At 40.9% G+C, this 72,089-nt stretch overlaps 1 protein-coding gene and 2 long non-coding RNA genes across 4 annotated transcripts; 2 read left to right on the top strand and 1 right to left on the bottom strand.

The window, feature by feature from the left end:
• The first annotated feature begins 1,110 nt into the window (after positions 1 to 1,110).
• On the top strand, positions 1,111 to 2,691 carry LOC308692495. The gene is made up of 3 exons (XR_014030349.1): positions 1,111 to 1,169; positions 1,631 to 1,705; positions 1,796 to 2,691. It is a non-coding gene; the product is annotated as an uncharacterized lncRNA (long non-coding RNA).
• Positions 2,692 to 4,754: 2,063 nt separating this feature from the next.
• On the top strand, positions 4,755 to 6,277 carry LOC308692497. Its single transcript, XR_014030350.1, has 3 exons — positions 4,755 to 4,813; positions 5,275 to 5,349; positions 5,440 to 6,277. It is a non-coding gene; the product is annotated as an uncharacterized lncRNA (long non-coding RNA).
• A 25,871-nt stretch (positions 6,278 to 32,148) lies between these two features.
• Positions 32,149 to 67,551, bottom strand: bpifcl (BPI fold containing family C, like). Of its 2 annotated transcripts, none has more exons than XM_081368078.1 (18): positions 67,446 to 67,551; positions 65,429 to 65,518; positions 58,866 to 59,026; positions 56,925 to 57,031; positions 50,732 to 50,843; positions 50,382 to 50,510; positions 49,262 to 49,414; positions 49,094 to 49,157; positions 48,919 to 48,979; positions 48,411 to 48,502; positions 47,450 to 47,626; positions 47,206 to 47,265; positions 46,921 to 47,088; positions 33,830 to 33,894; positions 33,097 to 33,139; positions 32,939 to 33,002; positions 32,721 to 32,797; positions 32,149 to 32,592 (listed from the first exon to the last, which is right to left on the bottom strand). In XM_081368078.1, the coding sequence occupies exons 4-18, from the start codon at positions 57,019 to 57,021 to the stop codon at positions 32,542 to 32,544; spliced, it is 1,413 nt and encodes a 470-aa protein (XP_081224204.1). In that variant the 5' UTR covers positions 57,022 to 57,031; positions 58,866 to 59,026; positions 65,429 to 65,518; positions 67,446 to 67,551; the 3' UTR covers positions 32,149 to 32,541. The 2 variants fall into 2 exon arrangements, with proteins under 2 accessions (XP_081224204.1, XP_081224203.1); XM_081368077.1 differs by having other exon boundaries at positions 56,925 to 57,034; positions 67,446 to 67,550.
• Positions 67,552 to 72,089: the final 4,538 nt, after the last annotated feature.

Below are 72,089 nucleotides of genomic sequence, written 5' to 3'. Positions count from 1 at the left end.
GGAGGAACCCAATGGTTCAGTGAGGCCCGAATTAGATTATTATTCTATTATTATTATTATTATAGGCTACTTAAGTTTGATTCAGAATACATACCCAGGTGAAAAAGACGTACTATTAAATGTATTAAAAATGTACTTGAGTGTGTTTTTAGTAGACCTACAATACAAATATAGCCTACTTTAATGCATTTTTATTATTATTATTATTATAGGCAAGTTTGATTCAGTATACATACCCAGGTGAAAAAGATGTACTATTAAATGTATTAAAAATGTACTTGAGTGTGTTTTTAGTAGACCTACAATACAAATATACTTTAATGCATTTTTAATACATTTAACAGTAACTATAGTCTTTTTCACTTGGGTAGCTTACATATATTTAGTATAGGCCTATTTTATTAAGTCATTTAAACCTTAAACAACAACACTAAATAATAATAATATTATATGAAGAAGAAGAAGCAGGAGGAGAAAAGTATTATTCTGTCACGAAACTGCTGCTATTCCTCTGCTGTCGTCGCTTCAGTGATCCTCGCGCTGCTCGCGCGCAACAAAGCTCAGCTGATCGTCATCAGGAAAGTAACGGCTCCTCTCATCAAAGCTTCCGCCGTTTGTTCGGCTCTCCATTACAAGGTTTGTAAACTCGCCAAATAAATATAAATACAGAGTCTACTCACTATTCAAACACACACATATATCTAAACTAAATTTATTATACATTACTACGTTTTTACAGTGTTTACCACTCGTTTATTGCACAGTATCTGGTATGAAGGTTTTAGCCGCGATGCTAACTACGTTGATCTAATGAACAAATGGAAATGATTGACTTATTGTCTTACATTGATTTAGTCATTCAATTCAACATATTTTGTACAACTGTGTCTTCAAATTGCTGATATAGCCTAACTAATTTAGAAAATTCTCTGATTCTTGGCGTTTGTTATGAATAACAAAAACAGGTTATAGTTTGCTCTGTTTTTGTTTAGCCTAACGTTAACTTTACTTACTACAGGTGCCCTCATTCTCTCAAATACCATTTTAAAGCCATTTACTGGTCAATAAATATTATGTTGTGAATAATCAGCTTTGTTCTTTTGTTTCCCCAGAACAACCATTACATTTCTAAAATAATCTGAACATTTCAGTGGCAACATTGAATTACAGTAAGTTACCTGCACCACATGCAACTTTATTACTATGAACTTTCTCTGTGTGAAATTGTATTGTTTGACTGTGTACTTGTGTTTTTTAATCAGTTACTCTCTGAAAATCTTTTCTCATGATCTCAAATCTCATTCATGTTACTCAGAAAAATAATATCACAGGTTTGATTCACAAAAAATGCTATAGACATTTTAACTCTGAATTATAACTTCAAGTTTAGTCTTTTTCGACAAAAAAATAAATAAATAGGAAAAAGCTATTAGGCTTCAGAAGACTTGCAACACAACCCATAACACATGAGTTGTGAACTCATTGATTATTTTTAGGATCTTTTCTGGGACATTTTTGGAGCTTAACCATTTTTACATAAATTGTTGCATTGAATTGAACTAGACAAGTGTGCATAAGAATGGTTTCATGAATGATTTACACAATTGTTTTCTGCTTGTGTTTCATGCAGTGTCAGCGATCGGTGACTGGGGTTGCATTATGCCTGAGATCTGCTTTTGGGTTCCACAGACAGAAAGTCAAACAGGTCTGGAACGTCACAAGGCTGAGGAAATTATTAAAATTTCACAACTATCACTTTAATAACCTTACTAACAGTACATTTTGTACTTTGCAGGGATCTCAGTAAGCTGAAATACAAGTTTGATCAAGAATAAAAATCCTCCTGTAGACCTGAAAATCATCGAAGTGCCTGGACCATCCACCAGAAAAGAGGAAAAACAAACGGAAAACGATGCTGTACCTTTTCACTTTTCTAACTCATTAAGTACCTCACACCAACTTGGTCCCATAGTGACATTTTTGACCACAAACGAAATTGCTGATCGTGTGAATTCATATTGAAATGACTGAATTCACCAGTGAACATTCACAGAACAACAGATCATTTTACTGCACCTTAACTCTGTTTCCGGGTCGAAGCCTCTACTTCCTCTATCTTGTTTCATGAGAATACTCAACAACCATTTATGAACACTGTTGATTCAAGTCACACATTTAAGCTTTTCAAAAGCCATAGTGTATTACAGTCTCCAGTCTAACGGCATCCCAGACTTAAACATTTTATGATTCAAAATAGCTGAATAACTAATCATCAGAGATTTCAGTATAGAGATAAAGGTTACAGCACAATGAGTGTATATTAGCACTGTTGTTTGTTTTTGGCATCTGATAGAGCTTTTGGACTTGGAAACAGTGATGTCAGACTAACCATCGGACTGAAACACAAATGTTTTAAAGTTAAGTAAAGATGGACATTTTTAATTAGTTCAAATGTAATTTTTTTACATTGATTTATTTAGTGGAACATATGTGTTTCCATGCATTTTGTTGAGATGTCTTTTCTTGTTTATCTATTGTATATACATGGTTGATTATTCATGTTGCTTATGTATTATACTATTTTTTTGTGTAGTCATTGATATTAATCTGTAGTTAGCTTTTTTCCCCATGTGCATGGAAGTGTATGTATAAAAATGAATATCAAATATGTAATAAACAATTCTTATTTTGTATTTGGTTCAATTTGTTTATTATAATAGAAGTCAAAGGTAACCATAGTAATAACATGAAATTAAATATTTAAAAAAAAAATGAAATTTGGTTCCTGGAGGCACCCACAGTGGTTCCACACAGTGCCTAATATAAGAGTTCCTCAGGAAACCTGTGTGGTTCCTCAGAGAACCGGCCCTTTTTAAAGGGTGCCTAGAGGATCTACAGACGGTTCCGCCGGTGTGGCAAAGTGAAGAACCCCAAAAGGTTCCTCCAGGCACCTTTTATTTTTACAGTGTATGCTCACAACACGCTCTCAAGCCCCGTTCACTGTTCTACCTTCTCGCAGCGACATAAATTGCAAACACACATATGACGCGGTTTAAACGGCTAATTAATCATTCAGAGAGCTTGAAATTTTATTTTTGAATATAAAAAAATGACCGAGGTCCGGACCTCGGTGACCTCATAGCTGGCTACGGCCATGACTGTCTCTGGCCATTTTAGCCCTCACAAATATTCCTGAAAATCTTCTTTGTAGAGAGGTGTGAAGGGCCTTAATTAAAAATACTGTAGAGCCGTGTATCACCTCCCCCTCCCCCCTGACTCGAGGTTGCCAGATAAGCTGCAGGATTCAGCAGAAACGTACACTGTAAAAACTAAAGGAGCCTCAAGTATCCTGTCGGATACTCAAGGAACTTCAAAATGTAATTTTGGTGCCTCAAAGCTCTTTTTCCTATAGTAGGGTTACTGGAGGACCATTGACAATCTTTGAGGTTCTTGCTGGAACTTATGGGATCCTTTAAGCACTTTGTATTTACTTCAGAGGTTCTGGAGTCACCTTTTCATTACCATGAGACCTCGAAGTGCTTTGGGGGAAAATAGAGGAACCTGAATGCGATAAAAGGGTTATTGGAAGATCTTTTAACATTCAAGTGGTTCCTGGAAGATCTCTTATGTTAAAGCCAGCATCTGGAGGAACCCAATGGTTCAGTGAGGCCCGAATTAGATTATTATTCTATTATTATTATTATTATAGGCTACTTAAGTTTGATTCAGAATACATACCCAGGTGAAAAAGACGTACTATTAAATGTATTAAAAATGTACTTGAGTGTGTTTTTAGTAGACCTACAATACAAATATAGCCTACTTTAATGCATTTTTATTATTATTATTATTATAGGCAAGTTTGATTCAGTATACATACCCAGGTGAAAAAGATGTACTATTAAATGTATTAAAAATGTACTTGAGTGTGTTTTTAGTAGACCTACAATACAAATATACTTTAATGCATTTTTAATACATTTAACAGTAACTATAGTCTTTTTCACTTGGGTAGCTTACATATATTTAGTATAGGCCTATTTTATTAAGTCATTTAAACCTTAAACAACAACACTAAATAATAATAATATTATATGAAGAAGAAGAAGCAGGAGGAGAAAAGTATTATTCTGTCACGAAACTGCTGCTATTCCTCTGCTGTCGTCGCTTCAGTGATCCTCGCGCTGCTCGCGCGCAACAAAGCTCAGCTGATCGTCATCAGGAAAGTAACGGCTCCTCTCATCAAAGCTTCCGCCGTTTGTTCGGCTCTCCATTACAAGGTTTGTAAACTCGCCAAATAAATATAAATACAGAGTCTACTCACTATTCAAACACACACATATATCTAAACTAAATTTATTATACATTACTACGTTTTTACAGTGTTTACCACTCGTTTATTGCACAGTATCTGGTATGAAGGTTTTAGCCGCGATGCTAACTACGTTGATCTAATGAACAAATGGAAATGATTGACTTATTGTCTTACATTGATTTAGTCATTCAATTCAACATATTTTGTACAACTGTGTCTTCAAATTGCTGATATAGCCTAACTAATTTAGAAAATTCTCTGATTCTTGGCGTTTGTTATGAATAACAAAAACAGGTTATAGTTTGCTCTGTTTTTGTTTAGCCTAACGTTAACTTTACTTACTACAGGTGCCCTCATTCTCTCAAATACCATTTTAAAGCCATTTACTGGTCAATAAATATTATGTTGTGAATAATCAGCTTTGTTCTTTTGTTTCCCCAGAACAACCATTACATTTCTAAAATAATCTGAACATTTCAGTGGCAACATTGAATTACAGTAAGTTACCTGCACCACATGCAACTTTATTACTATGAACTTTCTCTGTGTGAAATTGTATTGTTTGACTGTGTACTTGTGTTTTTTAATCAGTTACTCTCTGAAAATCTTTTCTCATGATCTCAAATCTCATTCATGTTACTCAGAAAAATAATATCACAGGTTTGATTCACAAAAAATGCTATAGACATTTTAACTCTGAATTATAACTTCAAGTTTAGTCTTTTTCGACAAAAAAATAAATAAATAGGAAAAAGCTATTAGGCTTCAGAAGACTTGCAACACAACCCATAACACATGAGTTGTGAACTCATTGATTATTTTTAGGATCTTTTCTGGGACATTTTTGGAGCTTAACCATTTTTACATAAATTGTTGCATTGAATTGAACTAGACAAGTGTGCATAAGAATGGTTTCATGAATGATTTACACAATTGTTTTCTGCTTGTGTTTCATGCAGTGTCAGCGATCGGTGACTGGGGTTGCATTATGCCTGAGATCTGCTTTTGGGTTCCACAGACAGAAAGTCAAACAGGTCTGGAACGTCACAAGGCTGAGGAAATTATTAAAATTTCACAACTATCACTTTAATAACCTTACTAACAGTACATTTTGTACTTTGCAGGGATCTCAGTAAGCTGAAATACAAGTTTGATCAAGAATAAAAATCCTCCTGTAGACCTGAAAATCATCGAAGTGCCTGGACCATCCACCAGAAAAGAGGAAAAACAAACGGAAAACGATGCTGTACCTTTTCACTTTTCTAACTCATTAAGTACCTCACACCAACTTGGTCCCATAGTGACATTTTTGACCACAAACGAAATTGCTGATCGTGTGAATTCATATTGAAATGACTGAATTCACCAGTGAACATTCACAGAACAACAGATCATTTTACTGCACCTTAACTCTGTTTCCGGGTCGAAGCCTCTACTTCCTCTATCTTGTTTCATGAGAATACTCAACAACCATTTATGAACACTGTTGATTCAAGTCACACATTTAAGCTTTTCAAAAGCCATAGTGTACATTACAGTCTCCAGTCTAACGGCATCCCAGACTTAAACATTTTATGATTCAAAATAGCTGAATAACTAATCATCAGAGATTTCAGTATAGAGATAAAGGTTACAGCACAATGAGTGTATATTAGCACTGTTGTTTGTTTTTGGCATCTGATAGAGCTTTTGGACTTGGAAACAGTGATGTCAGACTAACCATCGGACTGAAACACAAATGTTTTAAAGTTAAGTAAAGATGGACATTTTTAATTAGTTCAAATGTAATTTTTTTACATTGATTTATTTAGTGGAACATATGTGTTTCCATGCATTTTGTTGAGATGTCTTTTCTTGTTTATCTATTGTATATACATGGTTGATTATTCATGTTGCTTATGTATTATACTATTTTTTTGTGTAGTCATTGATATTAATCTGTAGTTAGCTTTTTTCCCCATGTGCATGGAAGTGTATGTATAAAAATGAATATCAAATATGTAATAAACAATTCTTATTTTGTATTTGGTTCAATTTGTTTATTATAATAGAAGTCAAAGGTAACCATAGTAATAACATGAAATTAAATATTTAAAAAAAAAATGAAATTTGGTTCCTGGAGGCACCCACAGTGGTTCCACACAGTGCCTAATATAAGAGTTCCTCAGGAAACCTGTGTGGTTCCTCAGAGAACCGGCCCTTTTTAAAGGGTGCCTAGAGGATCTACAGACGGTTCCGCCGGTGTGGCAAAGTGAAGAACCCCAAAAGGTTCCTCCAGGCACCTTTTATTTTTACAGTGTAGGCTGCTTCAATGAGCTTCCAATGGCAAGTGACTACGAGACGTACACAGTAAGTTTTTTTTTCTGTTAATTGTGTTTATGCTCCATGAGAGATATTTTGATGAGTAATTATTTATTTAAAAAATGTACTAATTGTCATTAGTTAAATATAATCGTAAAGATTTATGCTCGTATGTGACAGTACAATCATAAAGATGTATGCTCGTATGTGACAGACAGAACGGTAGCTGTTAGTCTAATCTTTTGTTACGTTATGTATCTGTCATTAATGTAAGTACAAGCCTATGTCACTATGTGTAACCAATATCAAAGATACAACTGTCTATACATTTAGCTGATGCTATACGTGAAAGTGGCCAGCTGTATTTTTTTACTTACCCTGCAGCACACGTCTATAACGCTAAAATATGTGATGTGAAAGATTACTTGACATTCTATTATTTTTGGCTGTAGAACATGCATGAAAAACAAGTAGGCTACAAAACGTTACAAGTGGCACAAATTTTTCACATCATAGGCTACACTGTGCTTTTCATTAGTGTTATGGACATTAGAAAAAGTTATTTTCCCTTGGAATTGCACCTAGTGCTTAGAAACCAACACTAACATAGTACATAGCCTAAAAGGTAGAGAATGTTTATTTTGAGTTAGCACTTGTACTGCTCTCACTTGTTGCAGCCTGATTCAGACCTCAGTTATGAGGTTCCCGCTGTCCTAAGTGAGGCTGATGAGAGCTGGGAAGGCGAGAGGTGGCGCAGACAAAGGAAAAGAAGAGCAAAAGGGAGAGGGACAAGAGTAGACCGTGCAGGTCTTGGTCCAGGAGACACAGAGCAGAGAGAAGGAGAGAATTTAGAGGGAGGAGATGGACCAGGTGGAAGAGGCCAGAGAGCTGGAAGAGAGAGTGCAGATGTTTCAGGTGGAAAAGGAGAGAGTGTGGGCCCTGCACCAGGTGACAGAGGCCAGAGAGGTGGAAGAGGCCAGAGAGGTGGAAGAGGCCAGAGAGGTAGAAGAGGAGATAATGCAGGTCCAAGTGCTGAAGTTGGCAGCAGAGGAAGGAGAGGGGGCAGCAGAGGAAGGAGAGGGAGAGGAGGCAGAGATGCAGAGGAAGAGAACAGAGTTCAGATGATCCAAAATGACCGAAGGGTCCGGACAGAGGTTTGTTTCCAGAATATGCTACACATTTGATAGACTCTAGTAAAATTATGGCTTGTAATAAGTAGTCACCATTTGAATCAATGTTAGCATCTTTGTTATTTTTAATCAAATGTAAATAACACATTTTCTTTTGTGGTTTGTTTACTTAGGCACTCATTCAGGGCATGAGTGAAGTGAGGCTACGAGCACTAGCAACCCAGGTCTTCTCCCGGAATCCTGGATTAGTTTTTGACGCACTTCCTACATTGGACAGCACAACCCCACCTAATGCTGCTCTTTCATGGTGCACCTGTGGGAACTGCAGGGAAATGGCCACAGACGCTGAAAGGAAATGCTGTGGCCAGGGGCCTGACTACTGCATCAGCAAATTGGCACATTTTGATCTGTATTGTCTGGAAGATGGTTATTTGCGTATTCACAGAGATTACAGAAATGATGTGTTGGTGGTAGCTGAAGTTAGAGAGCCAGGAGATGATAACAGACAATTTAGGCATGCTGCTTATCGTCAATACATCTTTTGGCAGCATGGGTCACTGGGTCTGGGTAACCGTCGTGTTATACCCAGCTGCTGTATATGGAGAATAAGGGACAAATACCCCGACCCCCAGGGCCAGTACACTGGCTTTGTACCCACCATTTGATACCACTCTAACGTGAACAGTTTAATTCAAGTTATTTATTGTTGTATATATGGTTTTACAAATTTTTTTGATTTGTTCTGTTTTTTTGGTTTGTTTGTTTGTAAAGAGCGTTCCTCATTTTTTCAATTAATTTTTTTTTATTTAGAATAACAATACTATGCTTTTTACGATGTAGAGAAACAGTATATAAAATGGTTTAATGATAAAGGTTACACCGTATAAATAGAAAACTATACCCAGCTGCTCTGTACTGTTGAAACTTTTAGTCTAAAATTGTTGATAAGCAGCTTGTGACACAAAAGGTTACATGGACATGAACATGGTCAGGGTTGTGAGGCTCTGGAAACTGGGCTTCACGGGTCTTCATGTCTGGAATGCTGATACTGAGGAGAGCAAAATAAAACCTGAAGTTAGTGTATTTCAAACTTGGATGTGTTATGCATGACATCTGACTTAGTGTGTGGCATGTAGCCCAAGGTGAAAAATAAATAAATTGGCATTTAACCTACCAAGACCTCTCCTGACTTGGGTGTGCAGGAGTTCCTCAATGGTTGGTGCCGGCACAGGGGGAAGTGGGCCGTACCTTCTGGGGTCATCAGGTCGTAGTGTCTTCCGCCTGGGCATCCCCTTACCAGCCAATCTCTTTTGAAGGATCATAGCTTGCAGTTCTGGGATGTAGTCATACGTCTTGGATGCCTTCTGAGTGTAAAGCATATACCTGCGAGCATTCTTCTTGTACAGCCTCTTGTACCTAATTAAAAGCAGAAAGGGGAGGGAAGAAGACATTTACATTCAAAGGGACATTTTTCAGCAGAAGAAAGAAATTCATACAGGTTTGAAACAACATTAGGGTGAGTGAGTATATGATGACAGAATTTTCATTTTTCGGTGGAGTATCCCTTAAATGGTGTTGTAATCTGGTATAAAATTAAGAGCAGGCGCGCTCAACTCTCAAAACAATTTAAGTGTGCGAGTAATAAAAAAACGTTTATCAAAATAAAGATGAAAAACCGCACTCTCAGATAATACATTTATAAAAATATAACCTGAGAGTGCGGTTTTTCATCTTTATTTTGTAATCTGGTATAAAACAATAGCATGTAGATATGAGCAAGTCACTTACTGTTTGCTTCCATCAGATTTGCACAACTCTGGGCGGTCCTTGTGGAAGTTATAGTCCATCGCTGCAAGGAGCATCCTGGCCTCAAAGACAGGAGGGCTAAAAGCTGTGCGCTTGCTAGCGTACATTAAAATATGGTTCTGGAAGGACTCCAGATCAGCAGTGGACCTGTGGGGTGTGTGTGAGAAGAGACATTTTGTGGGATTTTGAAAATAACTTTCTATCTACAGTATGTGTATATACTCAAAAAATTACCTAAAATTGAGATATTTGTGGACCTCATTAAGCCACCGCTTGTTTCTAACGATGCTCTTCAGGGCCTCATGTGCCATAGAGCCTCGCTCAAGCCACTGTTGAGTTCCACCAGATTCTAAGTCTGCATGCTGGCAGCTTCCCAGCACCCACCTGTGTTCATTTGTCACATGATGTAGGAGCCCAAGCCACAGCTCCTAGAAATAATATAGAAATATAATGTACAGAAGAAAAAAAAGCATACATATTGTACATAATTCATTATTAATGATGATGCTGTTTGTAAGTACTATAATCTACGTGGGTCACATGATTTACTACAATGACACATCTGGTTAGCTACTGAATCAGCCAATATCCAACATCAAGTAACCATCCTAACTTATTCTATTTGCCAACAAGGTATGTTTAAGAAGACTGCATGTTATATTGATAGAATATTCTTTTTACATGACAACTATTTTTCAAACCATATCAACTTACAAGGAACTCTTGGTAAGAATCTGCTGTTTTGCAGCACCACCAAAAGTGGTTGACAACGTCTTTCAGCCAACTGCTCAAACTGGACTGACCCTTGACCTGTGAAGCCTGGAATAGACATAACAGTTATCATTTTTACATCGCTCAAATTAGGGTAGATTGCCTTGCAGAAAATGAAGCCATAGTAATGACAGCTGAACTTACAGCATGGATCCTTTTTGCCAAATTCTTGGCCCCATGCCACATATCCAAGCTGTGCTGCAGTCCAAGGTCTTTGTACTTTCCTTTGTCTTATTTGGAAAAATAATATGTATAATTAGTACAGTAATGCCCCCCCCCCACCCCTCCAAAAAGTTGTTGTAATTCTACAAGTAACGCAAAATTTCAGTGGCAACTTACTCATTAGTGCGGAGATCTGGACATGGGCATCAGTGCAGACCTCTACTAGTTTCACTTCATTCAAAAGAGTGTCTACTGTCCGCACAAATGCCTCTCTCTCCATGATCACAGAATTTCGCCCAGTCTCCCTTTTGTCCACAGTGATGACAGAGATGATTTCCCTGGATTCGTTCTCCATGGCAGTGTATGTACAGTACTGGGCGCAATGTCCAGGGCTGTCCATTCTTCCATCCGCTATTCAATTTGTAAACAAGAATCAATGATTTTCACAAAACATCAAATTGACATATTAACATACTATAGCCTAAATGAATAAAAAATGTACATTACCTACTATTACCACATCTCTGTCTTTTAGGCGATTTATTGCCTCAGCCCTCCTCTCCTCCCAAAAGTCCTTCACAGTGTCTACACCATATGTGTCCTGAATTGTGAAAAATGAACTACGGTCCACCATCCCCATGTTCATAAACTTGAACAGAAGTGAGACTTTGGCGTAGTTGCTTCCGGAGAGTAGTATGTTGCTTGCCAACATGAAGTCCCCTGCTAGCATCCCGTACCTCACAGTGGGCTGTGAGCTCCATCTCCATACAGTGTGGCCAACAGGGCAGGTCTGACAATAAATGGGACACAACTTAGGCTATTTAGCATTATCAAATACAAACATAGAATTGCTTCCACTAAGTGGAATTACAACTCAGGAAGCTTGATTGAGTTTCACAAAACCACTGTCAAGGTATTAACTTTGCATCCAACACCAATCTACACTTATTTTCTATGTAGTATGATTATAACACCTACCCATTCCATGATGCTTGCAGTACCCCTGCGCGTAATGGAAACTTCAAATGGAGGGCGACACTGACACTCCACTTGACTGACGTCACATTTGTATGGGCACTTTTGGACCGGAAGCACAAGGAATGTTGCAAGCTGCTTCAAACAGTCCTCATAAGTGACGGAGGCCCGTTTCCCGATTAGGTCATCTTCAGTCATGACCTCCAGTGTATCAGGAAAGCCAGGTTGATGAAGTGTAGGTAAGGTGACTGATGGAGGCTCTACATCCGGGATGTCATGTACTGTCTCACTGGCATCTATCACAGGCAGATTGTCAATGCATGGTGGTGCCTGCAATGCTCCACCCAACCTAAAGACATGAAAGATATATATATATATATATATATCAATTACAGATAGATATCCAATCAGATGAATAAAATAAAAATGGCAAATACAGAGAGGGGGTTATCTTTGAGATACTACAGAGACCAGACATCTTTTATTTTTATGTTTACATATTTCATTGAATCAATGTTCGAGGATGTATTGTGAATAATCTTAGAGGATCCAATGTTAACATACCGAATACAAATACGAGGGACATAGTCTTCAACATCACTGTCATCTGCTTCAATCTCCTCATTACTAACACCTTCACTGTCCCCCCAATCAATTCTGGAAAATGTGATAGAAAATTATATTTGTTAATACAAAGCAGAACATCTTGTTACACAATGTACAGTCAAACCCAGTGCAACTTACACACTGTTCATTAGGTCATTTATCTCCAGCTCATTCATGACCTGGGTTTCAGCATCCTGGATGCTCATGTTCTGTAGACTAAAAACAAAAACAATACAGCGGTCACAATGGATTTTTTTTTTTTTTTTTTTTTTTACATTTTCAACAACATTTCTTTTCATTTGGCATATTAGGAAGCTTGAGAGGCTTTATCTACCTTTCCTCCAGAACCTCAGAGGCATCCATGGTGCGCTCATCATCTTCCAGTCTTTCCTCAATAGGCGACAGGTCCTCTCTGTAAATGGTGTAGTTGTTTTAGACCCAAAATGTTTCAGAATATGCAATGAAAATAAATAAATAAATAAAAGTAGTACTGACTACTGACCGATTTGAAAGTGTTTCAGATGATGCACATACAATACTGGAAAGTGATGGTGCAGTCAGGTGGTGCTTCTTCAAGTCTCTCTTACTGGGTGTTGAGGTGCTGGGGCCATAATAGCTGAAGAGATAAGCGTTTTTGATTCGATATTTAATTTGATTTGATTTCTTTATGTTGAACATATAAATACAATTACAATTTTAAAAAAAATTGGAGGAAAAAAAAAGGATAATAGTAAAACAAAACAAAAAAAAATATAAACAACAAAATAAAACTTCCTTATTTTTCAATACGAAAAGAAAAAAAAAAGAAAAAAGTTTTTGTCATAAGTAGGCCAAAAATAACCAAAACATTTGCCACAGCAATTATAACGCGGGACAAAGTCAATATCACCAATGGCTGTCACAGGGTTGTTTTCAGTCCCATCAGAAAATATTGTTAGAGTAACTAAATTACATTAGCAATGGTCATACAGGTCAACTTGCAGCATGTGTAACTTAGAAGAACGAATGACGAATATTTTTATTTCTGAGGTAAAGTTAGGCTGCTGTCTCAATTAAGTTACGTTTCAAATTGCCATAATGGGTGTGCTAATGTTGTTTTCCTCAGCGTCTCAGCATAAGTACAGAGAAACGGGCTCCTATAATGCATTGCTAATGTTAGCATACGTCCATGTGAGCTGTTACGTTACTTTGCACGAACATGCATAACTTTGTTCGACTGTCATGAATAACGTTATATGAAATGTCCATTGACATCAAGTACAAGTTATCCAAGCATAGATGAATCTTACCTGTCCAGGAGAAAATTAGCAACGTTGGCGTCTGTGTTAAAATTCTTCTCCGTTTTCAGCCGTCTCCATCTGTCAAAAGCATCTCCAATACAAATTCTGGTTTTATTTCGGACTTTGTCACGAAGAATTTCTGAATTGTAACGAGGTCTTTTGGATTTAGTAACGTTAGACATTTTTATCCGACTAGAGGGTAGGTTAGAGCAAAGCTGGCAACCTGGATCCCGAAACACTACTGACTTCGTGATTGGTCGATAGGTGGAGGGAGGCGCGTCAGGCCAAAACACAAAATGACAACATCAACATCAGTTGAGGGCTGCAAGTCCACTTTTTAAATGGCAATATCCTAGCCATACTACTGTTGTCAGTGATATAAGTATTTGAAATGAACATGATTTCTTAATGTCTAGTGACATATTAGGGCAATTTTATGATTAATTGAAATAGATTTCTTACATACGGTACCTTTAAGATACAATTGATACAAAACGAAATTCGTTTTAAAGAAAGGATTTGTACTTTCTGTTTTGAGGTCTCTGTGAAAGTTTGAAAGTCTTTTAGTGCTTTTTTTAGAGCGCTCGCGTCCATAATGGAGAACTGTCACGTAATATTGTTTTTTCCTCATAAATGCGAACACGAAAAATAAAAGACAAAAGACTTTTAAGTAAAACTTACTCTGAAATTGTGTTCTCGGCGGAATTCGCTCTTCAAAATGCTGCCGTTCGTCCTCTGAGGAAAAGGTGCATTCTTCCTCGCTGTCCAGAATCATCTGAAGGGAGTCTTTATTACCGGAGAAGCGTGTCATACTCAAAACGCGATGAACTATCAGTCTGAAGTCTGATGAACAAACTGTGTTTTTATGGCATTGATCGGGGGGCGTATGCGATGCATACTAGATCAGGTAAACTATTTACATGTGAATCGCGCCGGGGGCGGGGCGGCTGCAGCTCATTTAGAGATAATGAAGGGAGAAGGAAAAACGGTACCTCTCCTTGCTTTCAAAGGGATTACATGAGTTAAAAACATTTGTTTTTTATATAAATTACTTCATTTAAAAGAGGAGATTTCAAGCTTCATAAAGACATATCTCACGTGCCTGTGTGAGAAGTATTCGCTGAGTTATGATTCATTTTCGGACGCGTTCAGAATGGACTACACGGACAGAGAGAAGGCAGAACTCGCTTCGTGATTATTTTTCTTTATTTGGCAAAAAGCACAACATTTTGTTTTTATTGTGAGTATACACAAAAATAATACACATTTAACAGAATCGATTGATGTATGAAACTTGTTTTATAAAATCAAAGTCAAAAGAGTATTTGGGGTCTCAATTCAACTCATAAGGAAAAAAGCGAGCAGATCACGCCGGCGTGATCTCCGACCTCTGAGGGTTAAGTACTCTTACTCTTAAAACACTTGGCAGTTTTAATGATGTCCTGTATGAACAAAATGACGGAGTAAGTTATGTTTTTATGTTTCCACTGTTTGATCGCGCCCGTGCCTCTGTCTCTCTCTCTGACACACACACACACACACACACACACACACACACATTCCAGCATTGCAATCTTGACATCGGAGCCTGTTCATTATGCTGCGTTCACACCAAACGTCAATAGAGTGTCAAATTCGCGTGTATCGCGTCTAGTTCGACGCTTGAACATTTTGAATCCATTCCCGCGTCCAAAGCGAATAGGACGCGAGCGAGTGAGTGCAGTATGAAATGTTTAAAGACACGTAGAACATATGCGATGATGAAAGGTTAAACTTGAGAGGTGGGGAAACTGTAGGCTACTTGTTTAGGCTGGTCGTCATCCTTAGCTTAGCTGGCATAGCTAACCTGTCATACCTCTGATAGTACCGGTAGAAACTGAATCTTTGTAACCTAAACTAGATTGTTAGGTCTGACACATGACAGAGAATGTTGGCTGGGAAAATATTTAAAATTTAAAACGTAGGCTACTTACCCGGCAGTGCAGGAACATGACTGGTCCACAAGGCTGTGCTGGTTGCATTGCAAGAACAGGTCGTGAGGTTTCTTATTCTTTGACTGAGACCGGTACACCTTTGCCTCGATTGTTGTAATATTCCCGTCTTAGCTTATTTTAACATTTTGAACATCCCTCCACTGCATATTGCAGCCCTTTCTGTCGTGCCCAGGAGGATATGTCTGCTGCATTACTCCAAAACCAATCACTTATACCAATAGGTATGGAGCTCAACCCAGCCATGGCTATGTGTCTGGTTCTCAATTGTTTGACGGGTGTAGTAACAATAACTAGGGGGCGTGGCTTTTGTGAATGGTCAATTGGTGAATTTAAAATAAATATCTTTTATATGTATTTAGAACTTTCTTTTTCTTCTGAGTTTACAAAACTGACATATTGTAAGTAATCTGAATTCGAGTTGTATTAACTTATTTCTTTGAATTTAGACAAACTTATATATAACTGAAGCTGGGTTGGGATTTCTACAGTATATCTCAGCATGCTTTGTAATTGCTTAAAGTGTTATATAATGTTTTTTTTTTTGTGCAAGACTAATGTTAAGTGGGAGATGTAGTAGTGTTTAATGATTTGCTATGCTAATTTAGAAGAGTTTCTATTATGTGGTGTTTTTTGGGGGGTTTCCATCATGGTGAAGAGTGGAGCATGAGTTTGGTTTGAGAACAGATATACTGTTATATGTTACATATTGTCGTACTCATTCAACAATTGTTATGCTAAACAAAATAAAATTCTGCCAGTTCTGCTAACTTAAACTTTGAATTTCTACACTTATAATTTTGTATGTAACCGATTACCTCAAATATTTTGAGTTCCCTTTCAAGTTGCGTCGAGACTCTGTGGGAACGCCCCTGCGTGATTGCGTCATGAAGCACATATGAAATCAGTCCAATGGTGTGATGAGACATCATAGGCGGTAACGTCACAGACCAGGAAACTATAAAGCATACCCAGAAACAGACCGCGCTAGCTTCTGTGTCCTCAGCAAGCGCTGTCTGTGATACTGTTTCTGTCTATTTAGTGTTGTATTGGCATTGCAGTTACAATTGCAGTGGCATTCTCGTTCCTCATGGTTCAGGTCTCGCTGCTGCCGAGGCACAGCGGCGACGCTCATGATGGGGTTCGCAAATGGTTCTGACAGAGGGGTTTGAGACCGGCCCTGCCTTATCTCAGCCTTCACCTGCCAAATCCAGTGCCTTATCTCAGGAAGAAGCACCCACTGCAGTTTGATCTCCTCAGGATGAGGCACCAGTGCTACAGTTATCCAGTTCTGAGGATCTGGATGTTGTAAGCATTGATGCAGGGGATATTGAGGATTCACCATCTCATACTCCTGCTTATGAGGAGCTTATGGAGGTTGTGACTCATGCTGTAGCTAAATTAAATATTGATTGGCCAGCCGAAAAACAGGAAGAACAAAATAAAAGCCTGTTGGATAAATGTTTCTTACCATCCAGATCACAGCCTCCTCGACAGGGACTGCCATTTTTTCCCGATCTCCACACTGAGGTGTTGAAATCGTGGAAGAAACCAGTCTCATATCGTGTTTTCAGCCCTCAAACCTCAAACTATAGTAATATCACAGGGCTGAAACAACATGTTTATGTGACCATGCTTCGGGCTGAAGAGATGCTTGCAAGCTATCTCTCTCCTGAGTCTGTATCATCACTAAAGTCCCCGACATTACCCACCAAGCCTCTCAAAGCTACATTGACACTGGTGGGCATGGGCGCCGTATAGGGGGGAAAAGTTAGGACGATTCCAAGGGCCCCTGACTGACAGGGGCCCCAACAAATAAGTAAAAACTAATTTTAAAAAAATATATATTATACACACTATACAAATCATCATCATTAAGTATATTTCAAATAATTATACAATGAATGATGTCTTTGATTTTACTTATTTTGGCAATAAAAGTTAAATATCCCCATTGATCAAAAAGTAAACTTTCATTTTGACCGACCACCCCCCTGTATCTGCATGAAATGGTTTGGTCCTGCGTTAGCGTGCGCGGTGTTTGTGTTTAGTTAGTTGTAGTTGCAGACAGTTAGTCGATGCGACGCGTCAGCAACACAGAGACCACAATGTTGCATAGTAAAAGAAAATCTGGTTTTCAAAAAAGGAAAGATAAAAGAAAGGGTGTCAATCTGTAACCCAGTTTTTCACCAAGAAAGGTGGGTAGCCTTTAGTCTGTGCGTGGTATTAACCTGTTGTCCATAGTGAAATAAGCTAGCTAGCTGCAGGCTAGTGTTAGCCTACATTTCATCAACATTTAATCAGTGCAGGGAAACGTTTAGCAAGATTTTCATATTAAATCATTGTCCATGCCCCTGCAGACTTAACAACAGATGAGTCAGCAGCACCCCAGTCTCCCCATAACTACCCCCCCTCCCTGTCCCAGTGAAGAAGGTGAGCAACACTGTGGTAATAACTTAGCATCATTCCAGGGAGTCTGTGTGGGGTTCTCTGACTGTCTCTCTTGCTCTTTTTACCATAACAAAAAAGAAAATGAAAATTTATTAATGACAGAAATCAAACACAAATTATTTTCTCACATAATGACCATTATGACATAAAACAACAACAACCTCCTGTCTGTGCTGGATGCAGTTAGAAACAATGAGTAGCTTACCTCAACCTGCGTGTGTTACAGACAATATTAAAATAATCCAGTTTGATGCGTTCATTTAGACGTTAAATGACATCTATAGATACAGACTTTATTATTCCCATCATTCCAAACCTCAAAACCTATTGATTTAGTGATCACTTGATCTGTTTTGTACTATAATAACCCTGATGTGGAAATTCCGTTTTACACGTCAGCTTTATATTGTTGTTGGCATATATGTGCAGTTAAGTTAACAAATCGTCTCGGGTTACGTATGTAACCCTCGTTCCCTGAGTAGGGAACGAGACGCTGCATCGATACTCGATACTTTGGGGAATGCCTTCGGCATGAAGCGTCTGAAGTCTACTATACAACTATTCCAATCTTGATTGGTGCAACGTCATTACGTCACGCGTGACGTCGCATGTGACGGTGATCCGGAAGCTATAAAACGGTCACAGGAACCAGGAAGTGTTAGCTTCTAATTGGTCAAAGCAAGTCGTTCTCAGGGCGCGAAAAGTATGGCCGAGTGATGCAGCGTCTCGTTCCCTACTCAGGGAACGAGGGTTACATACGTAACCCGAGACGTTCCCTTTCGTAAAGGGAACTCCCGCTGCATCGATACTCGATACTTTGGGGAACGAATACCCACGCCGCCATACTGAGAGAAAAACGCCCTGGTACAAAGCATCTGGTACATCTCACGGACGATAGAATAAGTGGAGTACAGATCCAAACTAGCTTGTCATAAGATTTGGTTGTAAAAAAGAGGAGGTCAGGAACTAGAGGCTCGACTGACCTCCTGGATGAGAGCCCCATACAATAGAAAGCATTGGATAAGAGGTGAAGGCAAAAGCGCACCTTATACTTCAGATAAGCCTATTGGTTTATAGAAAGCCAGCTGCTCACTTAGTAATGAAGGGAAATAGCTCCTAACCCTGATCTAGCTAGATGGACTGACTCCTTTCAGCCTGAGGCCTACATAGAACCCTCCAAGGCTATGACCTTGACCATCCGACACATGCGATGGAGGATAGAATACCTTGAAGAATCATAATTATTACCCACCGGCACCTCAGTACCGGAGCAAAAAACAATTCAGAGTGGCTCCTCCAGTAGTAAGTGAGAGGGGGCAGCATCACCACTCTTCCAGGGAGTAAGATAAACAGGAAACCGACTCCTTAGATTCTTCTATATATATTTATATATACTCATACATATAATATATGTCATCCACAGGACATGATGGGTGCCAGGGATACCCCATCAGCCTGATGCCAATAAGCTGGACGAAAGGATTTATCCTCCAATCTACTGGAACATGGAGTTTGAGTGGGAATGTCCCTACATATACACCCTTAGAGGCTTGCGGAGGGCACTAAGGCCGCCACAGAGGCCCTAAGCATGAACGGGAGGTCCCGTTAGAGAGTAGGATGGAACACCAGAACTGAAGCCAGTGGGCAGTAATAACACTGGGTTCGATGCCCTCCCTAACTTAATTGTTTAGTTCCTAGTAGAATGAGGTTCTAGAATGGCCGTCCTAACCACCTCAGTGGAAAGGCAACCTGATTATGGATGGGACCCCCTCAGGGGCCAGACCCATAGTCTCCATAACTCTGGTCTGGGATGAAATATTGTACCCCCAGCCTGGGACAGAAGATCTCTCCTAACAGGAATTTTCCATGGAGGACTCTCCAGGAGACTATTAAGGTCCGAAAACCAAATTCGGGCCGGCCAGTACGGGGCTACAAGGAGTAGTCTCACTCCGTACCTCCTGACCCTTTCTAGAACCCCAGGGAGCAGAGCGATCGGGGGAAAAGCATACAGAAGTGACCTCGGCCACCTCTGTACCATGGCATCCAAACCCAAAGGAGCTGGATGTGAGAGAGAGTACCAGAGCGGGCAATGAGAGTTCTCATAAGAAGCGAACAGGTCAACCTCCGCCCTGCCAAACTCTCTCCATATAAGCTCAACCACCTCAGGGTGGAGCCGCCATTCCCCGGGCCTCAGCCCCTGCCTCGACAGGATGTCTGCTCCCATATTTTCAACCCCAGGAATATAAATGGATCTCACAGAGAGAAATTTGCCCTGGGACCAAAGAAGGATTTGATGCGCAAGTCTACAAAGAGGGCGAGATCTCAAACCTCCTTGGCGGTTGATATACGAGACCACCGACATATTGTCTGTCCTAACAAGAACATGATGGCCTCTGAGGTATACAAGGAAGTGCCTCAAGGCAAAGAATACAGCCAACATCTCCAAACAATTAATATGTAATGAGAGATGATGGTCCTTCCAAGCACCTCGGGTGTAACGGCCCTCCATAACCGCACCCCAGCCCGTGAGGGAAGCATCCGTAGTAAGAGTTCTTCTCTCACATGGTGCTCCCAAAACCGGACCTTGAGACAGGAACCATGGTTTCTTCCACATGACCAGAGAACGAAGACATCTGTGCGTAACTCTGATCGTGCGAAAAGGGTTTCCCAGAGGAGAAAAACCCTTGTTCCTGAGCCACCACTGCAGGGCTCTCATATGAAGCAGACCAAAGGGAATTACCGTGGAAGCTGCAGCCATAAGCCCTAAAATTCTCTGAAAATGTTTTACAGTGATAGCCTGGCCTAACCTGATACTCTTCATTGTGTTTAAAATGGTTTCAATACGAGCGGGAGACAACTGTGCCCGCATCGTGACTGAGTCCCACTCTACTCCCAGGAACGTAGTCCTCTGAAGAGGAGTCAATGAACTCTTCTTTACATTGAGTCTCAGCCCCAAGCACCTCAAATGGTTCAAAACAACATCTCGATGTTGAATTGCCAGTTCTTCCGACTGAGCTAGAATCAGCCAGTCATCTATATAATTCAGGATACGAATCCCCTGAAGTCTCAAAGGAGCAAGGGAAGCATCCATACATTTAGTGAAGGTGCGAGGTGATAAGGCTAGGCCGAAAGGAAGAACTCTGTATTGATAAGCTTTTCCCCCAAAAGCAAATCTAAGAAACTTCCTATGATGTGGGATGATGGAAATATGAAAATATGCATCCTTAAGATCTATCGTTACAAACCAGTCCTCGGATCTGATTTGTTGAACGATCATAGGTATAGTCAACATTTTGAACTTAAATCTCCTCAAAGATTTATTCAATACCCTGAGATCTATAATGGGACGCAGCCCACCATCCTTTTTTGGAACTATGAAGTACCGGCTGTAGAACCCGGAATCCCTCTGCTCTAAGGGCACATATTCTATGGCCTCCTTAGCTAGAAGAGTCTGAACTTCATCTTCCATCACCTGAGCCTGATCAGGAGCTACCAGTGTATGAATGACGCCACTAAACTTAGGTGGTCTAAACTGGAACTGGATTCTATATCCCTTCTCAACTGTATTCAGGACCCACTGAGATATATTTTGAAGACCTTTCCAGGTGTCTAAATAATCTACTAAGGGAATCAGTCTCTCAGGACTGACCTCAGGTGCTATATTCACATCTTTATTCTTTTCCTTATTTTTGTATTTATTTTTATTATCGGTGACCTGAAGCAGTTTCCTGGCAGGAGCTAACCGAATAATTTTTTCTACAGGCCTCGTGAGAGGTAGCGAACGCTTTAACCCACTAGATGTTATAGAAATATTTTGTGTGATACGTTCGCTGGAACTCGATGCGTCCCGAGGCGCACTCGGCGGCGGGAAGCAACATCGATTTCCTGAGGGCTCCGCGGAGCGAAGTTTTAAAAATCTCACGCGGAGGGGGATGCCCTCAGAGGCCTGGGTGTCCCGTCATGGCCTCTTAGCCGAAGCCTTCTTCGCCTGAATAACAGTCCTCAGATCTGTTTTCGGCTTAGAAGACTTCGACTGAGGGTGTTGCTTCTGCCTCCAGGCCCCTTGGGGGGGAGCACGAGAAGCAACACTCTCCTTCTGCCTCAGCAGGTGTGAGGAGCTGGCGGCGGCCTCCTGGGACTGCCCCCTGGCAGCAGACCCACGAGACCTGGAACGACGGCGGGGGATAAGTTCTTTAAATGCGGCTGACTGTCGCTTCGCCTCCTGAAACCTATCGACGACTTGGTTGACTCCGTCGCCGAAAAGGCCAGAAGGCGAAAGCGGGGCATCGAGGAGACAAGCCCTGTCCTTGTCCCCGATGCCCGACAGATTCAGCCACAGGTGTCTCTCCGTAGCTACCAATGCTGCCATGGAGCGGCCGATGGCGCGGGCCGTCTCCTTGGTAGCACGGAGAGACAAGTCAACCACACGACGCATCTCCCTGATGTCATCGTAGGCGACCTCCCCGCTGTCGTCCACCTCTTTGAGGAGGTCGGCCTGGTATGCCTGCAACAGCCCCATTGTATGCAGACAACTACCAGCCCGACCTGCCGCCATATATGCCTTTCCCACCAAGGCCGATGTTGTACGGCAGGGCTTGGTGGGAAGCGTCGGAGCCCGCAGGGATGATGCAGCGTCAGGGGAGAGGTGCGATGCAAACGACTCTTCAACCCTGGGCATCATCCCATAGCCCTCCTCCTTAGCACCCAATATATTGGAATATAAATGAATATTGGGGCCAGATATACGCGAGGAGAAGGGCTTATCCCACGATCTCGACACCTCAGTGTGGAGATCGGGGAAAAATGGCAGGCTCCGACGTAGAGGTTGTGACCGAGGCTGCAGGAAGCGCTCATCGAGCTTACTTTTTACTGTCGCTTCCTGCACCTCAGGTGGCCAGTCAATCTTTAATTTATCTACTGCTCTGGTCACAACCTCTAGCAGCTCCTCAAATGCAGGGGAATGGATGGATGTTTGATTTTCACATTCCCCCGCGTCGATGCTCATACTCTCCAATTCCTCAGAACCAGAGAGTTCGAGCATCGGTCCCGCTACCGGGGCGGAAGAAGCCGCAGCGCGGGCTTCCGCACCCTGAGCGGAACCACGGGAACTAGTTTCAGAATGCTGAGAAAGGGCCGAAGCCGTCTCAGCATTATCCACTAGATCCCGCTGCGATCCCCATGAATGCAGACGCCGCGCTGCCTCGACAGACGCGGGACCTGATCCACGAGGATCGCGGGGCTGGCCGGTTTCATTGAACATAGCTCGCCGGGAGCGGAGCGTTCTCAGGGGCATGATCTCACAGTTAGCACAGACAGCGCCCTCGAGCGCTGCCTGTGCATGCTCCACTCCCAAACAAACTACACACAGTGAGTGTGTGTCACCCTCGGCGAGAAAACGTGGGCAAGGGGACGCACACTGTCTAAACTGCTTTCTCTCGGCCATACTCATACCATATAATAATAATAGGACAAAACAACACCAAATAAGACAGACAAGTTGTACATAGAGCGCTTGCTGAAGACCAGAAGCTAACACTTCCTGGTTCCTGTGACCGTTTTATAGCTTCCGGATCACCGTCACATGCGACGTCACGCGTGACGTAATGACGTTGCACCAATCAAGATTGGAATAGTTGTATAGTAGACTTCAGACGCTTCATGCCGAAGGCATTCCCCAAAGTATCGAGTATCGATGCAGCGGGAGTTCCCTTTACGAAAGGGAACTGCTGTTTTCATTGTTTTGAAATTAAAAAGTTAATATATATTTAGTTTTTTCTTCTTTTTTTAAATCTGTCATTAATTTTACAATAAAAATACATTGAGACTGTAAAGGATTGCCTTAAGGACATTTTTATGGTGGCTTTTAATCTTGCATCAAATAGTGAACTGCAGACTGTATGCAGACTTGCATTTACAAATCACAGCAGTAAATATTGTGCTAGTACTAGTATTGAACTACAAGAAGCAAAACAGTTGCAAGCCTTTGATTAGAGTTATGTAAAGCTTTTGATGGGACAGTTAGGTCCTAGAGATGTGGTGACAATAGCTGCGCGGAGGGGGCCCAATTAGATTTTTTTTGTCATGGGGCCCAAAATTCCTGGCGGCGCCCCTGCGCTACAGATTTGTCTCATATGGACGTTCCGTTCTCGCCTTCTGCCCTCTTCGGCGATTCAGTGAATACGGTTGTTGAGAGGTTTCAAGAGCCATTACTTCATTGTTCCAAAGAAGGATGGAGGGCTGCGTCCTATTCAAGACCTGCATCAGCTAAACCGCAGGGTTCAAAACTTAAGTTTAAAATGCTTACACTCAAACAGATCGTGTCACAGATTCAGTCCGAGGACTGGTTTGTCACGATAGATTTGAAGGATGCGTACTTCCATGTAGCCATCCATCCTCATCACAGGAAGTTCCTTTGGTTCGCTGTCAGGGGCGAAGCCGACCAATATCGGGATCTTCACTTCGGCCTAGGTTTATCACCCTGCACTTTCACAAAATGCGTGGATGCAGCTCTGGCTCCACTGAGACTCCAGGGCATTCGCATGTTGAATTATATCAAAGACTGGTTGATTTTTGCTCAGTCTAAGCAGACGGCTGTAATTAATGTCTCTCAGGGCCGTATAAATAAAGTTGAGGCTGAGGCCTGGGGAATGGAGCCTTCACCCCGAGGCGGTGAAGCTCCTATGTGAGAAATTCAGTCAAGTACAAGTAGATCTATTTGCATCTTCAGAGACAACTCACTGTCCCATGTGGTTCTCCCTCACGCATCCAGCTCCCCTGGCTACACCTGTATGCTTTTCCTCCGATATCTCTGCTCCCGGGAGTTCTGGAGAGGGTTCGCCGGTATGGGGCCCCGTCTACTATTAGTAGCCCTGTACTGGCCGGCCCGAGTTTGGTTCTCAGACCTGGTGTCCCTTCTAGATGGCTCTTCGATTGAGATTCTGATGAGGAGGAACCTATTGTCCCAAGCAGGGCGAACGATTTATCACACTCGCCCGTAGTTGTGGAAACTGTGGGCCTGGCCCCTGAGGGGGCCCAGCTCATAGAATCTGCTCTCTAGACTGAGGTCGTGGAGACCATACTATGGTATTTTTTTTCTGGACTGGAGTACATTTTTGCTACTTTTTTCAATTTAATTCAAAGATTGAAATCAAACTTCCTTTGTGTTGTGTAAACTCTTAACAACAAAATTACCCCTGGTTCTGCTAGCTGAGCATAGCAGAACCAGAGGTGCAGCGAGGGGAGATTGTGTCATTCCCTTTAGAAAAAGTGTATTTGGTCATACTTCTTTTTCTGTTCGAGCTGCTACTGAATGAAACCGCATTCCTTTAACTATCAGAAATCTAAACACATATTGTACATTTAAGAACCATTTAAAGAAATGGCTTCTTGAATTTCAGATCTGTCAACATTAACACATTTCTAGACCTGCTCTATCCACTGCTGGTTTCTTGCCTTGTGTGTGTGTATATGTCATGTTTTTGTCAGATGTTTGTTTGATTGTTGGTTTGCTGTATTTCGACTATATTTTTTTTTTTTATTTTTTTTTTTTTTTATATGTAATTTTACTTTCTTTTAGGGTGACTTTTAACATCTGTCCGGGGACTGCAGATGAAAAATAGCCTTTTGGCTAACTCTGGCATATTGGCAGAAATGTTTATTAATATGCACTGTCCCTGTAATAATAAATAAATAAATAAACCCAATTGTAAAAACGCAATGAGTGAGCAAACATTTAGTGAGATAAATGTAATAAAAAAATGGACTATTTTGTTTTCTTTATCGTCATAAATATCACTACTTCAAATATTCTTGAAATATCTATATCTAATAGGTTATATCGCCCACCCCTACTGCTTACCACACTCTTTTGTGTGGTGCATCATTAGGGAGAGATCCTCTCATTTCTCGTTTTCTTCATGGCACTCTGAGACTGAGGCCTTCACTGCGCACTAGAGCACTGGCTTGGGATTTGGCCTTTGTCCTTGAAGGTCTGATTTTGGCTCCCTTCGAGCCTATTGAAGAGGCTTCAAAAAAGTTCCTTACATTAAAACCTTTCTCCTTGCTATTTCTTCTATCAAAAGAATTGAAGAATTACAAGCCTTATCGGTTGCTCCTTGATGCCTAGAATTTGCACCTGGTAAGGTGAAAGCCTTCCTTCACCCTAGGCCGGGTTATGTCCCTAAGGTCCCAACTAATGTTGCAGGTCCCATTATGCTGCAGGCCTTCTGTCCTCCACCTTTCTTATCATCAGATCTGGAAAAACTTAATCTGCTATGCACTGTTAGGGCTTTGGATGCTGTGGCGAAAGTCAGATTTCTCTGTTTTGGGTCACCTAGAAAAGGGTACACTGCATCTAAGCAGAGAATGAGCAAGTGGGTGGTTGAGGCTATCACACTTACTTATGAAGTGTCTGGTCAGCCTTCACCTATGGCTGTCAAGGCCCATTCTACCAGGAGTATGGCTGCTTCAAAAGCTTTATTGTCGGATGTCTCCCTTCATGACATTTGTGATGTGGTAGGCTGGTTCTCACCTTACAAATTTGTGAGGTTTTATAACTTGAATCTAGGCTCCACTCCAGGGTCTAGGGTGCTTGTATCTTAGTGTGCGCAATGATTTCACACAGACAGGCATTGGTTATTATGGCATCATGGGTATAGTTCCCACAGCGTCTCGACGCAGCTCGAGTTCCCTTGAAAGGGAACATCCTCAGGTATGTAATCCTGGTTCCCTGAAGAGGGAATGAGAAGCTGCATCACCCTGCCATCCTCCCTGCTTGCCCGTGATCGACTTGGAAGTAAACTCTGTTGAACAAACTTCAAGCTTCAATGTGCTGAATTGGTTTATTCCTTGCCACTGTCTGGCTTGCTTAGTTGGTGACGCTATATATTTAGCAATATTATTGATTTGACAGCACTGACACTATTGAATAAGAAATAAACTTGAACTGATCTGAACTGAATGATGACCAATGTTCTCTCCAGAGCTGTTTTATAGATGAATTTAACTAATTTCATAGTTAATCACTAGGGATGGGATGAAATATCGTTTGACGAAATATCGCGATACAAAACGTGACGAAACGTTTTTCGTTTTTATTGACACTGGAACAGTATGCATTCAAAAAGAATGCTTATTTAATTCAATAATAAATATTACAAAAAGTTGGCTTTAGCTGGATTCGAACCCCAGTCTCGGTGAGCACCTGCAATAGAAAACAGTGTAATATAAATGCGTGATTTTCCCACACGAAGAAACCGGAAAATGTATCATAAGACCTATGCTGAGGAAGACACATCTCTGAATGTCACATTTCACCTTTTCTTTTCGATTTTCTGCGTTTTTCGCATCCACAGCCTGTATTTTGAATGGTGTTTGACAATTCAGAGCCACCGTGCAAGCGAACGACAAAATCCAGCTGTTCGGTTCTGTCTGCCCAGCGCTTCCGCCGGCCGTGTGTGTGTGTGTGTGTGTCCATACCTTTGACATACTGCCAGTCTCTGTTCAGGATCGATTGGTTCACGGAAATTGGTCGTCTTCTTTTTAATATGTGGCTCCAGTATCGCTAGCAAAGCATCAAACTGTTCCACTGACATTCTGAGGTAAATTTTGAATTGCTCGGGATAATTTCGCAACTCCTTGATAAGGAGGTGAAACTCTCCTTCCTCTCGGCGCAATCTCAGGATTGGATGGACCCAATATTTTCCTCTTTCTTTTTCTCTTTTCAAGAAGAAAGAGGGCAACGAAATCATCCTCACTGCTTGACGAATCCATTTAGTATTTTTTGCGGGGTTTTTTGCGCAAAGGTTTAATAAATACGCATTGGACTCAGTGTGCAAGGTTTCCGTGCGTGACGAATTTTAAGGCTGGCGAACACGAAAAAACGCATACGAAAATTTCGGACTCAGTGTGCAATGGCCTTAAGACTGTCTAAGCTATGCCATGCTGTCATTCCGTACACCACATCCAACACATCAAACATGAACCACCACCTTCAACGTCACCATAATAAAGTTGTTGTCATACAGTATTTTTTTTTTCTTTTTTGATATCGTATCGTGACGTATCGTATCGTGACCCTGGCATATCGAGGTGCATCGTCTCGTGAGTTTAAGTGTATCGTCCCATCCCTATTAATCACATTACACAGCTATTGAACTGAACAGAATGAACATTGAACTGATTTCAGCTGAACAATGATACTATTTTCTTTTTAGTACTGCTTTACAGCAGAATGGAATTGTTTGCATCCCTGAATCATTATTTTACTGTTTTATCACTATAAAGCTACATTGAAACAATCTGTATTGTATAAAGTGCTATATAAATACAAATCAATTGACTTGATTGGCCCTTGAGCTTCTGTTTTCCATATTTGAATTGTATGTATGTTGAAAGGTTAATTTGAAGTTCATAATCACCATTATCCTGATTAGTGTGTTCTTTAGTTGAGCTTTTGACCCTTGACTTTTTTTGCATGATTTCTTCTGGCTGCCGTAACTATGTTTATCAGGCACATTTACTATAGTTAAGAAAATGTTGATATTGGCTACTGATAATATGTGGTCTGATTCACTGATCTCATCGAGTGTCTAATCTCTGATTGTAAAGATGATGTGTTATTAACTTTATATTATTTCTGACAGAAACCCTGATAAACTGCAGCATGAGGTCCAGCAACTATCCCCTTTATACATTAGATATGTATATTGTGTCTGATGCAAAATATCTCTGATGTGAATGGTGTAGATACGATATTAGACGGATAATCCACTGGGGATAATGAATGTTTGACAGGTGTTATCATCAGAACTTGAGTCAGCTGCGAGGTTGTGAAGGAACTCTATGAAGAGTTGTGTGGCTTGTTCTTTTTCAGACACATTTGAGGACACTTCTAGTAGAGAGGAACTGGCAGGACTGTGTGATTCGCAACACCACCATCAGAAGGTTATTGATGCACTACAAACCGTTGAGACATGAATAACCATGTGTAACATTGATCTACTGATGAATGAGTGCCCTTTTTGAAGCCATTGTCAGTGCAATCTATATACACAGATTTTATTCATATTTTATATGGATCATTTTGCATGTTTGAATTTGTTGGCAGTCTTTAGAGAGCAGAGTTTCTGAGAGAGAGTGTGAGGTTGAATGGATGTGGATGGTCAAAATGACTAGAATTACTTGTGGCATCCTTACATTTCTGTGTTTCATGAGACTACGGCTTGTGGACCTCACTAAACCAAGGACTTTCCTTCTTGATGCCACGGTCTAACCCTCAGGACATGCTGGCACTTCTATTGAGATGGCCGTCGAAAGACAGCTGGAGAAAGGGCCAGAAAGAGAGGATGGTCACTCATGCTACCAACAAACGTCCTGCACAAGTCATGCTTGGGAAGGTGGTTTGGGTCGATCAGTTTGTTGTTCTGTCATTATCAGACACAAACTGATATGCCATAATTAGCATGATCAGTATTTACAACGCCACTGGACTCACAGGTTATGGTAAGTGATGTTACAATTCTGCAACATGCTCTAAGTAGTAGACCAATGACAACAGACTGGAGCCGGCTGACCAATGACAACAGACTGGAGCCGGCTGACCAATGAGAGCAGACTGGAGCCGGCTGACCAATGAGAGCAGACTGGGCTTTTTGGAAGGCAGGTTTTTTAAGAAACCGAAACTAAAACAAAGTGAAAACAGGTACTGCAACAATGTATATTGCAAGAAAATTTAGTTTTGTGAGCATTAAATCATGTAAACGTATTCTAGTAGACCCCTGAACAAAATGATGACCCTCTAAATAAGCATAATAGGGGCCCTTTTACACTCCCACAAGGCACTTTGAATACCAAGGACTGCCCTTTGGCCTGTCCAACACGCCGGCTCTCTTCCAGGCTCTTGTTAAAACAATGAGAGGACAACATGAAATTGTCCAGTTATGACTTCTTGTTTCACAGGAGTTTAAATATAAGGAAACACATAGGCCAAATTCCCTGAATCATCCATCACAATGAGTAAAACCAAACGAGTATAGTTATGATGTGCAGCAAAAGATTGTTGAGCATCACAAAATAGAAAGTGACTGTAAGAAAATAGCTAAAGAATTTAAAATCCCCATTTTGACTATCAGGGCAATAATTAAGAAGTTATAATCAACTAAAGATGTAACGAATCTGCCAGGAAGAGGAAGTGTGTCTATATTGTCTTAATGCACGGCGAGTATGAAAGTTTGAGTGGCCAAAGACTCTCCAAGGATCACAGATGGAGAATTGCAGAGATTAGTTGAGTCTTGGGGTCAAAAAGCCTATTAAAAAAAAATAAAATAAATCAAACAACCCCTACATCCCCATATGTTGTTTGGGAGGTTTTCAAGAAAAATGCTCCTCGCTCATCCAAAAACAAACTCCAGCATAGTCAGTTGTCAGACACGACTGGAACTTCAAACGGCACAGGATTCTGATTGCAAAAAGCTATTTAAAAAAGGGTACCAATAATTGTGGCCAACGTGTTTTGGAGAAAAACATTTATTTCATAATGTGATTTCCCCCCCACTTTCAATTATTGGTAACACTTTAGAATACTGTATCTTACTTACTGCATAACTAATAAGTAATTATTGAAGAACTAATAGGTAATTATTCATTCACTACTGTTAACTACTAAGGAAGATGTGTTAACTAATCAGTATGTAATATATTTTTATTATTGTGTTAAGTAACAGTTAGTTAATCAATAAATAATGAATTCTGTCATAACTCTTGAAGAACTACTACTAATTATCTACTAATTAAGGTTCAAGAAAAATAACTAAGAAGTAACTACTAATGAACAGTCATACAAAACTAACCTCAGATTAGTTTTTATATTTTATATACAGTACTGTGTGTGTCTGTTTTCCTCAGCATAGAATGCCATTGAGTAAATTCATGTTTGAGGCAATGACTGAGGGAAACTGAAAATATAGGGAACTTATTAGTAATTCATAAATAATTATCAAATAATTCTGCTGGAATTACTTAGAACCTGGAACAGTATTCTAAAGTGAGAATATAGGGAACTCATTAGTAATTAATAAATAATTATCAAATAATTATCCAGGAATTAGGCTACTTATAACCTGAAACAGTATTCTAAAGTGAACATTTAAGGAAATTAATTGGTAATTAACAAATAATTATTAGATAATTCTTCAGGAATTTCTTGGAACCTGGAACAGTATTCTAAAGTGAGAATATAGGGAACTCATTAGTAATTAATAAATAATTATCAAATAATTATCCAGGAATTAGGCTACTTATAACCTGAAACAGTATTCTAAAGTGAACATTTAATGAAATTAATTGGTAATTAACAAATAATTATTAGATAATTCTTCAGGAATTACTTGGAACCTGGAACAGTATTCTAAAGTGAGACAATAGGGAACTCATTAGTAATTAATACAGAATTACCACATACTTCTGACTCAAATCAAACTTACTGTAAAAAACACATTATTAACGGTATTATCTAAACCTTTGTAAAATAGATAAGTTATCATACATTATGACACATTTTGCTAATTAAATAAAAAGTTTGCTTATTTGCAGATCAATATATAGCCTAGTAAATGTCTGCACTTATCTTTCTTATTAGTGCTGAAGAATGACTAAAACTGGCTAGAAAATAAAATGAAAAAACATTGATCAGTGCTTTTTACTTTTCAAGTAATTACCTTTGTACTTTTACTAAGGTAATTTTGAAAATTAATAGGCCAATAGTTTATAATTTTACTGGAGTAATATTTTATTGGGTTATCTTTACTTTTACTCAAGTACTTGATTTGTGTACTTCATCCACCACTCCACTGCTAAAATAAAACGGTTTATTGTAGTAACCACTGTGTATGACTGTTCATTAGTAGTTACTTCTTAGTTATTTTTCTTGCACATTAATTAATAGATAATTAATAATGGTTCTTCAAGAGTTATGACATAATTCATTAGTTATTGATTAACTAACTGAAACTTAACACAATCATACAATTCTATTACATACTAATTAGTTAACACATCTTCCTTAGTAGTTAACAGTAGTGACTTAAGTGTTAATAAATAATTATCTATTAGTTCCTCAATAATTCCTTATTAGTTATGCAGTAAGTAAGATACAGTATTCTAAAGTGTTACCCAATTATTTTAGATTATTTTAGATAGGTTAGATTTTTGCCAATTTTTTGAATGAAAGATCAAAAGGATAAATGATGCAGATTTATATCAGACTCAAACTGATATACAAACTATATATATATATATATATATATAGCAGCACCTATATATATATATATATATATATATATATATAGCGCTTTGGTCATATCCAAAAGGCTTCAAAATCTTTAATGGTGTAGTGAAATAACATGAATGTTGGATTGCTTATGATTATATATATTTTTAATAAGCTTTTAAACAAACTCTAGCGCATAGCTAAAAGACATCATGCCAGCCTTCCATGCAAGCCAGATTGTTTATGCAAATTAACTCCAATGAAGGAACTATCTTTTTTCACTGTAAACTGTAGAAAATAGCCTGTAATTTTGCATGGATGGGTGGCAAAAAAGTTTGTACATAATATTATGTGGAAAAATAACATGGTCATATTTGAACAACTTGAATATATGAAAATTTCAAGTAATGATTATATAATTCTTACACTGAAAACAATTGTGCAGTTGTACAGTTATTAGTTATTTTGTGCAGGTCATGTGTGGAGCTCAGAGGCCCGTCAGGGAGTCCTGGACATCAGTCAAAATGGCCACAAAGCCCTGAAATAAACACAAACAAATTCAGACTGTCTCACTGTGTTTTCCAATTTTGCAATATCAAACGAAATCCAAACCCCATACATTTCAGAATACAAACATTCAATAGTTTAACATTTAATAGTACTCACATTTTTTATAAGCAATTGAGAATTGATCAAACTAAAGCCTTTCAGTGTGGGTAAGGGAAAACCAGCCTTCAGGGCCGCTAAAATGCAAAGTGGAAAAAGGCGTTAATTATCAGTTACCAGACTTTCTAAAAAACAGTTTTGCAAACTCAGTTGTTTTCAGAAGTTGCTTTTTGGTTGAAGGTTTGTAATAAATGCAATATCATTAAAAGATTTTTTACCATTTAGTTTTGGAAGTACAAACATCTTCACTGCCATCACTGACATTTGCTTGAGTGTGTCAATCTGTACATTGAATGATTAGATAAAGATAAAACATCGTATTATGCTGATCTACCAAAGTGAATATTTGACATGAATCATCACTGTCTGGTCTCACCTTAAAATCACCAATCTCAGATGATCCGAGAGTCAGCGTTAAACTTGATGCAGCATTCAGGGCAAAAGATGATGTGAAAAAGATGATGAATTATTTTTTTTTTAAACAAATAGGTAACGCTTTAGATTACAGCCCGGACAGTACTGTACGTGTTTTTATTGCACTTACCCTGTAACTACATGAAACAAGAGTATATTTACCCAGTATTTAAGCATAAGTTAAAATAGGTTTAGTTTAACTTGCCTTGAAACACAGAAGCCAAAAGTTAATATGTGCATTTTTGCTATAAAAAAAAAAAAAATAGCTGTATAAATGCACTATGTACCCCGTAATTTTAAAAAGCCTTTACGTATTAGTACACTATTATAACACTATTATATGTTCTTAATAAATTGCTCCCAAATGTAAGGTTGTTGTACCATAATAGAAGAATAAGTGCCCCTTAGTTCTAAAATAATTACGGTAGAAATAATTTGATAATTTTCTAGGTTGTTACCCCTTTATTCCCCAAACTTTACATATTGTTCCCTTATACCTACACTTACGTACTTTATAGAGACGTTATTATAATTACACAAAGGTACGTTGTAAATTCGTTTTACTTACACAATAATTTCTGGGCTGTAATCTAAAGCGTTACCAAAAACTGCAATGTATGATTGAAATGAAACACAACTAAAAATGGAGCTCATCTGACTGCGTCTTTAACTGGACAAATATTAGTGAAACTCACTTTTTCATTTGGAAAGCTCCAGTCAGGTTTTTGTCAATCCGAGCACTTCCACTGAAGCTGCCGTCCTGCAGGTGGAGTGAGAGAAGAACACTGAAGTTCATTCTAAGCTGAATTGCTGTTTCCTTTTTGATTAATTGATAAATTTGGTGAACACATGCTTCTATATCACTGTTTGCAGTTTCGACTTTACAGCTTATAGAAGGTATTGCCCAGGACCGTGGCTAGAGGATTCGGGGCCCCCTGAAAAAATATTGATGTGGGCCCCCACCACCCTCCACCAATATCATATACTGTACAATATATGAGCATGGAGGCCCACATGTAACTTAATATGATTTTCTTACAAAATAACAAAGCAGATAACAAATAAATATAAATAAAGGTTTTTACTGAACATCAGCAAAAAAAACAAAAACAAATATAACATTAAATATAAAAGCCAATAAATAGCAACTTTTATAACACAAATTTTCCTTCAGCAATGAACATTGAAATAACTATGGAAATTATACGAATCATTATTATATGTATATCGGTTTGCTTGTTCTTTAACCTTTGATGACCTTACACGTTACTTCACCTAGGATGAACCAAAATCCCATTGTCTGACTTTTTTTTTGTTGGCAAAGTCACTTATGTCTTTGAAGTCCAGCTGTCTGCTTAGCTGGCTTTCAATTGAAAGTCAGGCAAGGCTATTAAACCTCTCTTGAGTTTGGGTAGAACTGAGATTCAAGTTTCAACTGGCTGAAAGCCCTTTCTGCACCAGAAACAGAGACAGGTAGGGTGCAGAAGATGCGCACTGCAACGCACACTTGCAACGCACACCTGTTGTCGAATGCGCATGCGTCGCGTCTGAACGCGTTGTTGTCTTTGGAGCTCTATCGATTTGATTTATAATTCTTGATTTTACTCTTTAAACTTACTTACAACAAACATTTTCTACTTTTCCTCACTGAGAAGCACTACTGCTCAAACCTCATAGTTACAACGCGGACTGTTGAGCAGACGTGTCTCAAGCCTGTTAGTGATCCAACGCTGGATACTCTTATAGGTTACTCCCGGGGATCACGGCTGAACGCGTCTTCTCAACACTCACTTACAAACATTTTTCACCTATCGTGCGTCTACTCTACACCCGTACCACTTAAAAGACGGATTATATCTAAGACGCTTGTCAGAAATTAGTATTAATTGATAGCATCACTGGTAGTGTCGTTGCTAACTTACTGTCCATCTGTTAAAATGGCGAATATATCAGATGCAAGTAGTCTACCTTTTGGTGCAGGTGAGGACACATTTGAGCTGCACGCGGTACAGTCTGAGCTGGAAGCTGTTGAGAAACAGATCCACGACCTTTTAGTGAGACAGGCCGAGCTGAGAGACCGGCGTTTAGCTCTTGAAACATCACGCGCTGATGCTCACAAATCAGAGATTAATGTTACTAACCGGCTGACTCCGACCTCGTCTACTCCGTGCGTTACTCGGCATCGGTTCCGAGCGCCAAGGTCGCGCTCAGCCATGGTCTCGTTCACTCCGGCTCCAACACGCCACCACGAAGCCTGGATATTTCCGCAGCGGAAGACGCGAGTCAGGTCTAGACCAAGACCCTCTCCGACCCTCCCAGTTTTCGAGTTATCCACACAAAACCGCTTCTCCGCTCTTCGCGAAACAGAACGCGATGCTGTGATCATCGGTGATTCCATTGTTCGGCACGTCCATGCTACATCAGGTAAAAATAAGGTGCACAGTCACTGCTTTCCTGGTGCTCGTGTTTCTGAAATCGCTGCTCGCGTTCCCGAGATTCTGAACGATAACGAGCGCGTCGGAACTTTGGTATTGCACGCGGGAGTGAACGACATCAGGCTGCGCCAGACGGAAGTTCTGAAGAAAGACTTCAGGAATCTGATCGATACGGTACGCAGCACATCGCCTGATATAACGATCATTGTGTCAGGACCGCTTCCCACGTACCGTCTAGGACATGACAAGTTTAGTAGATTATTCGCGCTAAATGAATGGTTAACGTCATGGTGCAATGAGCAGAAACTGCTCTTTGTAAATAATTGGAATCTGTTTTGGGAGCGTCCTAGGCTATACCGTGCTGATGGCTTACACCCAAACAGATTCGGATCGGATCTTCTGTCAGATAACATCTCCAAAACGTTAAATACCTTTTGACTAGTAACCAAAAGTCCAAATCATAGTCTCTGCTGCACCAAATTAACTGATATAAATACTAGTGTAGAACATTGCATAGAAACTGTGTCTATTCCTCGTTTAGTGCGATCAAATAATAAATCTACTGCAGGATCTAGGAAAAATCTAATTGTTATTAAAACAGAAAATGTTGCTATTAGTAAACAAAAACAATTTCTAAAGCTAGGTCTTTTAAACATTAGATCACTCACACCTAAGGCAGTTATTGTAAATGAAATAGTCACAGATAATAGCATAGATGTACTTTGCCTTACTGAAACCTGGCTTAAACCAAATGATTATTTCGGTCTAAATGAGTCTACTCCATCAGGATACTCCTATAAGCACGAGCCCCGTCTGATTGGTCGTGGCGGCGGTATTGCAACTATCTATAGAGATATTCTCAATGTTACTCAGAAAACGGGTTATAAGTTTATTTCATTTGAAGTACTTGTACTAAATGTTACGCTCTTAGATGATAGAAAAACATCCCTATTATCTTTAGCCTTGGCTACCGTATATAGACCACCAGGGCCTTACGCTGATTTCCTAAAAGAATTTGCAAATTTTCTCTCAGATCTATTGGTCAATGTCGATAAAATATTAATTGTTGGAGATTTTAACATACACGTAGATAATCAAAATGATACGTTAGGGGCTGCGTTTATAGACTTATTAAACTCCTTTGGGGTTAAGCAAAACGTTACCGGACCGACTCATCGTTTTAATCATACACTCGATTTAATTATATCACATGGAACCGATCCAACCGATATAGATATCATTCCGCAAAGTGATGATGTAACTGACCATTACATGGTAACTTGCATATTACGTACCCCGGTAATATATCATGCTGCGCCGCGTTATCGATTAGGCAGAACAATCCTTCCATCCACCATAGATAATTTTTCAAATTGCTTATCGGATCTGTCTCAGCTGCTGCCTGAACCTAAACAAACAGATGAACTAGACGAACTAACCAGCACTATGAGCACCGTTCTCTCTGGAAAATGGGATATTGTTGCACCTATGAGACTAAAAAAGGTCAGAGAGAAAATTAAAGCACCATGGTACAACAATACTACTCGTGTTCTAAAGAGAGAAACCCGTAATTTAGAGCGTAAATGGAAACAAACTAATTTAGAGGTTTTTAGAATCGCTTGGAAAGACAGTACGTCACGCTATAAAAAGGCCCTAAAAGCGGCCAGGGCTGAGCATCTCCGCAAACTAATAGAAAATAACCAAAACAATCCTAGGTTCTTATTTAACACCGTGGCTAGACTAACAAATAAACAAGCGTCACCTGAACAAAATATTCCGTTACAGTTTAGTAGTAATGATTTCATGAATTTTTTCACTGAGAAAATAGAAAACATCAGATCCACAATTGTAAACGTTCAATCTTCAATCGCGCCTTATAATTCAGCCTCGATTATCACCCCGCAAGAACAATTACAGTGCTTTACAACTATAGAACAAAAAGAGTTAAATAAATTTATCATTTCCTCTAAAACAACAACATGTTTATTAGATCCCATACCAACTAAACTATTGAAAGAAGTGTTACCTACAGTGGAAGAGCCTCTCCTCAATATTATTAACTCGTCTTTATCTTTAGGTCATGTTCCAAGAACATTTAAATTGGCAGTTATAAAACCACTAATTAAGAAACCACAATTAGACCCAAATAACCTAGCAAATTATAGACCCATTTCAAATCTTCCTTTTATGTCCAAAATATTAGAAAAAGTTGTGTCTGCCCAACTGGGCTCTTTCTTGCAAGAAAATGACACCTATGAAAAGTTTCAGTCTGGGTTCAGGCCGCATCATAGCACTGAAACTGCGCTCGTTAAAATCACAAATGATTTACTCTTAGCTTCTGACCAAGGCTGTATCTCAATACTAGTTTTACTTGATCTTAGTGCTGCGTTCGATACTATAGATCACACAATACTCTTAGATCGGCTACAAAACTATACCGGTGTTCAAGGACAAGCATTAAGCTGGTTCAGATCATACCTATCTGACCGCTACCATTTTGTCTATTTAAACGGAGAAAAATCGATCATAACTCCAGTAAACTATGGAGTGCCGCAAGGATCTGTGTTAGGCCCTCTATTATTCTCAATATATATGCTGCCACTTGGAAATATTATAAGGAAACATGGAATTAGTTTCCATTGTTATGCTGATGACACTCAACTATATATTTCATCACGGCCGGATGAAAACGCTAAATTATCCAAATTGACAGAGTGTGTTAAAGATATAAAAGATTGGATGACGCACAATTTTCTTTTATTAAATCCAGATAAGACAGAGGTAATACTTATCGGTTCAAAAAACCGCCCACAAAACCTCCTTCAATACAACTTTAACATAGTAGGGTGTCCTGTTACTTTATCCACTACAGTAAAAGACCTGGGTGTTATATTAGATTGTAACTTGTCTTTTGAAAATCATATTTCATATGTTACAAAAACAGCCTTTTTTCACCTTAGAAATATTGCTAAATTACGTAACATGCTATCTGTTTCTGATGCAGAAAAGCTAGTTCATGCATTCATGACCTCGAGACTAGATTACTGTAATGCTTTATTAGCTGGTTGTCCTGCATCCTCAATAAACAAGCTACAGTTAGTCCAAAATGCCGCCGCTAGAGTTCTTACTAGATCAAGAAAGTTTGACCATATAACACCAATTTTATCATCACTACATTGGTTACCTATAAAGTTCCGTATTAATTACAAGGTATTGCTACTGACTTATAAAGCCCTAAACGGCTTAGCTCCAGTTTATTTAACGGATCTTATATCGCCCTATAATCCATCGCGCTCTTTAAGATCACTAAATTCGAGGCTTCTGGTCATACCTAGGATATCCAGATCCACCAAAGGAGGGAGAGCATTTTCACATTTAGCACCAAAACTCTGGAATAGCCTTCCTGATACTGTTCGTTGCTCAGATTCGCTCTCCCAGTTTAAAACTAGATTAAAGACGCATCTCTTCAGCCAGGCATTCATATAATATTTTAATCTTACAGTTAAATCCGGTCTCTACTTCATAAACGCCAGAGGAGAACTGGCCCCCGACTGAGCCTGGGTTCTCCCAAGGTTTTTTTTTTTCTCCATTAGGTCACCTAATGGAGTTTTTCGGTTCCTTGCCACTGTTGCCTTTGGCTTGCTCAGTTGGGGATACTTAATTAGATGAATCGATTCAACAGTGCTGTTGATCTGCATTACCAAACGTGGATGTTTTACACCAAGTCAAGTCAAGTCAAGTCAAGTTTATTTATATAGCGCTTTTCACAACACAGGTTGTATCAAAGCAGCTTCACAGTAATAAATTAGAACAATACATCAATGTTTGTTTCTAGTGGAACGTCTACGTTCGGTAATGCTGATCAATAGTATCGTTGATTGATTAATTAAATTAAATATCCCCAAATATCCCCAACTGAGCAAGCCAAAGGCAACAGTGGCAAGGAACCGAAAAACTCCATCAGGTGACCTAATGGAGAAAAAAAAACCTTGGGAGAACCCGGGCTCAGTCGGGGGCCAGTTCTCCTCTGGCGTTTATGAACTAGAGGTCGGATTTAACTGTAGAATTAAAAGTATTATATGAATGCCTGGCTGAAAAGATGCGTCTTTAATCTAGTTTTAAACTGGGAGAGCGAGTCTGAGCAACGAACAGTATCCGGAAGACTATTCCAGAGTTTTGGTGCTAAATGTGAAAATGCTTTCCCTCCTTTGGTGGACCTAGATATCCTAGGTATGACCAAAAGCCTCGAATTTAGTGACCTTAAAGAGCGCGATGGATTATAGGGCGATAGAAGATCCGTTAAATAGACTGGAGCTAAGCCGTTTAGGGCTTTATAAGTCAGTAGCAATACCTTGTAATTAATACGGGACTTTATAGGTAACCAATGTAGTGATGATAAAATCGGTGTTATATGATCATATTTTCTTGATCTAGTTAGAACTCTAGCGGCGGCATTTTGGACTAACTGTAGCTTGTTTATTGAGGATGCAGGACAACCGGCTAATAACGCATTACAGTAATCTAGTCTCGAGGTCATGAATGCATGAACTAACTTTTCTGCGTCAGAAACTGATAGCATATTACGTAGCTTAGCAATGTTTCTAAGGTGGAAAAAGGCTGTTCTTGTAACATATGAAATATGATTTTCAAAAGACAGGTTGCAGTCTAATATAACACCCAGGTCTTTTACTGTAGAGGATGAAGTAACAGGACATCCTACTATGTTAAAGTTGTATTGTGAGAGGTTTTGTGGGTGGTTTTTTGAACCGATAAGTAGTACCTCTGTCTTGTCTGGATTTAATAAAAGAAAATTATGCGTCATCCAATCTTTTATATCTTTAACACACTCTGTCAATTTGGATAATTTAGCGTTTTCATCTGGCCGTGATGAAATAAAGATTTGAGTGTCATCAGCATAACAATGGAAACTAATTCCATGTTTCCTTATAATATTTCCAAGTGGTAGCATATATATTGAGAATAATAGAGGGCCTAACACAGATCCCTGCGGCACTCCATAGTTTACTGGAGTTATGATAGATTTTTCTCCATTTAAATAAACAAAATGGTAGCGGTCAGATAAATACGATCTAAACCAGCTTAATGCTTGTCCTTGAACACCAGTATAATTTTGTAGTCGATCTAAGAGTATTGTGTGATCTATAGTATCGAACGCAGCACTAAGATCAAGTAAAACTAATATTGAGATACAGCCTTGGTCAGAAGCTAAAAGTAAATCATTTGTGATTTTAACGAGCGCAGTTTCAGTGCTATGATGCGGCCTGAATCCAGACTGAAACTTTTCATAGGTGTCATTTTCTTGTAAGAAAGAGCCCAGTTGAGCGGACACAACTTTTTCTAGTATTTTAGACATAAAAGGTAGATTTGAAATGGGTCTATAATTTACTAGATTATTCGGATCTAATTGTGGTTTCTTAATGAGAGGTTTTATAACTGCCAATTTAAATGTTTTTGGAACATAACCTAAAGATAAAGACGAGTTAATAATATTGAGGAGAGGCTCTTCCACTACAGGTAACACTTCTTTCAATAGTTTAGTTGGTATGGGATCTAATAAACATGTTGTTGTTTTAGATGAAGTAAAAAGTTTATTTAACTCTTTTTTTTCTATAGTTGTGAAGCACTGTAATTGTTCTTGCGGCGTGATAATTGAGGCTGAATTATAAGGCGCGATTGAGGATTGAACGTTTACAATTGTGGTTCTGATGTTTTCTATTTTCTCAGTGAAGAACTTCATGAAATCATTACTACTAAACTGTAATGGAATACTTTGTTCAGGAGACATCTGTTTATTTGTTAGTCTTGCCACGGTGTTAAATAAGAACTTAGGATTGTTATGGTTGTTTTCTATTAGTTTGCGTAGATGCTCAGCCCTGGCCGCTTTTAGGGCCTTTTTATAACGTGACATACTGTCTTTCCATGCGATTCTAAAGACCTCTAAGTTGGTTTGTTTCCATTTACGCTCTAAATTACGGGTTTCTCTCTTTAGAACACGCGTAGTATTGTTGTACCATGGTGCTTTACTTTTCTCTCTGACCTTTTTTAATCTAATGGGCGCAACAATATCCAATGATCCAGAGAGAATGGTGCTCATAGTGCTAGTTAATTCCTCAAGTTCATCTGTTTGTTTGGGTTCACTGAGCAGCTGAGACAGATCCGATAAGCTGTTTGAAAAATTATCTATGGTGGATGGAAGGATTGTTCTGCCTAATCGATAACGCGGCGCAGCATGATATATTACAGGAGTACGTAATATGCAAGTTACCATGTAATGGTCAGTGACATCGTCACTTTGTGGAATGATATCTATATCGGTTGGATCGGTTCCATGTGATATAATTAAATCGAGTGTATGATTAAATCGATGAGTCGGTCCGGTAATGTTTTGCTTGACCCCAAAGGAGTTTAATAAATCTGTAAACGCAGCCCCTAACACATCATTTTGATTATCTACATGGATATTAAAGTCTCCAACAATTAATGCTTTATCGAAGTTAACTAATAGGTCTGAGAGAAAATCTGCAAACTCTTTTAGGAAATCAGCGTAAGGCCCAGGCGGTCTATATACGGTAGCCAAGGCTAGAGATAATAGGGATGTTTTTCGAACATCTAAGAGCGTAACATTTAGTACAAGTACTTAAAATGAAATAAACTTATAACCCGTTTTCTGAGTAACATTGAGAAAATCTCTATAGATTGTTGCAACACCGCCGCCACGACCATTCAGACGGGGCTCGTGCTTATAGGAGTATCCTGCTGGAGTAGACTCATTTAAACCAAAATAATCATTTGGTTTAAGCCAGGTTTCAGTAAGGCAAAGTACATCGAAGCTATTATCTGTGACTATTTCATTTACAATAACTGCCTTAGGTGTGAGTGATCTAATGTTTAGAAGACCTAGCTTTAAAAATTGTTTTTGATTACCAATAGCAACATTTTCTGGTTTAATAACAATTAGATTTTTTCTAGATCCTGCAGTAGATTTATGATTTGATCTCACTAAACGAGGAATAGACACAGTTTCTATGCAATGTTCTACACTATTTATATCAGTTAAATTGGTGCAGCAGAGACTATGATTTGGACTTTTGTTTACTAGTCAAAAGGTATTTAACATTTTGGAGATGTTATCTGACAGAAGATCCGATCCGAATCTGCTTGGGTGTAAGCCATCAGCACGGTAAAGCCTAGGACGCTCCCAAAACAGATTCCAATTATTTACAAAGAGAAGTTTCTGCTCATTGCACCATGACATTAACCATTCATTAAGCGCAAATAATCTACTAAACTTTTCATGACCTAGTCGATACGTGGGAAGCGGTCCTGACACAATAATCGTTATATCAGGCGATGTGCTGCGTACCGTATCGATCAGATTCCTGAAGTCTTTCTTCAAAACCTCCGTTTGGCGCAGTCTGATGTCGGCCCCTCCCGCGTGCAGGACAACGGTTCCGACGCGCTCGTTCAGAATCTCGGGAACGTGAGCAGCGACTTCGGAAACACGAGCACCAGGAAAGCAGTGACTATGCACCTTACTTTTATTTAACGTAACGTGTACGTGTCGAACGATGGAATCGCCGATGATCACAGCATCGCGTTCTGTTTCGCGAAGAGGGGAGAAGCGGTTTTGTGTGGATATCTCGAAAACCGGAAGGGTCGGAGAGAGTTTTCTTTGTCTAGACCTGACTCGCGACTTCCGCTGCGGAAAAATCCAGGCTTCGTGATGGCATGTTGGAGCCGGAGTGAACGAGACCATGGCTGATCGCGACCTCGACGTTCGGGACCGATGTTGAGGAACGCACGGAGTAGACGAGGTCGGAGTCAGCGGGTTAGTAACATTAATCTCTGATTTGTGTGCCTCGGCACGTGATGTTTCGAGAGCCAAACGCCGGTCTATCAGCTCGGCTTTTCTTACTAAAAGGTCGTGGATCTGTTTCTCAACAGCTTCCAGCTCAGACTGCACCGCGTGCAGCTCAAATGTGTCCTCACCTGCACCAAAAGGTAGACTACTTACATTTGATATATTCGCCATTTTAACAGATGGACAGTAAGTTAAGTTAGCAACGACGCTACCAGTGGTGCTATCAATATTAATACTAATTTATGGCTTAAGTCTTGGATATAATCCGTCTTTTCAGTGGTACGGGTGTAGAGTAGACGCACGATAGGCGAAAAAATGTTTGTTTGTAACTTAAATGAGTGCGGAGAAGACGCGTTCAGCCGTGATCCACGGACGTAACCTATAAGAGTATCCAGCGTTGGATCACAAGGCTTGAGACGCGTCTGCTCAACAATCCGCGTTATAACTATGAGGTGAGGAAAAGTAGAAAATGTTCGTTGTAAGTGAGTTTAAAGAGAAATCAAGAATTATAAATCAATCGATGGAGCTCCAAAGACAACAACGCGCTCAGACGCGACGCATGCGCATTCGAAACACCAGAAACATACACTGATGTACTATTTTATTTAATACTGTGAAGCTGCTTTGATACAATCTGTATTGTGAAAAGCGCTATATAAATAAAGTTGACTTGACTTGACTTGACACTTCTCCAGAAATGCTCTTTTTCATCCTGTAGACTGAGTTCAGCAGGTCGAGAGGAGACTGACTGACTGGCATTATACACAGACTTAAGATGCCTCACTTCATTCTCAAAGCCCGCTGTAAGATCCTCTGTATATTTGCTCACTAATGAGTGGCAAGCTGGGTGAATCTGATCTTCTTCTTCTAAGTCTTTTAACTTTAAGATTGCAGAAAACTCTTCATATATATTTGCAGTGGTTTGGAAGTGGGTATCCAGGGCAGAGATTATACTATGCAATGCGACAAGGAACACATTGTTCCTAAACCAAATTTGTTCTGTCTTCTGTTGGTTTGCATCCTCTGAACTCTGACTCTCATCTCCAAACTTCTTTCTCCTTCTCTTGTGGTGGACTGGAAACCCCCTGGGCACGTCCATAGCTCCTGCAATGAGGGAGGCTTCTGCAAAAAGATTATCCCATGAGTTTCGCAAAACTCCCATCTCTTCTTTCAGTGCCTGTATGTTGTACTTCCAACTTCCATTGAAATTTTCCCTGATTGTAGAATTGGTTTTCTGTCTTCAATGGACTGCAGGATTTTCTTCCATACAGTGAGAAGAACTGTAGCTTTGAAGGACATGAAGTACTGTTTTAGACCACTGGCCTCTGACCTAGCTTCATTTGTTAAACTGCACTTAGCACAGATAGGGTCCAGAGCTTCTATAATTGATGGCAAGTGGTTTGCAACAGGTTTAGCTGCAGCTATGCGTGCACTCCTGGTCTCTGACAAGCGTTGAAGGGAGCAGCCAGTCTGACTTTTAAGGATTGTCCACCGCTCTGGACTTGCACTAAAGAGATTGTATAAGCGGATCAAACAGACAAAAAATGTGGACACCTCAGGACATGACTCTGCTGCTTCTACACCAACAGGATTCAGAGAGTGTGTGGCACAGGGTGAATATGTGGCAAGAGGGTTTATTTTCTTCATTTCAGCCTGAACCCCTTTCACTTTGCCAGACATATTTGCCCCATTGTCAAATCTGCATCCCAATCTCTGAAATAAAATAAAAATAAATCTGAAATATCAATGCAATGCTCCTCCAAAGTCTCCAATATCATTTCTGATATTTCCCGGCCAGCCTTGAAGTGTAAAAAAATGCTCAATTATCTCCCACTGATCGTTCTCTTTCTCTTTCTTTGCTACATATCTTTCCAGAATCACATTCTGCTCCATATGAGAAATGTCAGGAGTTGCATCACAGATCACAGAATAATAAAGTGCATGCTCTCTTTCCTTCAATATTTCTTTCAAGACCTTTTCTCCACAGATCTCAATTAATTCATTTTGTGATTCTGGGCTAAGGTAATGTTTCATTCTAGCACCTGTCCTCCTCTCTGACACTTTTTGCAAATGATCACTGAGCAGAGGATCATAACGAGCCAACAGCTCTAATGTGCCAAGGAAGTTACCATTGCGAACATCACCTAAATTGTCTCTGGTTCCTCTGAATGCTAAGTTTCTTGATGCCAAAAAAAGTGTGACATCTTTCAAGAACTGCTGTTTTTTTTTCAACTTCCAGTTGTATTAGTTTTTGCAAGCTGCTATCTATTCCTTTTGCTTCTATCATAGAATATTTCAGATTTTTGAGGTTATCCTGTGAAAAGAGCATGCATGGCACACAATATAATGAATCCATGCTTGGACTGTACATCACCCAGTCTCTCTTCTGTTTTTCTCGTCCATTTGCTGACTTACTAAACTGGAGATACTCTGGAAATGTCTTTCCTTCTGAATCCTTGGGCATAATAGCTTTCAGGTCTGTCTGACTGGCAGTGGCTAGCTTTCTAACGATCACCTCATGCTCACGATCTGTGAACCTCTCTGGCCATAATCCTGGATCAGCTGTCAAAACATCTCCTTCACTCTCGCCTTCATTTCTGCCTGCGCTTGCTGAGATTGGGCTGTCTGTGACTGTGTCCTGACTGGCGCTACTTTCAGCTTCTTCACTTTGACCTTCACTAACTGATGTTGGACTACTTTCATGCATTTGCTGGGTTGAAGAACCTGGATCTGTAGACAACATTTTGACCACGTAATCATTCGGTGGATTGTGGTGCGCACCGATAATGAAGAGTGACAGTACTCAGCAGGCTGTACACGGCAATTTTCTTATTCCCAGCAAAATAACAATACAACCTGTCTTTAAGAACGTCTTGATCGACTGGGATACAGCAACTCTCCTGGCCTCCCTCTCCTTCTTTTCATGGTGTTTCTAGTACCCTGATTTATGTTTTCTTTTCCCCGACATTCAGTCAGTCAGTTTTCTGCTCTTCCACCAAGTTCATCGTTAACTTCAGGCACTGCCGCTTCAACTCTGATTGGTTCTGTTCACGAGCTGGGGTGGGACTTACAATTTTATTGGGTCCATCTGATGTTTGTCACTGACTAAATAATTAATAAATACTTTAGATCAAACTAATCCATTTTTAGGGAGGTAAGAGAAGCAGATATTTGGAAAAAATATTTAACCAAATTGCAATGTTTTTGTGGTTTTCATTTAAATCTCAGGCATACAACTAATATAAATATTAGAATTATTCATACAACAGGGGCCTATATTATAACTGCTGGATTTTGTGGGGCCCGTCACCACCTTTCACCCCACTAGTGGCCCTGGTCGGCCCTGGTCTTGCCAACATGTTTTGTGCAATTTTGATATTAGCCTTTTCCTGTTAAAGTGTGAGAGTTCCTCTTCCCTTTTTATACAATGTTTTTGTGCATAATTTGTGTATCCAAACACGAAACTCACCACATCCAGTCTGAAGAGAGGCACCAGCGTACCATCAGGTTTAACAGCGGAGAACTTCGCTGCAGCCGGCACATGAATGTCTATCACCCCTGAACTGAAGGTGAATAGTGGCGTCTCGCTGGCGTATAACAGCACCTGCATCTCCATGTTGGGATACAATGTGCGTAGCTGAACAAATAATTTGTAAACAGAGCACATTATTCATCTTGATAACAACTTGATTTTACTTGAAAACTATAGAACATGTAAATACACATGAGAGTCACGACCTGTACATACACTGACCTGTGGAACGAAGGCACCAAACTGACTGGTGTTCAGATGGATTGGAGAACTCTTTGGTATCTACATTAAATGAGAAGAATGAGTGACTTAATAGCTAAATCTATATTTTAAATCTTTTTAAAGTGAGCATGATTCCTTGTAAGTCTATAATGAGTGTAAGATACAGAACTCTTCCAACACAAATGCATGTACAGTTTAATTCACTGGAGATGGTAAAAGTATTTATTTTTTTGTACTTCCTCACCATGTCATCTCTGATGTTGATTTGAAGAGCCCCAGAGCTGAGGAATGCATACGCTGCTGAATTCACTAAGAACTCAGAGGCAGCCATTGAAAGCATGTAGTTTTCTGCATACGGCACGTCAAACACGCTTGGAGAGAAAGGCGGTTCAGACGGAGAACTGCGGCTGTAAAACTCACCCTGTCACAGGAACAACAACCAAACGTCATTGGCAGGTTACGGTAAAAATTCCAAAGTGAATAAATAAAACCCATAACACTGTTTACAAATCGAGAAAACTATTTGAATTCTAAATATATTCAGAAAGAGAAACCTAATAATAGTTGGGGTTCAGGGATGGTTGGACAGCTCAGAGAAGCCAATCCTGCTCCTGGAGAGTTTAGCTCAACACTCATGCCTGGAAGTCTCTAGTGATTCTGCAGACCTTGATCAGCTGGAAAGTGGCCCTCCATGAGCAGGATTGGACACCCCTGTTGTAACTGTATGCATTTAATTTATAGCAATAACATGTTAAGCTGGGCAAACACTGTGTCGATTCCTGAGTTGTATGACTCTTTTTTTGAGTCTGGCCGAACTTAAGCTTTGTCGTGCAGTGTACAGCGGGAAACGAGAGGCGATTAACCTCTCCTGACCGGCAATCAGATGCTCGGGTTAATTACTGATGTTAGAACTTTTGGTCTCCTCTTGTGAGGGTATCGCACAGTTGAAGCCGAGCTACGAACCTAAAACTCAGTAACTTTTCCCTTCACTGCGCCTGCCTGAAAACAGAAGTTAAACCGACACGAAATAGATATTTTAAGTATCAGCTCCACGATCGGACTGTATAGATCGTGAGCTTTGGCTTTACATCTAATGCGATTTACTCGTACAGTGAGAGTTGGAATTTAACAAAATAAATGCTGAAATCACACAGTGTATGCCTGGCTTTAATTATTATTATAAATGCTGAATTAAAAATCCTTACCTTAATATCCAACTCAAAGCTTTGATGTGTCACAGCCGGGGAGGATGTCAGAGGGATGCTCAGAGATAGATACTGACCCACAGGTATGTTAACTAGAAAGAATTCATTTGAGCGTGATTACTGTAGTCATCTAATGAAGAGGAATGTAATGCGTGCTGTAGTTTTCTAAGTAGTTTTCCAAGGATTTTGTATTTACAATCACGCCAACAACATTAATGTCATTAAGTAGCAATAGCTCAATAATACGTCCGAAATAACCCACAGTAGGGTGAATCTCACAAAAATGTTCACAGCAAATGCAAGAAAATTAGGCCTTTTTAATGATTTTTTTAATAACAATTAATCACATTTATCTTAATGATTATGGAAAATAATGCCACGATGCAAAAAAAAAAAAAAAAAATGATTGGTCCTAAAAATAGTTTTCTTTATGCATAATATGTCTTCTTTTAACTATAAATGTGATCTATATGTAATATATCATTTTCAGATATTTTTGTGCCAGTACCAGGTATTTCCTGTAGAGTTGTCTCTAATCCAATTATTGCTTGTTGAATTGCCGGGCAAATCTAAAAAAAAAAAAAAAAAAAAATAGTAATAATGACAATGACAATACAAGACATAATGAGAAATATCACCAGTAGCAGATAATAGTGTTAATTTGTTTTGATAAAATGACAAACCTGCTCACGTATCATTTCTGATATTTTTTCACTGAAAGCACTTATAAATGGCTTGAAAAAAATGCTGCAGAATAGAAATGCTCTATTAGGGTTAGTCATAAGAGATATTCACAATTGTTTTGTGTATCTTCAGGCATCATCAGTCTTTTATGCTTTGCCAATACTTACCTAGCTCCTCCATGGAACTGAACATTTACATCTCCTACATTAGCACTACATTGAACAGTGGTGATGGAGAGACGGCCAGCATCATCCGCTAACTGCAGGAGGGTGTAGATGTGGATATTGTACACAGCCAGATCAAATGAGCCGCCATCATGGCTGCAATCATAGAACAAAAGACAATCATGTGACATATCTTATAAACAATCAACTCCTTTACATTACAAATGTCTTATTTAAAACATTTTACTTTGATATGTTTAACTTGCCAGCTATCTTGAGGGATCTTTCCCATTCCTCTTTGGCAAATTACTCCAGCTCTTCCAAATTACATGACTTTCGAGCATGGACCTTAAGCTTGAGCTCCCGCCATAGATTCTTAATGGGATTTAGATCTGGGCTTTCAGGGGCCACTTGTCCCTCAACAAAATCTGGACCAACTTGGATGTGCTTTGGGTTGTTGTCTTGCTGGAAGACCCAGTGTTGATCAAATTTGGCCGTTTTGCCTGTTGATAATTTTTTTTGCAATAAAATGCAATTATTTACGAATATAGCAACGTATTGTTCCGAATCTTGGTATGTGTCATCGCAACCATGCCCTGAAGGACCCTGAGAAGCTTGGGGTCAGTGCATTACAAAAGTATTACTTTTTGCTGTAACGCAGTAATATAATGCACTTCTGATAAAATATTGGTAATATTACACACATTACAATCTCAGTAATGCACATTACAACAAAGCATTTTAAACCAAAATAATATATATTTTTAAGAATTTACCAACACTATGAGAAATTCCAGCGCCCATAGATATTGGTTTTGACTGGGTTTGTGCCAAATTTGGTGTTATTACCAGGGATTTTAAGGTATGGTGGCTGGGTGATTTTGTTTTGAAACCTTCAGAAAACCGATGTTTCTCAAAATGGACTTTGCTGACTCTATCGACTTCAAACAGGTGTAGCTCAGTAATTATTTGTCTGATTCCAACAAATCATACATCATTTTGAAGGTAGTAAGGTGTAGTAAGGTTTATAGAAAATGTTATTTATTTCAAGGTCACATCAGGTGAAACTGATTTGATTGCTGTCCCCTTCCCATTGTTTCAGATGATTCACTGGTACACTTACATTATGCCAAACTGTGTTGCCCAGTTGCCATTGATGGCTATTGTGAGTTGACTGACTTCCAAAGATACACCAGTTCCCTCTACAAACACCAGTGACGGGTCTGGCATGCTGCACTGCACAACCCGCATGCTGGAAAGACAAAAACACACCGGTTCACCATTTATGGAATATATTCATGTAGACGCAGTCATATTTTCTAAGTTAAAATAACTGTTTATTACATGTGATGAATATAAGAACTACTGACTGAATTTCATGTATTTGGGTTTGATTAAATGCATTTAGTATCTGTGAAAATTAAGAACATTTTAATTAGTTAATTTGGTTTGATTGTTTGTTAACAAACTGACTTTGATAAGACATAATGTACAGTGCCGATCTTGATGTCCACCCCACCCCGGACCTCTGGGATTTCAGTACTCTTCAGTTTGCTTTGTATTTGGACAGACAACATCTGAGACACTGAACACATGCACAGAAACAGATACAGAAACACATATCACCTCTTTAGCATCATCATAATTAAAATATACAAGATTGTATTTTAAAGGGTTATTCACCACTGGCAGTGTGAGTTTTTAATAAATGCCAGCATTGCCAGAGTCAGATCTCGAGCTGACGGCCATGCTTTCCTGGGCCGCCGCGAGCATTGGGTTAGAGTGGAACCCTCCACCCTGTCCTCAGCGTTCGCGGTTGGATGATTGTTTTTTGGGTGCAGCCGCTGATCAACGTCAGCATCCAACCCCAATACCTTTCTTCCTAGATGTGCATGAGGAGGTCTTGAGGTCCTGGAAAGCACCACTGTCTTCTGCTCGATGGCCTTCTCCGCCTTTCCTCCCCTCAACGCTGCCAATGGGTACACTGGGGTTCCCCTGGTTGAACGTTCTGTTGTGATGCAAATGTGTCCTCAGAGTGCTTCTTCTCGGGGCGACCCTAAGCACCCATCCAAAGCCTGTAGGTTTTCGTCTACTCTGGTGGCGAAGTCCTACAGAGCCGCAGGACAGGCAGCCGCCTCACTGCATGCCATGGCCATTCTGCAGGTCTACCAGGCCCAGATGCTCAAGGATATGCACGAGGGTAGGACTGACCCAGGGCTATTCGATGAGCTGCGTGCCGCCACTGACCTCGCTCGGGACCACATGCTCCCTGGGCCAGGTGATGGCCACCAACGTGGTCCAGGAGAGCTGAACCTGGCTGAACCTGGCCGATATGCGGGAAGCCGAGCGGACCCGCTTCCTCGACACCCCCATATCCCAGGCCGGCCATTTCGGTGGCATGGTTGAGGACTTCGTCCAACAGTTCTCAACCGATCAGAAGCAGACTGAGACGATCAAACACATTCTGCCACGACGGCCCGCTCCTGCCTCCACCCAGCCGTCAGCACAGAATCCTCAGGCTGCTCGCCGCCTGGGGCGCCCTCCCGTCCCTCCTGCACAGCCCCAGCAGCAGCCTCCACCTGGGCCGCGTCGTGGAGGAAGCAGCAGGAAGGCGCCCCCCTAAAGGCCAGGCTAAGCGGTGCTCCTGAGACGGGCCACACAGGGATGGCTAACAGTTCTTTACAGGAGGTGGTAGCAGGACCACTCCTTCCCCCGGTGGAGGGCCAGGGAAGAATCTTTTGTTCTCCACTCCCCGCTGCTCATCCCCGGGTGAGCGCTGGGTCGCCCGGACGATCAGGCTTGGCTATGCGATTCAGTTCGCACGGTCTCCTCCCCGCTTCAGGGGAGTCCGCTTCACTATGGTCGGTGGCAATGCCCCTATCATGAGAGCGGAGGTTGCCACCCTACTGGTGAAGGGTGCGATCGAGACTGTTCCGAAGAAATCCGGTGGGTTACGGCCATTCCTGGACCTGCGCGTCTTGAACTGTTCCCTTCACAGGCATGCTAACGGCTAAATGCATTTTCTAATGTGTGCAGCCACATGATTGTTTTGCAGCGATCGACCTGAAGGACGCCTACTTCCATGTCTCCATTCTACCTCGACTCAGACCGTTCCTATTAGGGGTGGGGGAAAAAATCGATACTGCATAGTATCGCGATATTTTCTGTGGCAATACTGTATCGATACACGGGCGCCAAGTATCGATCTTTTATTATTTAAATTACACATGAGAAAACACGCAGCATATTCATTCAGCTGCATTTCCTTTCCCTGCTCTCCCTCCGTCTCTCTGTCACTCACGCGTCTCTCTCACAAGCAATTTTTTGTCTCGCCAAAGTCTTATTTGATCGGTGAGTGTTGTACATGACTGCTGCGCTTGCGATAATGCGCATATTACTGAAAGAACGAGCAGAGAGAGCCCCGGTCGCGCGCGCGCGCACCCTCGCCGTCTTCAAACTGTCTTGCTCTCTCTCGCTCCCTCGCGCATATTAATCAAAATCAATTGAGAATTGACTCGATGGTAAAAGATCGGAAGACCGAAGTTTCACGTGCAGCATTCGGGTATTTTTCCCCTTGTGCAAAAAAAAAGAAGAAAAACTTTTACGTTGCCTTATCTTCTCTGAAAAGCGTTCCGCACATTCAGCTGACATGAAAAACACTTTCAATAAACAAAACAAAATCCAATGATGAAATGTTTTCTGTGTTGACAAATCTTGTGCGATGTCCTGACTGCCGGGATAATCACACGCGTTGTACAAGTCCGCTAATGACACGTCCGTTTCGCGAACTACTCCTTTAAACCGATTCAACCAAAACAATCTTTAAGTTTAGACTGTTTGCGGTAAATGCAGTTGGGTTGTCGAGTTCAAAACTCTAAAAAAGATATGAATCAAATAAACTTAACTTACTATAAACAATGTTATGTCATTGTTTTACTCTTACACTGAATGTTTGGATTTTGTGAAGGTGTGAATCATTTTTGATTAATATTTAGCCTAATATAATAAAGTTCTGTGTAACAGATTATTAACGCAGATTATTAACGGAGATTATTAATATTGATGTGACATGAACAAAGATGTTGACAGTTTTCCTTTGCGGACATAATTCGAAGTTGGAAAAAGGTAATAAATCGCAATATATTGCAGAATATCGCAATATGTTTAAAATCGCAATAATATCGTATCGTGACCTAAGTATCGGGATAATATCGTATCGTGGTGCCTCTGGTGATTCCCACCCCTAGTTCCTATGGTTTGCTTTCAAGGGGCGGGCATACCAGTGCGTGGTTCTCCAATTCGGGCTAGCCCTGTCTCCTCACGTCTTCACAAAGGTCGTCGAGGCAGCCCTTGTTCCTCTGCGGGAACACAGGGTTCGCATCCTGAACTATCACGATGACTGGCTGATCCTAGCTCACTCTCGAGACCAGGTTTGCGAACACAGGGACCTAGTGCACCTAGCTCGTCTGGGCCTTCGGGTCAACTGGGAGAAGAGCAAACTTTGCCCCGTGCAGAGGATCTCTTTTCTTGGTATGGAAATCAACTCGATTGCCATGTGCGCGCAGCTTACGAGCGAGCGCGCACAGTCACTGCTGACATGCCTTCGTCAATTCGAGGGCAAGAGTGCGGTTCCACTGAAACTATTTCAAAGGCTCCTGGGGCATATGGCATCCACAGCCGCAGCAACGCCGCCTAGATTGCTTCATATGAGACCAATACAGCACTGGCTTCACGATCGAGTCCCGAGGTGGGCATGGTAACACGGCACGGTCTGAGTACCAGTGACTCCGGCCTGCCATCAGACCTTTACCACGTGGACGAGCCTCAGCTTTCTACGGGGCGGAGTGCCCTTAGAACGATTTTCCAGATATGTTGTTGTATCGAAAGATGCCTCCACCACAGAGTGGGGCGCCATGTGCAATGGACATGCTGCCGCGGGCTCCTGGACAGGACCTTTGGCATGTCAATTACCTCGAGTTGCAAGCAGTACGTCTCGCCCTGCACCAATTCCATGCGTTGCTCAAGGGTCAGCACGTACTAGTCCGATCAGACAATACCGCGACAGTAGCGTACATCAACCGATAAGGTGGTCTACGCTCCCGCCGTATGTCGCAACTCGCCCGCCACCTCCTCCTATGGAGTCAGAAGCATCTGAGGTCGCTTTGAGCCATTTATATTGCGGGAGACCTAAACTGTGCAGCTGACGAGCTCTCACGGCTTCGGTCTCTCCCCAGAGAATGGAGACTCCATCTCTGGTCGGTTCAGCTGATTTGGGCTCATTTCGGGGACGCACAGGTAGACCTGTTTGCCTCCCACGACTCGTCCCACATGCAACCGGTTCTATTCCCTGACCGAGGGCGCACTCTGCATGGATGCACTGGCGCACAGCTGGCCGCGGGGCCTACGCAAGTATGAGCCTTCTTGCACAGACCCTGTGCAAGATCAGGGAGGACGAGGAGCAGGTCATTTTGGTTGCGCCACACTGGCCCACCAACCTGGTTCTCCAAACTTGTACTCTTTGCGACAGCACCTCCCTGGCCAATTCCCCTGAGGAAGGACCCTCTTTCTCAGGGACGGGGCACCCTATGGCACCCTCGTCCTGATCTCAGGAACCTCCCATATTACTCTTGGACGGGACAAGGCAGGTTTGAGTACCCTACCACCAGCGGTTGTGGATACCATCACTTCCGCTAGAGTATCGTCCATGAGACATGCCTATGCGTTGAAGTGGAACCTCTTCGTCAACTGGTGTTCTTCTCACCGAGATAACCCCCGGAGATGCCCGATCAGTGACATGCTTTCCTTCCTGCAAGATGGGTTGGAGCGAAGGCTGTCTCCCTCCACCCTGAAAGTGTATGTTGCCGCTGTCGCCGCACATCACGACGCAGTTGATGGTAAGTCCGTTGGAAAACACGACCTGATCATCAGGTTCCTGAGAGGAGTGAGGAGACTAAATCCTCCTCGCCCTCCTCTCGTTCCCTCTTGGGACCTCTCAGTGGTACTAACTGCCCTGTGGAGTGCTCCCTTTGAGCCTCTGCAATCAGTGGAGATTAAGTTCCTGTCAATGAAGACAGCGCTCCTGGTTGCACTGGCCTCCATTAAGAGGGTAGGTGACCTGCAGGCATTCTCCGTTGACGAAGCGTGCCAGGAATTCGGGCCGGCTAATTCTCCTGAGACCCCGGCCTGGATATGTGCCCAAGGCTCCCAACACTCCCTTCCGAGATCAGGTGGTGAACCTGCAAGCGCTGCCCTCAGAGGAGGCAGACCCAGCCTTGGCACTGCTCTGTCCAGTACGCGCCCTCCGTGCTTACGTAGACAGAACGCAGTGTTTCAGGACCTCAGACCAGCTCTTTGTCTGTTATGGTGGGAAGCTGAAGGGAAAGGCTCTCTCCAAGCAAAGGTTGTCTCACTGGATAGTGGACACCATTGCTTTGGCATACCAGCAGCAAGGTCGACCATGCCCCTGGAGTGTGCAATCCTCTTGGGCTCTAGCTCATGGTGCCTCGCTAACAGACATCTGCAGAGCTGCAGGCTGGGCAACACCTAACACATTCACGAGATTCTACAATCTCCAAGTGGAGCCAGTTTCTTCTCATGTACTCGCTTCAACCATCCTGTACTAGATTCTGCTCAGGTGTCTTCACTTGCTCGCCATTCCTCTCCACGGATGGGATAAGTTCGATATTCTCCTCAGGTGAGTCTGATAAGCCCTGAGTTCCTCCAGCACTGTTGATGTCAGTGCCAGAGTTATGTCACCGGCAGCTTTCGCGCTTGGCTAGGTGCCTCCATGTGCATGGTTCCCCTTCTGGGCAACCCCCACATGTGGATTTCCACTGTAAGCCTCTTTGAGCATGTGTCTTTCCCTCGGCAAGCCACCTTGCCACCCCGGGGGTTGAAATATTTCACCTGCAGGCTTGACACCCCAGAGATTCTCCATATGCAGCCCCCTCCCGGGTCATTTGTGTATTCTGTAAGTCCCGCATGCAAAACCCGCAGACGCAAGGCATTTCCATTGGCTTTCTATACGAAACCCCATTTCGTCGTCACTGACGTAACATCTCCGTTGCCTACTCAGGGAATGAGAGTTACATACATAACCGAGACGTTTTTACTGTTACTACAAATAAAGCTATTTCTGATAATGCTATGTTTGCCATTTAAAAAAAAAAGAAGTATTTTTCTGATTTCTTAATAAAAAAAGAGATTCAAACAATAAGACTAACCGTGTTGAGCTATATAATAATGATTTCTCTGGATTTAAACATTGTTGGAAACATTTGGGATAATGCAAGCACACAAGTCAACAAAATATATAAGATTATTCTAGTGGTTTTTGGATATATTAATCCAAAATTAATTAATTCATTTTATCACTGCATGTGCCAGTGGCTGATGTTTATGTCCTACTACTGCCAGCCTAGAAACATTTACGATTAACATTCACGGATGTCATCCTGTTTTGGTGACATGAAATAAGTTTTCCTCTTACTAAAAATTGAGATTTTAGAGGAAAAAGGTCATATATGAAAGGAATCAGTGGATAAATGTATAATATATTAAAGAAAACGACCACTGAGCATTTCCCTGATGACAGTAGCTATCATGTCTAACTCACAATAAAGAATGTTGTTAGATATAATTTAAGATCAATGCAGTGAAAACTTACCATCTCTGAGACCCTTCTCTGACAGAAGAGTTTTTAATGCAGGATAATCTGCATGTGTGTATGTTACTATCATCAGGAAATAAATGACCAGCTGCATCCTTCAACTCCTGCTGTGTAAGACAAAATATATTACTCATGAGATTAACCTGTCATTTAACTTTTGACATTTACAAAAAAAAGCTAAAAAAGTATCACATTTGTTACATCAATGTATTATTGCAATTACTGAATGTACATTTAGTTATAATGTTGGTGTTAATTCTCTCTCTCTCTCTCTCTCTCTCTCTCTCTCTCTCTCTCTCTCTCTCTCTCTCTCACACACACACACACACACCGTTTTTATTTATTTATTTATTTTTGGTCAAGATGAAAATCTAATTTAACCAGACATCACATCAATTGTATTATGATAAAAAAAAATCTGATGTACTTTTTTTTAATGCTTGCTGTGTATTAAACTCATTGGTGTAGTGTATTCACTTTTTAATCTTCATTCAAGTTGAAGCAGAAGCAGAAAACAAAACTTAGATGTCTTTCGACTGTATATGTGTTTGACTTTCTCTGCATCCAAACGCCTCTTTGGATGATTTGAACCGACACTGCTTTCAATGGACAATTATCAGTATGTGTGTAAATGGAGCCCTTGACCTTTGTATTACTAAAAGAGTGTTTATTTTATTTTTGCATTCCACAAATGATCTGCTTTAGCAGAAGTTTATATCAAATGTCATGATCCCTCAGTTCAGCTGCATCAGTCACTTCCTTAAATGATAGAGAACTGATACTAAGACCAAAACACATTTGCTTAGAGAACTCTGCTCAGACTCACATATAGCAGTGTTTATGAACACAGCTTACCATATTTTTATCCTAAAGCTATAACAGTTATTGCCTTTAACACTGCTAATCAATTTTAACCAAGTCAATGCATAGGCATGCATGGCAGGGGTTTGATATCTTCACTCTCTGATGATGTGAACAGTAATCTGTATCTTCACTCTCTGACGATGTGAACAGTAATCTGTATCTTCACTCTCTGATGATGTGAACAGTAATCTGTATCTTCACTCTCTGACGATGTGAACAGTAATCTGTATCTTCACTCTCTGGTGATGTGAACAGTAATCTGTATCTTCACTCTCTGGTGATGTGAACAGTAATCTGTATCTTCACTCTCTGACGATGTGAACAGTAATCTGTATCTTCACTCTCTGGTGATGTGAACAGTAATCTGTATCTTCCCTCTCTGACGATGTGAACAGTAATCTGCATCTTCACTCTCTGACGATGTGAACAGTAATCTGTATCTTCCCTCTCTGACGATGTGAACAGTAATCTGTATCTTCACTCTCTGACGATGTGAACAGTAATCTGTATCTTCACTCTCTGACGATGTAAACAGTAATCTGCATCTTCACTCTCTGGTGACGTGAACAGTAATCTGCATCTTCACTCTCTGACGATGTGAACAGTAATCTGGATCTTCACTCTCTGACGATGTGAACAGTAATCTGTATCTTCACTCTCTGACGATGTGAACAGTAATCTGTATGCTGAGCTCTGGATCCTTCAGTTTGATCTGTGTATAAAAACCCTTCATCCCTCAGAATCTTTTACAGTCTTGCAGCTTTTGAGTTGCACAGCAGAGAAGAAAGCAGCGATTTCAAATAAAGACAGCACATATATATTTATCTATTGGGAAGATGCTTTATCTGAAGTGACTAACTGTGGTTTTAAGTTTGACATTTGATAAGCTTGTATATTTCTTGCCAATCAAACTCCAGACCTTGGCATTCCATTCTACCAGTTGAGCTTCAACAAGTTTATGTTTGGTATGTTTATATTTATATCCAACATGAAAAAAAAAAGTTTGTATATGAAAAAACATTACTTAATAAACACTTTCTTATTCATATTTGATCTGAAATTGTAAGAACGTACCTCAAAACATACAGCACAGCCTGGTGTCTGAAGGGAAAGTGAGTGTTTCTGTGTGAGTGTTTCCTCAAAAGCTGCTTCAAAAGAACACCGTTCTCAAGGGAGGGGCGTGTGTTCAGTTCCTGCTCTGGGTGTCTTTCAATATTGAAGGATAATTACTAGTGCTTTCAATCAATAAAAAAAGAAAAACACATTTAATCAATCACACATATTGCTATAACTAATTGTCATCATCCTAAATTTGTAACTAGAATCGTTTAGAAAAATGTTGTCAGCTAAAGAGATGCTTTAAATGTCTCCCTGCAGCTGGAGACCGAGGTAGAAACTGTTAAAAAATTATATAAAAAAAGTCTATGTTTAGTTTTCCCTTTAATCCTTAATTTTCAACAGTGTATTCCATTTCAACAGTATTTACTCTCTCTCTAGAAAGTACTGCATTACTAATTACTTTCTAAATCCCTTATCACCCTCGACCAGTTGAACAATACAAGGATTGACTGGAAGTTGCTATTTTATTCCTTTCAAATACATAATATAAAACTGCATGATTCATTCTTGAATTGGACAAAGTATTTAAACAGAGAAGGTTACGTTAAAAACATGCATTTCAACATTAAACGTTAAATATTGATGTTGAATCCACTTTTGTTTTATAATTGTTCTGTAGTCTATACAGTATTTAATTCACTTACATTAGAACTAATAAAATGACAGAAAAAGTAATTCAATTACTGTAATTATTTACTTAGTAATGCATTACACCAACTGTAACGAATCAGTAGGCAGAGGCAGATCCATATGCAACAACGTTTATTAACAAGAATGATAAGGAACTCAGGAGTACTGGGGTAAAACTGAACAGAAGTAGAAGGCAGGCAGCGTGCAAACGGAATCGGGGACAGGCTCGTGGTCGAGGCAGGCGGCAGGGCAAACAGAGTCCTAGGACAGGCGAAAGGTCGAGGCAGGTGGCAGGCAGACAAGGTCAGGATCAGGCAATGGGTCGGGAGGCTGGCTGCAGACAATCAGAGGTAGATAGATAAGCAAAGGTCAGTAACACAGGTAGACTAGGTATTCAGAAAACGGCTTGGACATGCACACGTAGAGAGGCAATGCTTCGCAAAGAGCGCTCCGTGAATTAGGCAGATAAAGGCTGAGCAATGAGCGCTGATGCAGAACAGGTGGAAGAGATAACAGCGCAGATGATGTATACTAATAGGAAAGTATGCACTGCGCTAGTACTCGGGAGAGGGTGCTCGTGATTGAGAGGTGGGGAAATCAGGGAGACTGGACGCCGTAACAGAGCCCCCCCCCCTGCGAGCGACTCCTGGCGCGAGGATGCTGATGGCGGCGAGGTCTGCCACGAGCACGAGGTGCAGGCTTGTCAGGATTATTACAGTGGAATTCCTGAATGAGTAGTGGATCCAGAATGTCACTGGAGTTGACCCAAGACCGTTCTTCTGGACTGAAACCCTCCCAATCAACCAGATACTGTAGGTGACCCCCTCGGCGTCTCGAATCAAGTAACTCGTGAACCCGGTAGGTTTCCTCTCCCTCCACAATGATGGCTTGAGAAGATTGCTCAGTACTGGTTTGAGGAAGCTGTTCAGAAGAATCACCCCTCCTCTCCTCAGAGGGTGATACAGCAGGTTTAAGCAGTGAGACATGGAACGTGGGAGATATACGAAGATGCCTGGGAAGAGCAAGACGGAAGGACACAGGAGTTATCTGACGTAAGATCTTGTAAGGACCCATGAATCTCGGACTGAGTTTTTTGCAAGGTAGATTGAGACGCAGATTGCGAGTGGATAACCATACCCATTGACCTGGTTGATATTCAGGGTTGGGACGACGATGACGATCAGCCTGCCTTTTACCACGATTAACTGCTCGTTGAAGGTGTGTGTGAGCTAAATTCCAGGTCTCTTCACTTCGATTAAGCCAGTCATTCACAGCGGGAACGTTGGTGGGCTCACCGGACCAAGGGAACAGGGGTGGTTGAAAACCGAGGACACACTGGAAAGGAGTTAAGCCTGTGGATTGTTTCTGGATGGAATTTTGAGCGTATTCAGCCCACATCAGGTACCGGCTCCAGTCCTTCTGATGGAGTTGACAATAGGATCGGAGGAAACGGGGGATCTCTTGGTTGAGACGTTCGACCTGTCCGTTGGCCTGTGGATGGTAGCCAGAGGTTAAACTCACGTTGACTTGGAGCATTTGAAAGAAGGCAGACCAGACACGTGATGTGAACTGGGGACCTCTGTCCGAAACGATGCCTTCGGGCAAACCATAAAACCGGAAAACCAGATTGCAAAGATGTTCAGCAGTCTGAAGGGCCGTGGGGAGTTTACGGAGGGGTATGAGGCGGCAAGCCTTGGAGAAGCGGTCGATGACAGTGAGGATAGTGTTATGACCATCTGATGGTGGTAGATCAGTAATAAAATCAATGGCGATATGGGACCAGGGTCGCTGTGGTAAGGGTAATGGTTGTAGTAAACCGGCGGGCATGAGATGGGAAGCCTTCTGAATGTTGCAGGTTTGGCACTGCTGAACGAACCGGCTTGCATCTTGGGACAGAGTGGACCACCAGAAACGATTCTGTAGAAGATGAATAGTAGCAGTGATACCTGGATGTCCGGAGCTGGGCAGGGTATGAACGTGCTTTAGCACCTTTTCACGGAGGGCTGCTGGTACATGGAGTTTTCCAGGAGGACATTCAGGAGGGATCTCGGTGTCAACGTTGGCCAGCTCGAGTTCAGTCTCGATATCCCACTGTACGGGACCGATGACTAGATCAGGACTGAGGATGGTTTCAGGATTCTTGATGGTTGTTTCAAAATCAAACTGACGAGACAGGGAATCAGCTTTGGTATTCTTGGAGCCTGGGCGGAAGGTAACTGTGAATTGGAAGCGAGAAAAGAACAAGGACCACCTGGCCTGTCGAGCATTCAGCCTTTTTGCAGTGCGAAGGTACTCCAAGTTCTTGTGATCAGTTAAGACAATGAATGGATGTGTGGAGCCCTCTAGCCAATGCCTCCACTCCTCGAAAGCAACCTTCATCGCCAGTAACTCACGATCACCCACATCGTAATTCCTTTCCGCAGAACTGAGCTTCCTAGAATAATATGCACAAGGGTACAACTTGGGAGGAGATCCCTGGCGTTGAGACAATACTGCACCCAGGCCGGTACTAGAAGCATCCACTTCGACGATAAAAGGTAACTCAGGATCAGGATGATGCAGGATGGGGGCTGAAGTAAAGGCCTTTTTGAGGTGATTGAAGGCCATAGTGGCCTCTTCACTCCAGGGGAGACGAGAAGTACCTTTACGAACCAGAGTCGTGAGAGGCGCCGCCACCGAACTGAAACCTCTGATGAAGCGGCGATAAAAGTTAGCGAACCCTAGAAAGCGCTGCAGTTCTTTCAGCGTAGTGGGTCTGGGCCATTCCACCACTGCCTTTACCTTGCGCTCATCCATAGCAACACCTCCCGGACTTATGATGTAGCCCAAGAACGAGGTGGAGGTCTGGTGAAAGTCACACTTCTCAATCTTTGCATACAGCTGGAATTGGATGAGCCTTTTGAGCACCGCTCGGACGTGCTGGACATGTTCTTCTAGGGTATTAGAGTAAATCAGGATGTCGTCGATGTAGACAATGACGTGGCGATGAAGCATGTCTCGAAAAACATCATTAATGAATGATTGAAACACAGCTGGACTGTTGGAAAGCCCAAAAGGCATAACCAGATATTCGTAGTGCCCAGTTCTCGTAGAAAAAGCCGTCTTCCACTCATCCCCTTCGCGGATACGGACCAGATTATAAGCACTTCGAAGGTCCAGCTTGGTGTAATACCTTGCTTTGCGGAGCAGTTCCAGGGCAGCTGGTACCAGGGGTAGTGGATAGCGAAACTTGACGGTGCAATCGTTGAGCGCTCTGTAATCAATACATGGACGAAGTCCACCATCCTTCTTTTGGACGAAAAAGAAGCCGGCTGATGCTGGAGACGTGGAAGGACGGATAAACCCCTTGGCGAGCTCTTCCTCGATGTATTTCTCCATAGCTTCAGTCTCGGGCTGGGACAGAGGAAAGATACGCCCCCTAGGCGGAGTAGCGTCAGGCAAGAGTTCAATGGCGCAGTCGTAAGAGCGATGAGGTGGTAATCTTGTGGCTTTATCCTTACTGAAGGCTTCAGTCAAGTCTTGGTACTCAGAGGGCAGGCGTTTAGACACGGTGTCATCAGGGGGTTCCTGAATGCTTCTTAGAATTAGTGGCTGGACAGTAGACAGGCAGTCAGAAAAACAGCTCTCACCCCAGCTGATGATTTGTCCGGAGGTCCATTGCAAAAGAGGGTCATGCTTGCGGAGCCAGGGCAACCCCAGTATGACAGGTGTGTGAGGAGCTTGTAGAATGTAAAACTGAATCAGTTCTCTGTGCAGCAGCCCAGTGCGCATGTTTAACTCCTGAGAGAGATGAGTGACACGACCGGTGCCCAGCGGTCTACCATCAACAGCCTCGACAGAAAGGGAAGAAATGCATGGAATTAGAGAAATCATATGAAGTTCAGCAAATTCTTGTGACATAAAATTCCCTGCAGCGCCTGAATCCAACAAAGCTGTAGTGGGAACGATTTTTCCATTTACATTAAACTCGATGGGAACAGTTATACATGAATTAGGATTTAAACTGTCAAGAGTTAGACTCACCGCAGCATTATCTTTGGTAGATGGTCGATGAGGACAACTCTGACGATAGTGACCAGCCCCTCCGCAGTATAAGCACAGCCTTTGTGATCGACGACGTTCCTTCTCTTTATCTGTGATATGATAAGAGTTAATTTGCATAGGCTCACTTGAATCACATGGCAGGGAATTGTGGAAACGTGACACGGAGACACTGCGAGAGGAGGGCGCGGCGCGCGCGCCCGCTCGACGTGAGCGCATCAGGTTGTCGATTTGAATGGCGAGTTGGGCGAACTGATTGAAACTCCTTCCCTCATCGCGACATGCCAGCTCCGCTTGTAACTCGTGATTAAGACCACGCCGGAAAATCACCTTAAGAGAACTGTCAGTCCAGTTAGTCTGTGCGGCAAGAGTACGAAATTCAAGTGCATACTCAGCGACTGTAGTCTGTCCTTGCGTGAGTTCCAGAAGTTGATCCTCCGCTCCTTTTCCTCCTTTGGAGTGTTCGAAAACGGCCCGGAATTCATGAAGGAATTCATCATACGAACGAAATGCTGAGCCATCCGTCCTCCAAACGGCCGTAATCCAGTCCAGTGCGCGGCCGGTAAGCAGGGAAGAGACGAAGGAAATCTTACTGGCGTCTGAAGCATGCGGTGAAGGCTGTTGGTTCAGAAACAGAGAACATTGAAGGATGAATCCCTTGCATTTACCTGGATTCCCGTCAAACTTCTCCGGTAATGCTGGTCTAAGGCTCGCGGCGGACTGAAGAGCCGAATCAGATGGGGCATTCGAAGATGGGGTACGTAGAGTTTGAATTGCTTTTACCAGTTCCTCAGTTACAGAAGTTAATCGGGAAAGCTGATGGTGATGCGTGGTCAGCTGCGAGGCTTGGGCGTTGATCGCTGCGGATAATGCAGTCATAGTTGCTGGATCCTCGTGTGGCGAAGCATTCTGTAACGAATCAGTAGGCAGAGGCAGATCCATATGCAACAACGTTTATTAACAAGAATGATAAGGAACTCAGGAGTACTGGGGTAAAACTGAACAGAAGTAGAAGGCAGGCAGCGTGCAAACGGAATCGGGGACAGGCTCGTGGTCGAGGCAGGCGGCAGGGCAAACAGAGTCCTAGGACAGGCGAAAGGTCGAGGCAGGTGGCAGGCAGACAAGGTCAGGATCAGGCAATGGGTCGGGAGGCTGGCTGCAGACAATCAGAGGTAGATAGATAAGCAAAGGTCAGTAACACAGGTAGACTAGGTATTCAGAAAACGGCTTGGACATGCACACGTAGAGAGGCAATGCTTCGCAAAGAGCGCTCCGTGAATTAGGCAGATAAAGGCTGAGCAATGAGCGCTGATGCAGAACAGGTGGAAGAGATAACAGCGCAGATGATGTATACTAATAGGAAAGTATGCACTGCGCTAGTACTCGGGAGAGGGTGCTCGTGATTGAGAGGTGGGGAAATCAGGGAGACTGGACGCCGTAACACCAACACTGATCCCAACCCAAAGCTCCCTGCTGATAAAATGATCATATTGGCATTGCCCTGTATTTTGCATCAATAAAAACCTGCAGATTAATGACAGGACATGCTATTTTGTGCATCTAAAAGATACAATCTTCAGTACACTACATGACATTTGCAATGTTTGGTAAATCAAGGCCTAAGTGTAAAATAAGGTAGATGTATGCTATTGCAATTCAGTAGTTACATTCTAGCAATGCTCTACCACATATATTATCCTAACTGCTTTTGCCAACAAGGTTTCCATCTGCAGCCAAGACTAATAGACAAAGAAGGTGGACTCATATCATAAAGTGAATATTTAGTAAATGCTTGCATAATCTCCTAAAGATTGAATTAAGTGCATATCTATTAAAGATTATCTTGCCTTCATGCTTGAACTGATTGCTGGTTCTCATGTTGTGTAACAGGTTCTTCCTCAGTCTACCAGAACGTGAACCGGCTTCATGGCATAGAGCTGTAGGGGAAATACAGGGACTTTTACAGTGGATGATGGAACCAGTTTCCCACTGTTTAGTTTTTGTTTTAGTTTTTTGTTTTGAACTGAATTAATGAGTTATCAATCTGAATTGTGTCTGAGTTATCAGTCTGAATTGAGTGTGGTGTGTCATACGAAGATCTTAAAGGGATACTTCAGGATTTAGCATTAAGCTTTGTATCAGTAGAAAACCTGTAGTATTTTCGAATTACCATGCTTTCCACCCTCATATCCCCCTGAGACGAGAGATTTATGTATTTTTTGTCTGGAAAAAAATCCTCAGATGACGCAAAAATCGTCATTTTGCGTCATCTGAGTATTTTTTGGCCAGAGGCTAAAGACTACAGCCAGTAGCAGGGGCTGTTCTGCATGTTTTCAGCCCGCCCATAGAGAGTGGGATCTCACTCACAGAATGTACACACAGTCAGCCATCTTTTTTTGGAAGCTAAGCTAGCACGCTCTTGTTCTGAGGAGAAAGCTGAGTAGTAGGGGTTATATCCTCTTTTTCCCGGACATGTCCGGCCGTCGAGATCGTCCAAAATGTCCGGGATTCGGCTTTTGCTTTCTGCAGTCGCCATTCATTGTTAACATGCACACCTTTTGTTTCAATCTAACTGAATTCATTCCGATTGGTGAATCTGAATGTAGTGTTTACATGAACGCTAAACAAGTGATCGGTTGATGTGCGTTTTAACATTGCTAAGAAAATTCCCGCTCCTCCGTGAGGAATACGAGACCGGCGCGTCTCAGTAATGACACCACCGGCCTCGCGCTTTTCCCGCGCCCCTCAGCCTCGTCCTGCTCGCCACAGTAAACATGATGAATAAATGCCGACTGTAGAACGCAAAAGCCGAATCCCGGACATTTTGGGCGATCTCGAAATCCCGGGCAGACTCGTCACGGAGACTCACTAGTAGCCTAGTCTTGTTTAACTGCGCTCTTTTACCGGTAGGCGTGGCTTGGGAGTGGCCTCGTAGGGCAGCGAAGCAAGTGCATTCTGGGAGTTGTTGTCTTTCATCCACATAAGCCAAAAATAAATTTTCTGTCTTTTTTCAGTCTAGAAAGCTCCAAATTAAAAAATACTTTCACATTTCTACTACATAAATGACCCATTTTAAATACACATTCATCTTTCCAGAGGTGAAGTGTCCCTTTAAAGTATGTTGACTGATGGGACATAGTAATAGAGAGCTTTTTAAAATGTATTTATGGGGCCTTAACTGCCTTTAGGATGTTTAGTCCAGCAGTGTTTATGGTGTTAACTTATTTGAGTTACTCAGATGTGCCCGCATTACATTTTAAATGTCTGTTTCTAGTTACCAAATTTGTCTAATATATAATGCTAAAAATAATATGTTCACCATCTCTTCTCATGAAGCTTTTTCAAAGCAAACATACAATGAGTTAAACCATAATAATGGTGTCAATGACAAAAAAGTTAAACGTCTGAAAAATGATGAAAAACTGAAAGTGAAAGAAATACAAATTTACATGAATAAAAAAGGCAGACGGTAAAACAAATAGTAACAGACTAACATTGTTTGTCAAAGGATACAAGTCATAACATGCTTTCATAATATGAGGAAGAAACTCAAACACTGTCAACATGACAAAAAAATCAAAGATTTAAAACATTCACAGTTAATCTACACAAATAGTTTCTACTTTTATTTGATTATTTTTAAAATATACATTTGAGGTGTAGTGTTTCTATGTATAGTTCATATTTAAAAAATGTAATGTTAATAATATATTTTACTGATTGCCTTGATTTTTTTACTGATGTTTTAGCTTGAATGGGTAAGGACCAAATCAATTACATGATGCTGCTTAAGACATCGATTCATGCCTTCCTTTAATCAAAAAATAAATAAAAAACCTAGACAAATAACAGTAAACAGATAACCTGTTCTCGTGAGCAGATCTTTCCTTAATCCTGATGATAAAAATAAACATGCGAGTCTTCCAGGCCTCTGCTTCCCTCACTTACTAGATAACCACAAATGTGATCTGAGAACAAATCCACTACCCGTTACTGATAATGACAATGAGGAACATTAAATATAAAATTACTCAAAAGGTCAATGAAAGCACCAAAGTCAAAATAAAACTGTAATGAAAACCTGGATCGCTCCAGCAAAGTGGGAGAGGATTTTAGATCTGGTCTGAAACATGATGCAGAAAGAGCAGGTTTATCATGGCTTGTAGACCAGAATTAACTTCATGTTAAAATCAGCCAGAAAAAATAAATGGTCATAAAAACTGTATTTTACATTGTTTCTTTGACAAATAAGTTGCTTGCCTTGTATTAAATAACCCAAACAGCAGCGCCTGCAGCCATTTTCAAGAAACAGCTAAAGATGCATCTTTTTCGACTCATTGTTCTATTCTTTCTATTTATTTTTGTATTTAAAAAACAACAACCTTGTTACGTGTATGGTGCTGAACAAAATGAGACTTGTCACAGCACTTTGATAGCTTTTATTGTTCTCCTCATTTGCAAGTCGCTTTAGATAAAAGCTTCTGCTAACCGATTAAAAGTAAATGTGTATCAAACAGCACAAGCAATCTGTCAGTGAAACACTACTCACGGAAACCAGTTCCATTGTGATTTTGTTCCTCATATTTTTGTTTGGTTGTACTCTAAGGCAAAGTCAAACACAATAAAGAAAAGCTTGCCTTTCCAGATAAACACTTGACAGTGAATTTTTCACTAGAGTTAAACTTTAACTTTCACTAGAGTCACTGGTTTCCTCATGTTTCTCTAAGTTTGTATTTCCTTGATCTCCATGTGTTTTATTTCCTTGATTCAACAATGTAGCAGTACTAAATATCATTCTGACATTGAACCAAGTATTATGCTGCTATTCATAAAAAGTAAAAAAAAAAAAAAAAAAAAAAAAAAAAAAAAACTGGCCAGTAACAATGTTTAATTAGTTGACCAAAGTCAAAATTTTGAGACTTGGCAAATGTTCATTTTGAGCTCTTTTTGCTAGTATCAGAGGACTGGTTTTATTAAGGTTTAATGTATTGCATCATAAACCAGAAACAACATGTTAGAATTGTGGGTGATTCTTACCATTCTGTTTCTGGTTTTAGGAATGCCGAAATTACTAAATAAATGTTAACAGCATGATAAGCATAAAACTGCATTTCTCGTCTGTCACCACCTTATACTCATAGCAATGACATAAATAAGTTATTGATATGCTGATTCTGTGATCCTTGTACTTGTAGATATAGCACAGTATGCACAACATATTTAGTATTTATTTCCACTTTTCAAATATGTTCTTCTTTTGTATTTAAAATAAATGCCTCTCTGGGCAAATATAGCCCACCTTACTCTCCACACCACTGATCCAGTTATCAAAGGCTCAACCAACAAGGCAGGCTATTTGCACTTAGTGTGAATAGACACTCCAAAATAGTCATTATAATTATAAAATAAAAACATTATACCATTTATCCCAAGCTTATTAAACCAACAGTATTTTTTTTTTTATTGCTTGCCCACTAAAAGTGGTACTTAATGTCCACATTTAGTGAAACCATTAACACATGTTTGTAATCTTTAGACTGCAAAACTGCAAGCACATTATCTACTTTACACTCGAATTGCAATTGTACCGTATAATAGACTGTTTGCAAATCACTAAACACAGTTCTCACTCAACTGGACATTTTGAGAAACGAAACTGCTTGTTAAAATTACACATGACTTCTGTCATTGGGCCAAGGCTGCATCTCACTACTAGCTTCACTTGGTTTCGGTTCTGCATTCTACACTATTGATGAGGACATACTTTAACACCAGTAAAGTATGGAGTGCTGCATCCAAACTGGTCTGTTTGAGGCCATCTGCTATTTATAATATGCATGTATGCATACTGCCACTTGGTAATATTATTAGAAACATGGAATTAGTTACCATTGTTATACTGATGAAACTTTTGTACTTATTTCATCTAGATCAGATTGACAAGTTGACAGTGTGTTAAAGATAATGTTCTTCTATTAAATTTGGATATTTCTTATTGGACCAAAAACCTGAATACAGAAGCTCTTCATCCTCTACAGTTAAAGGCCTGTGTGTTATATTAGACAGCTTTTGATAATCATATTTCAAATGTTACAAAAACAGCCTTCTTCCACCTCAGAAACATCGCTCAGCTCCGGAGCATGCGATCTGTTTCTGATGCAGAAAAGCTAGTTCATGCTATCATGACCTCTAGACTAGATTACTGTAATCATTACTAGCTGGTTGTTCTTCATCCTCAATTAACAAGCTACAAGTGATCCAAAACGCAGCTGCTAGAGTTCTTTCCACATCAAGAAAATATGCTCATATAACCCCAATTTTATCATCTGGCTCTCTATTAAGTTCTTTATCAATTATAAAGTTTTGCTACTGACCTTTAAGGCCCTAAATGGTTTAGCTCCTGTGTATTTAACCGATATTCTATCGCCTAACAATCCATCACGCTCTTTAAGATCACAAAACTCTGGGCTTCATGTCCATGATGGAAAGTGCACTGTATTGCTAATCAAGGTACCATTCACAGTCTGTTCGTAGTGTAATATTTACTTGTGGGTGTTCTCAGGGCTTTTAATCCTAAAATAACTTTAGGAATAAAGAAGTAAAACCCTCAGACACTGATGAGTTCCTCTTTTTAGCCTCTTTCTCTTCTTATTCACTTTTTTCTCCTTTTTCCTTTCCTTCCGCTCGCCTCTTTCTATATCCCCCATCATAATAAAAGTACTCTCAACAACATGCTCTTTAACACAGAATAGATACTGCTGAATTAACATTCAAATATTTCAATATAACATCAGCTTCCATCTTTTAACATAATGTTCTAATGTTTTAACTCTTACACTAGTCTCATAGGGACAACATCAAGGTGTTGTACACAGGTAATGAAGACTACTTCATTTTTTAGAAGGCTCACAAATAAGCCACAGGACATGTCTCGAAAAACCATAAATGCTTCCTGAAATAGAGAAACCAAATGGCTTTTATTGCAACCATCAACACCACAGATAGTTTGATCACATGGAGGGATTTGTACAGTTAAGTTCTTGCAGAAAACACTTATCACATTTAATAAGCAACTTTTGTTGCTTATTAAAGCAACTGATGTCCTTTGGTATAGTCATACACAACTGCCCTGGTCCTCGCAGCTCTGCGTGCTCTGTATGTTTTTCTTGTAAACCTACCATGGAGGTAATCCAGAAAGCAGGTTATGCAAAATACCTGGGTAAGATTACGGATACATTAGCGGATAATCTCAATTCTCAGTTCCCAAAATGGAAGTAACTTTCAAGGTATGCAAGTTATCATAGTAACTCTAAACATAACCTGCTCCGGAGCAGCTCGTGTTACAGGGTTACAGTAGTTTACTTTCAGAGATTGTGGGCAGAGAGTGGGCTTGACGGATTTCATTATAGCATTATAACATAAAGCAATGGTATTTTACAAATCAATGTTGTATTCTCATCCTACACATCAAGTCATCTTAATTTATATAGCGCTTTATACAGTACAGATTGTTTCAAAGCAGCTTTACAGTGATAAACAGGAAAATGAAATGCGATTTCAGAGGTTGTGTTTAAGGACATGTTTGTATGCCCTTCCTGCGCTAACTTCCCTCTTTCTCATTCACACAGAACATAAAAGGAGAAGCGACGACAGTGGAGATCGAGAGAGGCCAGGCCTGGATTTTAGTTGATGTTTATGTTTTATTTGATGTGACAGCGGGGCTGCTGTCACATCAACTAAAATCCAGGCCTGGCCTCTCTCGATCTCCACTGTCGTCGCTCCTCCTTTTATGCTTCCGCTCCTCCGTGAGAGATACGAGACCGGTGCGTCGCGCAGGTGTCGCTCATCATTTATCACGCCACCGACCTCGCGCCGCTCCCTCACGGCCCTCGGCCTCGTCCTGCTCGACACAATCATGAAAATATTTTTTTTCTCTAAAATGGCGGTGGGGATTCCCACGAGGGGAAGTGCTTAGGGAAGTTCGCGAGTGTATTTCTAAGAGTGTGTCTTATTTGGAGAACCAACCCCCTGGTTTCTCTCAGGTGCTCCACCTGATGGCTTGCTTGTGTAAATCTGCAAATGTGTTAAAAAATTAGAAAAGAAATTGTTAGACTACATCTTACCTGTGTTTTAGTATCCTGAGCGGCACTGAATCAGCTTGGGACTGGGAGAAGTGGCAATGGGTCATCAGCGTGGTTTTCCACTAAGCTTTATTTTACAGTACTTTGAGCCACTGAGCTCTTCAGGCTACAGGAATTGGACAAGCATCTGAAGAATGCCTTTGGATATTTGACTCATGTGATGCATCTGTCCTTGTTCAAGCAGAATGGACTGAATGTCTCTAAATGCATTATGCTCAGATTTGACCATCTCCAATTTAGTATTACATTTTGTTTCAAAGACTGCTTGAGTTGAAGTTGTAAAAAATGTTGTCCAGGTCTTGCATTGCTCAGTGCAGCTTCTTTCTTGTTGCAGTTCTTCCTCATTTCTACCATCCTCTTTATCACC

Source organism: Scardinius erythrophthalmus (assembly GCF_964197995.2).
Source record: "Scardinius erythrophthalmus genome assembly, chromosome: 6".
NCBI lineage: Eukaryota > Metazoa > Chordata > Actinopteri > Cypriniformes > Leuciscidae > Scardinius > Scardinius erythrophthalmus.
The sequence above is the reverse complement of the archived record's forward strand: the minus strand, read 5'-3'. Positions and strand labels throughout refer to the sequence as shown.

Bases quoted from the DNA above. Each gene is read 5' to 3' on its own strand.
- bpifcl (XM_081368078.1), bottom strand. From the start codon at position 57,021: ATGCAGCTGGTCATTTATTTCCTGATGATAGTAACATACACACATGCA. The intron at 33,895-46,920 runs GTGAGTTTCGTG...CTCCACCTGCAG, and splicing joins CTCTCTTCAGACTGGATGTG to GACGGCAGCTTCAGTGGAAG. The intron at 32,798-32,938 runs GTAAAAAATCTT...TTTGCATTTTAG, and splicing joins TGTACTTCCAAAACTAAATG to CGGCCCTGAAGGCTGGTTTT.